This window comes from Zea mays, chromosome 2 (assembly GCF_902167145.1).
Source record: "Zea mays cultivar B73 chromosome 2, Zm-B73-REFERENCE-NAM-5.0, whole genome shotgun sequence".
Classification (NCBI taxonomy): Eukaryota; Viridiplantae; Streptophyta; class Magnoliopsida; order Poales; family Poaceae; genus Zea; species Zea mays.
In genome coordinates, this window is record NC_050097.1 from 193570141 (window position 1) to 193631088 (window position 60948).

Sequence of the window (60948 nt, forward strand, 5' to 3'; positions counted from 1 at the left end):
TTTACTTACGCTTAATCATACACAGATGACTTCCCACGGATCCTCCGATGATGGAAATGCACTGACCCACACTGACGGACTTGCACGAGAGGGCTTTCCCCGTATTTTATGGGAGGTACTTCAGGGGGCCGGATACACGACACCCCCTCAGTACGCGGTGCAGCAGTTCGAGAAGCACCGGGTGCCTCGCTGTAGAGTGAGGATGACTTTGGAGCCTCATCCCCTGCAGCCAGGCTGGCGCTCCTTGGACTCCGAGTCTTTCGGATACCGAGCGGAGGATACGATCGAGGCGATCGCTCTGCATGGATTGACTACTTTCTGCGGATTCCATCCCTTGGAGCTGGCTACCCACCCCATTGGCTTGTTCCCCGCTGAGAGGGAGGACGACCCAATGTGGAAGGATCGGGTGGAGCATGCCAAGGATATCTGGGCCATCTACCCAAGACAGACCGCGCACTTAACCGTACGGTGCATGAACGCTCTGTACCGTCTGCAGGTGATGCGCGGTGAGGCGATGTCCCATCTGATGGCACTGCTGGAGGCAACAAAGATTACGTTGGACAACAGAGAGGAGCTCGTGGTTGACTTGTCCCAAGAAATGGTGGAGAAGGACTTGCAGGTGGAGCAGCTATCCACGGATATCCAAGAATTGGAGGAGCTAGTGGGCACCAGGGAGAACACCATCGAGGTTCTAGAGGATCAGCTCCTTAACACTCAGCAGCAGCTTGCTGAGGCTAACGAGCACCTGGACATGCATCACCAGGAGATCCAGGACCAGGAGGCCAACTAGGACGTCGACATCGAGGGAGGAGATGAGCCTGCCTCCAGTGTGGACACTGCTGGCTCGGGAAGACCACCTTCCCCTGAGTCAAGTGTTGCTTCGTTCGCTCACTAGGTGTTCAGGATAGGCTTAGAAGTTGGATAGTCAGACTCCTCGCAGCTAGCTTAGCTTTTGCACCCTTGGGGTACTAGGCTAGATAGAGTTGAGTCATTTTGGGACAATTGATGTAATCATGCTAAACTCTCTTGAAAGCTTGTTTGATGGATGCTGTCATCAGTTTAAATTTGGAAGGAAGAATTTGTGCCTTTAAAAATCCTTTGTTGAAGCCGGAGTCTATCATGCTGTTTTAACTTTTTCCTTCGTAAAATGAAATCTTGAACTTGGAGATGTGGTGTTAAGCATGTATGTGGTTTTTTTCAGATGGCCGGGAGGCAGCGTCGTGGCCAGAATGAGCACGTTCCTCCACCGCCACCGCCTCCCACTCTGCAGGAGCTCATGGCTCAGCAGAATGAGATCTTGAGGCAGCTGGCTCAGCGTCAGCCACCACCTCAGCACTATGGTGGTGGAGACCATCAGCGTCACCCCGCGGCGGCTACCTATCAGGAGTTCCTCAGCACCCAGCCCCCGTTGTTCACAAGGGCAGAGGATCCCCTTGATGCAGATGTGTGGTTGCGAGTAGTGGAATCCAAATTCCCACTACTCCATGGAGCTTGCTCAGAAGTCACTAAGGTCCGGTTCGCCACTCAGCAGCTTCGCGGACCCGCGCGGACATGGTGGGACCACTATCTTGCTATGCAACCGGCTGACCATGAAGTGGAATGGAGAGAGTTTAAGGCAGCTTTCAGGGGACATCATATACCCGCAGGCATCATGGATCGAAAGCTCAACGAGTTTCTGGCACTTACTCAGGGCAATAGGACAGTGTTGCAATATGCCCAGGCTTTTAATGACTTGTGCCAGTATGCTGGGTACCATGCAGACACGGACGAGAAGAAGAGGGACAGGTTCAGACGGGGGCTCAGCACTAAGCTCCGTGATCGTCTCAACACCGTCAGGGCCAATAGCTACAATGAGTTGGTCAACATGGCTATCTCCCAGGAGGACTGCATTACAGCTCGACAGGCAGAAAAGAAGAGGAAGACCCCTGTGGCAGGACCCTCAGCTCAGCCACAGCGCTTCAGGATTGTGTCCGACACGTAGAACAGGGGACCCCAGCAGCAGCAAGGGAGATGGGTGATCAGACCACCGCAGCAGCAGCAGCAGGCACACAACCGCACCCAGTTTCCAGCTCAGAGGAACAATCAGCAGCAGCAGTACCGCTAGGCAAATGACAACAGGTGTTTCACCTGTGGCAACACTGGGCATTATGCTAAGAATTGCCCCAGGAATCAGCAGAGGCAGGGGCAGAATGTCAACCAGAACCAGGGCAAGAGGCAGAAGGTGCAAGTGCGGCAGGGCAGACTAAATTTCACCACCATGGCTGATATTCCCGAGGGAGCACCCGTCATGACTGGTATCTTTACAGTTTTAAATTATCCTGCTATCACTCTTTTTGATTCTGGTGCATCACATAGCTTTATTAGTGCCAAATTTAGTGCCAAGTGTCAATTGCCTTTTCATCACACCCACGGGGGTATCACCATTTCAACACCAGGAGGCAGGATTGCCACCAATCAAATCAACAAGAATGTGCCTCTAAAGTTTGGTAGTTTGATAATTAAAACCAACCTTCTTATCTTGGGACTGGATAGTGTGGATATCATATTGGGAACTGATTGGTTGACCAAACATCAGGCAGTGATTGACATTGCAGCTAGGGCCATCGAAGTGCACTCACCAACCTGTGGTGAAACCACATTATATTTGCCCGATCAGGGTTGTACCCGTTCTTGTGCCTATATCATGACAGAATCCCCAGTAAGAAAGATCCCAGTAGTCTGTGACTACCCTGACGTTTTTCCGGATGAATTGCCAGGAATGCCACCTGACAGAGACATTGAGTTTGCAATTGAATTGCAACCCGGGACTGCTCCTATCTCCAAGAGACCCTATAGGATGCCTCCCGCGGAACTGGCAGAACTGAAGAAGCAACTGCAAGAACTGTTGGACAAGGGGTTTATTCGCCCAAGTACTTCACCTTGGGGATGTCCTGCATTATTCGTGAAGAAAAAGGATGAGAGTTTGAGAATGTGTGTCGATTACCGCCCTCTCAATGCGGTGACTATCAAGAACAAATACCCACTGCCCCGCATTGATGTTCTGTTTGATCAATTGGTAGGAGCCAAGGTATTCTCCAAGATAGATCTTCGCTCGGGCTACCATCAGATCAAGATCCGTGCCAACGATATTCCCAAGACGGCCTTCTCAACCAGATATGGGCTTTACGAGTTTTTGGTGATGTCTTTTGGGCTGACCAATGCCCCGGCTTATTTCATGTACTTGATGAACTCAGTATTCATGCCAGAGCTGGACAAGTTCGTGGTCGTTTTCATTGATGATATTCTGGTCTATTCCAAGAATGAAGACGAGCATGCTGAGCATCTGCATATCGTGCTTCAGCGACTGCGCGATCATCGTCTTTATGCTAAATTGTCTAAATGTGAATTCTGGCTGAAGGAAATAAAATTCTTGGGTCACACAATCTCTCAGGATGGGATATCAGTTGACCCTGAGAAAGTGCAAGAAGTGATGGACTGGAAACCTCCAACTACAGTGAGGCAGATTAGGAGTTTTCTGGGATTGGCAGGGTATTATCGACGATTTATTCCGGATTTCTCCAGAATTGCCAAACCAATGACTGAACTATTGAAGAAGGGAGCCAAGTTTACTTGGAGTCAAAAGTGCGAAGATGCTTTTCATGCACTGAGGCAACATTTGACAACAGCCCCAGTGCTGGCTCAACCCGATAGCACCAAGCCCTTTGAAGTTTATTGTGATGCCTCTGGTACAGGATTGGGATGTGTCTTGATGCAAGAGAACAGAGTGATTGCTTATGCTTCCCGAGCACTCAGACCCCATGAGCAGAACTACCCTACACATGATCTGGAGTTGGCAGCTATGGTTCATGCTCTCAAGATATGGAGACACTACCTGATGGGAGCTCACTGTAACATCTACACGGATCACAAGAGTCTCAAATACATCTTCACTCAGGCAGACCTGAACATGAGGCAAAGGAGATGGTTAGAGTTAATCAAGGATTATGATTTGGAAGTACATTACCATCCGGGCAAGGCCAATGTTGTGGCAGATGCCTTGAGCAGAAAGGCCCAGTGCAATTGTATGAACATGGATGCAAGAGTCACCACCCTGTGCGATGAGTTATGTAAGCTGAACCTGGAAGTTGTTCTTTCCGGTGAATTAAGTTATATCTCGGTAGAGCCCACATTGCAAGAACAAATAATCTAGGCACAGGTTGGGGATAAGGGTGTACAGGTTATCAAAGACATGCTCAAGCAGAAAGCGGAAAAGTACAAGTGTTTCCGTCAAGACAGCAGGGGAATTTTGTGGTTTGGAGATCGATTGGTTGTTCCCAAGGACCCTGAGCTCAGAAAGAAGATACTGGATGAAGCTCACCTTTCCAAGTTCTCCATGCACCCTGGTAGCAACAAGATGTACCATGATCTCCGATCTTTATATTGGTGGACCATAATGAAGAGGGAAATTGCCAAGTACATATCCGAGTGTGACACCTGCCAGAGGATCAAAGCTAGTCATTTAAAGGCAGCAGGCCCTCTGCAACCCCTTCCCATACCATCTTGGAAATGGGAGGACATTTGCATGGACTTCATAGTGGGATTGCCCAATACCTCCAGGCACCATGATTCCATTTGGGTTATTGTGGACAGGTTGACCAAGACTGCTCATTTCTTGCCGGTGCACACCACCCACAAGACAGAGAAGTACGCAGAAATTTATGTTGATCAGATAGTAAGGTTGCATGGTATTCCAAAGACCATTGTATCTGACAGAGGAGCACTGTTTGTGGCACGCTTTTGGGAGAAACTGCAAGAATCACTTGGGACCCAAGTAATCCGAAGCTCAGCATATCACCCTCAAACAGATGGCCAGACAGAAAGGGTGAATCAGATTTTGGAAGACATGTTGCGAGCATGTGCTCTACACTATGGGAAGGATTGGGACAAGTGTCTGTCTTTAGCAGAGTTTTCTTACAATAACAGCTATCAGTCCAGTCTGAAGATGGCACCTTTTGAGGCCTTATATGGGAGAAGGTGTAGAACCCCACTAAATTGGTCTCAAGCAGGAGAAAGGGAAATTTTTGGGCCAGATTTGGTACTCGAGGCAGAGGCAAAGGTCAGGGTTATTACCAAGAACTTGGAAACTGCTCAGGCCAGGCAAAGGAGCTATCATGATAAGAGGCGGAAGCCTCTACAGTTTGAGGTGGGAGATCATGTCTATCTTAAGGTATCACCCACCAAGGGTGTCCAGAGATTCGGGATCAAGGGAAAGTTAGCCCCTCGCTACATTGGACCCTATGAGGTCAAGGCAAGTTGTGGACCCGTAGCTTACCAATTGGATTTACCACCTCACATGTCAGCAGTTCATAATGTGTTCCATGTATCTCAACTGCGGAAATGTGTTCGCCTACCCACTGAAGTGCTACCGGAACCAAACATTGAGTTAGAACCAGACTTGTCCTACCAGGAGTACCCCGTCAAGATATTAGATCAAAAGGAAAGATCGACTCGGGCAAGGTCGGTCAGAATGTATAAAGTTCAGTGGAGTCACCATTCAGCAGAGGAAGCTACGTGGGAGACTGAGGATTTTCTACGCTCTCGCTTCCCCGACTTTCTGCCCAAAGGAATCGGTACGTAACCCCAAAACCCCACCCCCACCTGCCCTTTGAATTCAATTATAAGAAAAACTTAGATAACAAGGATAGTCTAAGTTGTGGATTTAACTTAAGAAGGGCTTCCTTCTGAAGTTGCAAAGAGGATGACATTCGAAGAGCAGTTAATAAGAGAAACTTAAGTATAAAGGGAAAACAACACCAGCACACCTTCAAGCACCCTCTAAGGGACTCTACCTAAAATCTCGGGACGAGATTCCTTTAAGGGGGGAGGGCTGTAACACCCCAGGTGTTACCTTGGTTAGAGCCCACCTTGATACTAAAGGCTATGATCACATGTGGAAGAACTTAAGGGACAAAAGCATGAGGATCTTGGAAAGCTAGGTGTTAACCAAGGATTGTGGGCAACCAAAAGCATTACTCTAATCCTTGCACACTTACTACCTTGGATAAGAGGGGAGAAGAACCCTAGACCCCTCTTAAACCCTATCTCCCAAAACCCTAGGTAAGAGGGGAAAAGGAGTGAACAAGTGTGCAAAGCATGAGTAATTTTTACCCAAACCTTAGCTAACCTTGTAACCATCAATTAGGGGAGGGAAATATTGCAAAAAGACCCCTGGAGAAACCCCAATTCAAATCTCCAAGTGGAGAGAGAGCTAGAGCTCTCTATTTCTCTCTAAGTCCAATTTTTAACCCTAATCTAAAGATCAACCGTGTTCACCTTAAAGATGGCACCAAAACCACTTAGGTTCTATACCAAAAATGTGGTATACCACCTAAGGCACCCCCTGGAAAAAGTGGAAACCGAGACTTGGACGTTTGACAGGATTTGGCATCAGTTTTGTCGCGGTATGGGCAGTGAGACAAGCCAGATTTGGCGCCCGTCTATCTCCTGATCTAGGGCGTATCCTCCATTGGAACTCACACATGTGAGATAGCCCTAGGTGCCAGGAAGAGGTCTGCGCCGGATTCATGGCAAGATTCGCACGTTTGCGATCTCTGGAGACGTTTGAACAATGGAAGAAACACACCTCCACGTGTTCGACGCTTCCTGCCCGCGCCAGAGCACGCTCGCGCGCGCCCCCGCATGCCCAGCGCCGCGCCCGAGCCAAGCCAGTGCCATGGCCCGCGCCCGCGCCTATAAAACCCTCCCAGACTTCGACTGCACTCTTCCGCGCACCCTCAAACCTCACCGGAGTCCAGCTCGCCGTCGTTGGCTCGTGCGCAGCGTGTCCACGGCCGCCCGATCCCCCTGCCACCGTAGACCGGCCAGTGGAGCCCTTCCCAACCCCGGCCAGCCCTCGGAGAAGACTGAGCACACCCCGGTAAAGCTCCCCGAGCGAGGAATTGAAGTTTGCTTCGCCGGAGAGGCCGACCCACGGTCGCCGGAGCTCTCAACCCCGCCGGAGTACGTGGACCGGGTAATCCACTCAACCATCCTTCGATTCCTTGTGCATACAGTCGCTACGTTACCCCGTAAAGCTCACCATGCCCTTGGATTGAACCAGTTCGCCGTAGTTTGGCCGGTACACTCGCCGCCGACGAGAACACCCGCCTGCGCGCGTGGACCGGGCGATTCCGGCCATCCCCGACGTCAAGCCGTACCTCGACGTGACCGCCAGAGTCTCCCCGAGCCAACCCCACCCTTCGCCGGACCTCCCTCGCCGCCGGTAAGCCGCGCCACCCTTTTCTTTCCCGCGGTTACTGTTTGCGTAAGGGGAAGGACTGCGGGTGAGAGGGAGAGAAGGTCAGGGGGTCTTGTGAAATGTCAGAGACACGGGGGAATAGTGGCGCGAGGGTAGATTTGCGAAGGTTGATTTAGTTTAAACCCAGGGACCTCGGTGTAAACTGTTTTTCCAGAAAACCTTTATCAAATCTATTTTTAAATTGAACAGAAACTTTGAAAATCCATAACTTCTGTTTAACTCATCCAAATTTGGTCAAACCAATTTTGTCAGACTCTAAATAATGTAGCCTACTTAAGAAAAATATAAAACCCCCTATGTACTATAGAAAACTTTAAAGCTCTGATTTAATTATAGTTTTGGCCAAAAGCTCAATAATAGAAAGAAAAATAGTTATACTAATTGACTAGGGTTAGAAAAATTTGGAGAAGTTTGTATCTACCTACTGACCCAAGTAAAAATGTTGAATCCCTCTGTCCACTCCACTAAGTCAGTTTTTACCCCTTATTTTATAATATGCTTAAGATTAAGAAAAATAGAAAAGGTAATTTAAATAATGAATCAGAGGGCACCTCTATTTTTGTTAAGGTACTTATCCCATGTAGTTCACCAGAAAAATCTATCCTATCCTGGTTCAGTATAAAATAAGTAGGATTCCTTTTAATTTAAGAAAACAAGGAAAACTTAGAAAAACCCTACAAAAATAACCCTAAGGTGAAAACCCCTCAAACCTTAGGATAACTAATATTTGGTTATTATGAACATAGGAAAAATACAAAATCTGTTGTTTGATATTTTTCAAATGACAAGTTAGTTATAAGCACCTTTTTGACATTAAACTTAAGAAAATCATAACTAAATAACCACCCCTTAGTTTTCTGTGATTTTTAGCACAGGAGCCTATTACTACTATGGGATGCCAGCAAAAATGACCTTTAGGATAGAACCTACCCTAACTAAGAGATGTAGTGTAAAGTGGCCCCCTTTTGCATAACTCTTGTTATTTTTGTTTAAAGCCTAGCCTTGTACTTTAAGCCTCAAATTCTTAAAACAAGCTAGAATAGCAAATGACAACCCACTGTAATTTTTACAAAATTTTTGGAAATTATTAAAACACCATCGTAGTTCAAACCTACCCTAGAAACCCTAAATGGGGAGTTAAAGTAAGGAAAATGAATAATGTAAATTAATGTCTTCCTAAAACCTTTGTAATCTGTCCAGTAAAATGTATCAAGACAATACCAATTCACTATGTTATCTTCACTAAAAACCCAAGCCTAAAGAGTAATAAGCCTAACCCACTGGAAGCCCCGCAAGACTAAGAAACCCTAAGTTACTTCTTAACTCAGTTCTCTTTAGCATAATATTATTAAATCCTGCATAATCATGACATACATGTTCATTGCATTTCGATAGACTGTAACCTTGCTGACGGAGAGTACATCCTCGTGCCGGAGCAAGGAGCTGCTCAGGAGGTAGCCCCAGATCCAACACCCGAGTCTGCACCAGAGGATCTGCCCGCCACAGCCTTGGAAGGCAAGCCCCGGTTTATGCATAACCTGTTATTTATGCTATTTTACTTCACTTAATGATTGTAGGATTGACTGTGCACTTAGGTGTAGGAGTTGATTGAAACCCTAGTTGCATGAACTCAGGATTCCTTTTTGAGATGGATACTAGTATGCTAGGTCGAGTAGCTGCTTTACTAATTAGGGATCTCGGTAGAAGTCGAGTGATTTTTCTAGCACTCGCGCGAGGTCAGGAATTGGTTGTACCCACTTTTCTTATCACATTGATAGTTGGTTGGTGGACACGGATCCATGGGGATACGTGGTCTATGAGGTAAAATGAGAATAAGGATTAACGTGCGGATACCTGTGTCAAGCGTTTGAACGTACTAAACATATGCCGAGAAATATGGTAAATCGGTAAGCCTAGTACCTGAGTGAACCTGGCAGTGGACATATCCCCTCACGCGACCTGAGACGTGGTCTCCCATTCCGGTTATGGTGGGTACAAGTGCGGTCACTGCACGACGGCCAGTCGGGGTCAGTGAGGCATTGTACGCCAAGGCGGTGAGCCCTGATCTGCTGACGGGGAATCGATGGGGACGGTTGAGGTGTGTGGGGACGGAGTGCCTCGCCACGTCGTGTGTTTAGGTTTACCTTGCAAGGATAAAAACTCGATTCGAATCGTCTGCTTCTCGCAGCTAATGAGACTGCTTGATCCATTGTACTGCATTGAGTAACAAGTGGAAATATGATGAGTTGATAAGATGTTGATTGCTTATAATGCTTGCTACTATGTATGAGTAGTTAGTACACTTTTAGCCTTAAGAGAGTCACGCTAAATTTTGACAAAGTTAAAAACTTGATTTAGAAACTCAGCTAGTGCTTTTGGCAACCAAACCCCACAGCCAAACAGCTGCATGTCTAGAGGTAGAGGAGTAGACTCCTCACACCGGGTAAGTCTAGCTGAGTATTAGTATACTCAGCCTTGCTTGTGGCATAATTTTACAGGTTCTCTGGAGGACATGGTTGCCGGAGTGACTTGGCCGTCCACCTTACCACCGGGTTGGACTGTCGAGTGGGACCCTACCTCGGCTGAGGAGGAGCATGGGGAGTGATGGGACAGGCTTCCCCATCTCTCTGTTTAATTACCGTTAGTTTTATTCCGCTGCACTTCGAACAATGATGGTTACTTTTGCAAAAACTCCGATGATGATGATGGTGATGTAATAACTTAATACTCTGACATGTATGGTTTTATGCTTTATTGTATTTGCTCTGTGACTCACCTTCGAGTGAGATTGTGGTACTTGATCCTGTCAGTGGCCGTGTCGGACTAGATCCGAGGGATTGACGGGTTATTCCCATTTAAGTGTGGTCCAGCCTCTAAGGCGGGGCTTAGGCACTTAAGTTGGAATAATTCGGACAGTTCCGCCACAGAAGATTAGTCAAACTTATATAAAACATGCCCGCCACCGTGCTATGTAGTTGTAGAAATACTCTTCACGATGTCAATTATAGTCCTACCGTTATCAATTGTACTCTTAACACTGTCTCTTCTGTTCATCACGTAACTCCATTGCTTCTTGAATCTGAAGCAACTCGTCTTATGTGTTGCTTCATAGACTACTAGCTCCAGAGGTAATAAGGACACTCCTTTTTAAGCTCTGACTTGCCTATACCGAATAACTCTTTTAAACATAGAGTACCTATAACACAAACAATTTAGAACATCAATTCCGTTGTACTTTCAATTTTTTCACTTCCACAAGTCATAGCTACTCTATGTTAGAAGGATCAATTGCATGGTAGAAGGATCAATTGCAATCCTCTCCAAATTGATTAACAATTTTACCACCATATAGTGTATACAGAATAAATAACTAAGATAACAATGAAATTTGATACGACAAATACAAAGTACAAACAACTCACAAGATGATTTGCACACGACTGACTACATAGCTACTCTATGTTTAAAGAGAATATTTGAAGAGTCTATTCTATGATGTCTAGTAATATAAACCTCGATGTCGCTCGACACTACTCCGATAGCAACTTTATGATAGACAAGTTATATGTGATAGTTGTTGGAAATATATGATATAATACAATTTATGATATATTTCGCATTGCATATTGGTCGTCGACACCATAATTGTGCTTAGGATCATTGCCACAGTTTCTTCTATGCTTCTTAGACATATCATATAACACTTTTGAAACCTAAAGTTTGCAAGGAGCATGGTAAGCCACTTCATGGTTCACCATCCATAGAATTGACATCTACACATATACATTCTCAAGTGCGGAGGGCCAAATATTGCTTAGGCAATCCTTGATCTAGACCAAGAAGATATCAATGATAAAAAAACTCATATCCCTAACACTATTTCTAGATGGTTGGACGCACTCCTCGATGCTGACTCCTCCCTCGCTCGCCACGCTACGCTCTACCACTGCCTCTCTGCACTCCACATTGCCACCGCGAGGTCCCTCTTCCTCTCTTCTTTGCTTCGCTCCTCATTAACCACCTCGCTCACCTATCTCGATCTTCCTACTGGTGTTGTTATTGATCTTGGATCATGGGGTGTCGTCGGACGCATTTTTTACTTCTTTCTCACCCTTTGTCGCTCGCAAGGATATCTCCCAACCTACATGCTTCAAAAATCCCATCTTTTCATCGATGCCTGCGTTTGTTTGTATCTATCTAGACGTCGCTGCTGCTCTTTTTTAGATTTTATTTGCTCATTTATGATGATTCTTGAATAAGTTGTTTTTGCACACTTATTTTGTAGATATGAAAAATTATACTATGATTTTTTCGGCGTTGTATTAGCAATACCTACATTTTGGTGTGTCCTTTGCCACTGTACATTCTTTAAAATTAGATGATTATTATGTTAGGAATGTAAGATAAAATATCCAAAAGTGGTTTCCTCGATCAAATAAATGGATGAAGATCCTCACTTTTTTGTCCATTCGTTGCCCTAGGATCTCCTTGCAATATATATTATTTGCCTGCAATTATATTATGTGTGGGGTAGAAACGCGGAAGAGACGGGATGAACATGTGTCACGGGGCTCAGATAGGGCATGCTTGGGATGGAGGCGATGGTGGTACGACACGGGACTGCGATGTCGCGAGCGGCGACGACAGCGTGGAGCGGTGTGGGATAGGCATGTGGCCTTGTAGGCTCTTGAGTAGAGATGGCAATGGGGACTCGATCCCCGATTCCCGCGGGGAATTCCTCTATTAGAGGATGGGGATGGGGAAGAAACTTCCCCCGCGGGGATATAAATGGGGAAAAATTATCCCCGACGGGTAAATGGGGACGGAGAAACATTTCTCATCCTCGTTCCCCGCGGGGACCCGTTAAACTTGCACGTGACTATGTTTAAAAAATAAATAATTACCTTGTCAAGAGACCACTAATTCTACAAATGTGTTCTTTTTGATGTATGTATAATGATTTCTTATATCTGACAATGTGTATAAGTGAATTAATAATAAAGAACATATGTCTTAATTATAATTTAAATATGGATGATGAAGAAATCTTCTCCGTAAGTGTTCGTGGAGATTCCCACGGGAAAATTTTTTCGTCACGGGGCAGTGATGGGGAGCTATTCTCTGGCAGAGAATTCCCCGTTGTCATCCCTACTCTTGAGGGAGTGAGAGTGAATGACCGAGCCACCGAGGGAAGGAAGGAAGTCACGGTGTCAACTCATTAATTTTTGTCGACTGCCTATTGGCCGACGTAAATTAGACCAATTTTGTGGGTTTAGCTAAAGGGCCACCGAAATTATTCTGAACCACGGAAATTTTTGTTTTTGTTGTTTTGTCTCCTGGTCGTTGTATGTTTTTGTTTGGGGTGTTAGAGAAAATTAAATATAATAGATATTGTGTGGGTACAGATTATGCTTGTACGAACTTATAGTAAGACTGTTTTAATTATAGATTTAGTATGTCTCAAGCCGAGACGGTAAACAACCCCTACCCTATATAGAGAGAAAGACCCCTCATGTATATACTCCAGTAGTATCACCTAAAACATCCTCCAAATATAGAGATTCTTTCTTGTCTCTTCTATTAATTTTTATACTTTAAATAACAGATTAAGCAAAAGTAAGATATTTAAGGGTACGTATGACAAGTGCGTACATACAAAATTCTAGAGAAAAATATGTCTCTAATATAAAATTTTAACATATAGAAAACGAGATATAGAGAACGCTGCTAGAGAGGAATGAGATATAGATGAGAGTTTTTTTTATAGAAAACTGTAAAATAGAGATATATACGATATTGTTAGAGATAGTCTTAGAGCATCTCCAACAATGCCTCAAACTAATGCCTCAAATTGAAATATAGGGCTCTACACAGGAAAAACTACTCCAACAGTGCCTCAATTCAACAAATTTTGTCAAAAAACTATAGGGCACCCTCTCAAGTGCCTCAAATATACTACACCATAGTGGGCTGCCCTATAATCTAGATTTGGGGCTTTACTGTTGGAGCGGGGTGTTTTGTTGGTGCCCTAAATTCTATAAAATTTACTTATTTTTAAATTATAAAGCATTTTTATAGGTCACGTTGTTGGAGATGCTCTTAATGTATTTCATGTAAATTAAATGTACAATGTCTTACAGTAAAATACCTACGGATGTGTTTTTCTCTGAACCGACAAATTAAGTTGCTGCTGGGAAAGTCACAACTCACAGCTAGTTCGACGTTTCGAGTGAGAGAGAGGAACACTACTATTCAGAATGTCCAATTCCCTGGTGACATCTAGCATTTGCCACCATTTACAGAGAGAAAAGAAAATGCATGTTTCGCCATGCATGCGCATACTCGTGTGCAAGTTATATTTCATCATTCGCCTTTTCTCTAGAAGAAGAAAAAAATTGCGCACTTGCGCGCGCATAAACATCGGTTTCTTGGCATAAAGCAAAACTCTACTCACACCTCAACTTGGACTGTTCCCAAGTTTAGATGCCTTTAGTTGCGCCGAGTATTATATTTAGCCCCCAATGAATTCCTCTCTCATTGGGCTCATGTGGATAAGCCCTAATCTCTCTTTCTCCGATCCCTCACGCACACAAACTTCTCTCGATTGTAGCACCTAATTAACTAAGCAACAAACAATGCAAAGGCATGGCTAGTAGAATCTTGATCTGCGGGGTAAGACAACTACAAACATTCTCCTTAAGAAAAAAAATAATCTTCCGATGTAGATTATTGAGAACAATAATTATTTTTATACTCCATCCGTTTCGTTTTAGTTGTCGCTGGATAGTGTAAAATTGAACTATCCAGCGACAACTAAAAAGAAACGAAGAGAGTGCTAAAAGACGTCGTCGCCCATCTAAGAACATGGGCCGGTTTCTAGACTCGTAGAACAGATGAGTAGGTTTTTTTTTAACTTCATCGTAATCCTAGCCTTCACTTTTAGGGGAGTCGTACATAGATCTGATTCAGAAAGTAATTACAGAACATATTGGTTGCTTCCGCTGAGAGAATTGCTGAAGTCTAGAACGGTACGTACGCAGGGTGGTAGATTGGTTGGCTGCCACAGAAAAAAGACGAGGGACCTCCGGTGTCAACAAAACCTTGACACCACTAAGATTAGGCCAAAACAACGGATGGATTAAAGTTGGGTCACCTGGCTCTGAAAGAGGTGATGCAAACAAACTTGGGCACGCACGCATCCACTTTGAATTGATTAATTATCACTAGGGTGTGGACGCACTAGCAGTAATGTGGATGACGATGTCAATGGCAAGGCAGGCCATTAATAAGCAGGCGGACAGTGCCGAAGTGTGGAACCAAACTCTAACACTTTATACAAGACTGTTATCGTGAGTTGTCTCTACGAGAATGGCATGCTGCATGTATGCATTGACAGAGATTCATTGCAGAACTGGCCTCTAATACTCGATTTCCTGGTTGTTGTTTTTTTTGTTGTTGTTGTTGTCACGCTCGTCGCTGTGTCCCAGACGCGACAGGTAACTAAAATCGACTGGAGGCAGCGCAGCACTAGCTAGAATATACTAGTAATAATAATATCAAGAAACAGAGGGCCCCGGGAACAACGGGATACCAACCCAACTACTACGATGCTCTCTGCCTCTCTCTAATGGTGATTAGAAAACAACCGCCGCGTCGTCGGCGTCGGCGTCGCCATCCCGTGTGGCGTTCGCTGTCAAGCTGACGCGGGGCTGTCAGCGTCGCGGGGGCCGGACGGCGACGCAGCCTTTTTGCAGTTTTGCACTCCGGCGCGTGACGCCGGCGCGCACGGCACGACGCTTTCAGGTGTCGCGCAACGAGGCGAGGCGACTCTTGTTCCGGCCGCCTTTTTCGCGTGGGCTTGGACTGGTTTTCTCCCCAATTCTCGCCGCCGCGAATGCGAGGCCTTGCGTGCTACGCCCACTAATTTATGTTTATTATTATTATGCGCGCGTTGCCCTGATTTGCCTGAGTGGCACGGATAATGTACGGTGTCAAACACAGGTGCACGACGAGAAATAAAGCAGACTAGCGGAGCATCGTTCAGAAGGTACGCTATGTTTAAAAGAGACTGAAATGAAACCGATACACCCATTGACCATCATGCTACTCTATTGAGCTGTTTGAGAGTTCTTACATACAGTGATTTTAAAGCCAGAATCTATCCTAGATAATATTTTATAATGAAATGGTTCTCTAGAATACACAGGTAAGAGTTTTTAAAAAACATTGTTTATCATAAATTTATTTACTTCTCACGTGAAACCACCTTTTATCTACAGTTGTTAGAGAAACACTCCTCCGAGGAGGAGCTACGCTACGCATTTCATCTCTCTATACTACTAGACGCTCAGGCAAGATTTAGGCCTCAAGAAATTAGCATGGGCCTGAACGGCCCGCCCACTTCCACCTCATCCCGTGCGCTACGTGGGCCACGTCGCGGCGGGGCACGGCGGCCTCCTCGTCCCGTACCAGCCGCTCTGGACTCTCTTGCCGGCTCGGCTCAGACCAATGCCGCTTGCCGCCCCCTACTGTCCCTTTCTTCCTCACCTCCACCACGCTTGCCACCCTCGCGAAGAAACTGCAGCCGCAATCGCCGCCACGCCACGCGCAAGCCCAGGCCTCGATGGCGTCTGCTTCGTACGCCGCAACGCATGCGGCTCCACCCGCACCTCGCTCTCCGCCTGTTCGACCACCTGCTCCGCTCGGGCGCGCCGACCCGGACCTCCCGGCCTACGAGCTCGCTTTCGCGTCCTGCGCGCGCGGAAGGGGCCTTGGCACGGGCGCTGCAGGTTCGTCCACGTCTACGCCGTATGCCGATGCTCCCCACGCGCGCAGAGTGTTCGACGGCGGGACCCACAACGACATGGTCGCCTGGCACGCCTACTATGGTAGTAAATAACATCCGGATCTGCGGACATTGTCATAATGCCATACAGTAACTTCTAAGCAAGATTTCTGGGAGGTGCATAATTGTTAGGGATGAAAATCGGTTTCGTCATTTCAGAAAAGGGTCTTGTTCTTGCGGGGATTACTGGTAATATTTTTGATAGCAACGGTTTCCTTCGTTTTACTTATTTGCATACACTAAAATGTGTATATTATATGAGACAACTGTTATTATTGTCCGGAGACATGAAGCTCCTGACTTTATTGCACGTCTATTGAATACTATATGGCACCCTTGAACCAACAACATGATTGACATCTCTTGTGTCTCATCAACTTGAAACCTAATTATTGTCCTTTTCAGTCAACATGATTCAAAACTGCACATGATCCTGAGATGTATGTCCTACGCAAAAGTGTCATGGCCCTGTTTGGTTTCTTTAGTTACTAAACTAAATTTTAGTGACTAAAGTTTAGTCGCTAAAGTAACCCGTTTGGTTTCAGTGACTAAACCGGACTAAAGAGCATTAATTGTTGTGAATAATGACTGTTTTACCCCTATTAATTAATGGATGTTTGCTATAAGAAGAAAGTGTAGAGAGCAAATATGGTAAAAATACTACTTTAGTCCCTTTTAGTCACTCATTTGGTGACTAAAGAGCTAAAGTTTAGTCACCCCACTTTAGTCAATATGTTTGCTTCTTTAGTGACTAAAAGTGACTAAACTTTAGTCACTAAACTTTAGTTTAGCCCAAACCAAACGGGGCCTAAATTCAGATAAAACTACTAGCTTCTTTCGTATGGTAGGGACTAGGAAACATCAATTACCTACCTGACACATACTCAATGCTATTTTCTAGTGTACTGACATTCAGTTGTGGGTGGCAACTTCACTTTTTTTTTTTGAAAGAGAAAAATGAGAGGTGATAGGGCCAATTAGACCTATAAATTTCCTTTTGGGGCATGATACATTTTAGTTTTTTGTTTTACAATGAGGCAACCTAATTTGTGCATCTATATTTTCATCCCCCCCCCCCCCCCCCCCCAATTAGCTTTTATGAAATGTTTTTCACACATAACACTCATCTACCTGGTTGGTACATTTCTGTTATCAGTATCACATCATTAATAAGCATCTATATCCTGTTTTTGTACATCATCACCACTCGCTACCACCACTGCAGCGTCTCTGTAGAAGAGTTTGCATAGCTTTATCATGTTGTTTATATAGGTCTGTATGGTCCAATGCCTTCAAAATATTTCTTTGTGCCTTCGTGGTTTATTTGCATGTTAAGCTTGGTCAAACTTTTTTGAAATGGGTGGATGTATATAGATCACAATAAACGGTAGGATCAAAGTGGGGTTTAGCTGTCCCGTGGGCTACACCGTTCACATACTTTTGGAAAAGGGCCAGCACATACACTAGACTTGCTATTTTCTTTATCTCAACTGGGATATTCGGAAATGCTATATATTTGAGATGGGTAATTGCCTCCAGTACTGCTAGGTCTATATTTCACTTGCATGACTGTTGTTGATTTTGAAAGAGATATGAATCGTTCTGCACAGGAAATTATAGGAATTATTAAATTGAGCAAAAGTAAAGACTGTCATTTGTGATAAGGACACAGATCAGCTAACATTTTTTTTGTTTTTTGGGTGTGGGCGGTAATCACTTCGATCGTGCTGTTGTTATTACTGCCTGGTGGGTGTAGGGGCCTTTGAACAGGTGGAGAAAAGGACACGTTGGATGCAAATGCACGCTTATGAGGCATTTGCAAGCACATATGCTTTCAAGCAGAGAGCCATAAAATTTGAATCTAATAAACCCTGTTCTATTGAAAACAAGATATCTGTAAACTACTTAGGCAAGACCAAGCAAACTGGTAGGTCTATGCGAGTTATCATGGACAACGGCACTTGTTCAGTTGGATGATTTGCACTCTCTAGCTGTCGTTCAATGCACTGAGATAGACATCAGAAAAAGCAAGGACTACTATATTCAGGTCTCAGATCTGGTACTTTATGTCTGTGGACTTTTTTTTTTCCCTTCACAGACAAGGCAGCAAACACACGCACGCATACACACACACACGCCGCATAATGCTTTATGATATACAGTAGAATTTGCCCTCGCACAATGCCAATGATTAACAGGTTGGCCTTGACAAAATGAGGAGCCTGCTGCCCTTATCAACTGCGTTAGTTTATTTCTCTTCTTGGGGATACTTCTTTAGTGTTCCCCAGATATGTGTTTTGCAGCTTATTAATCTCTAGCTCACAGCTCTGTTCACTACTCTAGGAGTGTAATCAGACCATTAGCGTACGACATGAGGCGTGTAGTTAGGGTTTAGAATAACGAGTAGTAATTTGGAGTCTCGGTTTGGATTGACCATAGTCCATCCCCAAGGTTACACCTAACATAGACCTTCACCAAAAAAAATATAGTCACTCGCATCTGGCTGGCTTTGCCAGTTGCCACGGACTGTGGTTTGTTTATGGTTTCCAGAAGGGTGCGGCATACACTTTCCTAAGCGCATTTAGAGATCCGAATGCTGGATTAGCACAAGGTGTGTGTGTGCTCGCAATGGTGAGATGTTATATAGGCTAGCAGCTAGCTTGTTCTGCAATCGAATCATCCATGTTCAGTCAGCGCTCATCATTCATTCTCGGTAATATAATGATCTCATATCATTAGGACTTTGCCTTTGCGTTCTGTGCTTATCGATGCATCTCTCTAGTAGCTGTATGCACGGACTTTTGAAGCATGTACAAACTATCGCAAAACTCTCTCTGTTCTCCGGATCTTATATACGCACGGCAATACATAGTAAGACTGTTGCGCCGTCAATCAAAACACGAGAGAGATAAGAGTGTCCGATTCGATGATTTGACCGAACCGGATGAAAATATGCACGGCAATGATTGGGAAGGAAGACACGCAGGTCTGCAGTAACCTTTCTGGCGAGCATAGTGATGCGCGGCCGCAGGATAATGTAGTGGGTGGTTGGCGAGCCGGAGCCGATCCCACAGTACTCCCCGGAGCAGAAGGGGTGAATGCGCGACGCCGAGGCCGGGCGCCGCTGCCTGCCGTGCTCTCGAGACCCGGCAAAAGAGGAGGAGCGCGGCAAGGCACGGCACTGGGTCGTGGCTCACGAAGGCGACGCGCGGGGCTAGCCCTAGCCCCAACCGGGCATGTACTACTACAGCCTGGTTGAAGAAAGCAGGTTGGCTGGGAATCTAGCGAGAGACTTGTTATTATATCTACACGTAGCCGGCCGGCCGGCCTGTGGTCCTTGGTCCGTCTTCCGGGGAGTTTGAAAGGAGTACGTACCTCGTTTGAAAGTCGACGTATCCTTTGCAGTCTTTAGTTTACATTTCTCCCAAGATTCGGATTTGGCTTGCTTTCCATGCATGGCCACTTCGAGAGCTTAGCGAGGGCGCCACAACTAATGGCAGCTGTGCTGGTGCTGAAAGGAAAGGTAAAGCCGGAGGTGGTGAGCAGGCAGGGAATAACCAGTAACTTGCAGGCCACTTCTTGCAGTGCTGGTGCCTGGTAGTGACCATGGAGGTGAGTCACTGAGGGAGATTTATCAGGTCATTCCTCTCTGTTTCCTTCTTTCTTCTAAAACCCAAATTTAAAAAGGGGTAAAAGCGTGTTTAACCTAAAGCTAACCTAAAGCTAGATTCGAGCTTCCGCGCGCCCCGAGGCTAACGAATACTACTAAATCTAACTTGTTTATTTGCCGCGAAGAAAGGTTGAGATTTAACGGAATCTCAAGTCTGAACCCTGAAACCGCAAGCTCCTTCAGCAGGCTTTTTCAGCTGGCCTTTGTTTTTTTTTCCTCAAACACACTCCCCTGTTCCTGCTTCTATGCTGTAACTGAATTCATAACTAATTGCCAGAGGGCCTGACAGAAGACAAGACTGGAGGAGGATGCATGAAATGTGCACGGGAGAAAGGAAGAAAGAGGATGAAACGAAAAAAAGAAGGTAGGTTTGCTTTGCCGTGGTGGGTGAGAGGGTAAGGGCTAGTTTGGAAACCACATTTTCTAAATGATTTACACTTTTCTAAGAAAAAATAGTAATAGAAATTTCTTTGAAAACAGAGTTTCCAAAGTAGCTCCTAAGAAGATCTAATGCCTCGATCGGCACACACCCTGCTAATGTTGACTACCATTTTTTTTCAACAAAACTAATCATGCGGACCATGGAGGGCGCGTGTAAATAACTGGATGTGCCGACCATTTTTTTTAAAAAAATATCCAGCAGTCAAATAATGATTCGGGTAGGCGGGGGCGATGGGCAATAGTTTACAGCCAGAGGCGCCTTGAGCAAAGCGAGCGGTTAACGCCCGCCCATAAACAATTGCCCGTGAGAGTTGGCATTGTCAGGGATGGTGGTGCCGTGTGTGCTGTGTTCGATCAGCGGCGCCCTTCCTCTTTACGCTTGCTGTGCGTGAGAGAGAGCGCAGTACTCGTAGGGAGTAAGTAAGCAAAAGCAAAGGTAAACAGCATGATTAAAAGAGCTGTCAAGAAAGATAAAGCGAGGCGAGACACCCCTTAAAACTAGTAAGATCCATCGAGGTTAAACAGCACCGGCCATGGCGGTGGTGGCTAGGAGTAAAGCGGCTGCATGCAACTCCTGCAGCTAATCGCTGTGGCTCACCTTGCATGCACTACTCAGTAGTGGTGAAACTACAGCAGCCTACTGAACAACTTGCTAGCCTTTGCCTACAATACCATCTCTCTCTCTCTCTCTCTCTCTCTCTCTCTCTCTCTCTCTCTCTCTCTCTCTCTCCTTCCCATGCTTCTCGCCGGAACATATAGCATAAGAATCTCCCGTGTCCGGGCATCTTTCCTTTTCCTGCCATAGGCCGTGACGGGAGCTTCTTGCTTGCGTGCTTGTTCCGGGCCGGCTATCATATTGCCTGCCTATGAAGCTCTCTGTCTCTGGCCAATGGAGGAGCTACTTCTCCTCTAGCCTTTCTCGTCTCTGATTCGTCCATTGACCTTGGGTGACGTCGGCGCCACTTCTGCGCCCCGCGACTCCTCGCGTCTTGTGTGAGTGTGAGTGCTACAAGCAAGCGATGGACATGAACGAGAGCGGCGAGACAGGGATGGAGCAGGGCAACGCGTCCTCCGGCGCCCCGGTGGATTGGCAGACTCAATTCAACGCCGCCGCGTTCTCGTGCGCGCCGCAGCAGGTTCCCATGATGGACTCCGCCTTCGCGTCCGCCGGCCTGTGGGCGTCCACCTCCCAAGCCATGGCGCTCTCCGACGTCGTCGGCGCCATGTCGGCCGCGCGGGGAGGCGGGTTCTTGGCGCCGGTGCCCGGTTTCCTCCCGCAGGGCCTCGGCCATTTCGCCGTCGACTCCGGCTTCATCGAGCGCGCCGCGCGGACGTCCTGCTTCAGCGGCGGCGGCGGCGGGGTGATGGGCGCTAGCGCAGCTGCCTTCGGTGCGGCTGGTCAGACCGTGAACAACGCGTTCAGTGGTTCGTCAGAGGCGCTGCTGCTGGATCACCAGAAGAAGGACGTCGTCGGCGAGAAGGGCGAGCCGGAGCTCGGCCGCGACGACGGGGTGCTGAGCCCGGAGGCTGCTGGTGGTGGGGACTGCTCGTCCAAGGGGACGTCGGACTCCAAGAAGAGGAGAAGGCCCAACGAGGTGAGCGCTCTTCTTGCTTGTGTCTGCAACTACTTCTCCACTGCCGTTTCAGAAACCTGTCGACGACGTAGCTAAGTTTTTGAAATGGATGGATACATCCGGCGCGTGCGTCTTCTGTTCTGCGCAATGAAAGGTGGTGGGAAGCGATCAGGTCCAGTCGGCCAACCTGCCCAGCGCCGACTCGGCGAACGAGAGCGTGCACAGCATGGACAAAGGCGAGGAGAGCAGCCCGGCAACAACCACCGCCGGCGCCGGGCCTGGCAAGTCGAGAGGGAAGGGAGAGAAAGAGGTCCCCGAGTCTCAGAAGGAGGACTACATCCATATCCGAGCCCGCCGCGGACAGGCAACGAACAGCCACAGCCTAGCAGAACGGGTACGGATTTGGTCACCCAACGTTTTGCCGCTTGCTGGATCGCTCTGAAACTGACATGACCGGTCCTGAAAACCCTGGCTGTTGCATTGCATCTTCCCTGCAGTTGAGGAGGGAGAAGATTAGCGAGAGGATGAAGCTTCTGCAGGACCTTGTTCCTGGTTGCAGCAAAGTAGGTCTATCTTGCCAAAAAAAAAAGGAATAGAACTTGCTTGTGAGTGCTTTATTTCATTGCTGATTATCAGTACAAATGAACACCTTCGACCCTTGAAATCCAGGTCACTGGCAAGGCGGTGATGCTTGACGAGATCATCAACTACGTTCAGTCCCTGCAAAGACAAGTTGAGGTAATAACAAACATCCCCCCCAATATATACTGAGACCTGAATCAAGTTGTCATTTGCAATAGAGGAAGTAGAACAGCTAGACACTGAGACCCTGAATATGAACACAGTTCCTCTTTCTACAAAACCCTCGTTACATACATACATACCGATGGCAGGCACATCAAAACACTGAACGAATCTCTTGCAGTTCTTGTCAATGAAGCTCGCCACGGTGAACCCAAGGCTTGACCTCAACATAGAAGGGCTTCTATCGAAAGACGTACGTACGCGCGATCTCGTCCTCCATCGTCCCCAATCTAACAAATAAAGGCGTTCTTACAATCTTATCTTACTACCAGCTTCTCCGCTTCCCTGGTGCTCCTTCGTCCTCCCTCGGGTTTCCCCCAGAAATGATGCACCCGCAGCTACTACAGCTGTCGCAGCCAGGCCGCCTGGTCCAGGGAGCCGCCGCCGCCGCCGCCGGCATGGCCAATCCGGACGTGTTCAGGAGAATCATGCAGGCGCAGCTGAGCGCGAAAGACGACAGCGGCGGCGCCTCTCAGGTTAGCATATCTGTTCAGCAGTATGGGCTGAACGAACTTGATCGTGGCACGGCCAGATCTCCATACGGTGCCCGACTTTTTTTTACAGACAAACGCTTTGCAACTCTGATGCAGTATAAGCTTTTGGGTTTCTCGAGCAGATGCTGCCCCACGGGTCGTTCGGTGGCGTTGCGCGGGCGGCGTACCCGTCGTCGTCGTCGGCCCTGGCGCTGGGGTCCCACGACTACTTGAGGAGCATGAGCAGGGCGTCGCAACAGGACGTGTTTCAAATCTGAGCATGCCAGCTTGCACGTAGCAGCAGAGGCTTCCTTCTCCATCTGGACGTCTGGTCGACGAACATGCAGGCGCGCAGGGCCGGCGTAAGTGATGCTGCTACTGTTGTGCTGTGCTGTGCTGTGCTGGGAGCAGCAGCGCTGCAGTTCTAGCCCAGCGTCACACGGCGGTGCGTCGCCCGGGTTTTTATTGATTGCGTTTCAGAAGGAACTGAGGAAAAGCTCGTGGAGTCCCCCCACCCCCGCGGAACGGAAGCGCTCGGACGGACGGACGGAGGGACGAGCGATGCCTTTGCCTGCCTGGATGGCTGGAAATTCTGTCTGGGTGGTCGCGTGGTGCATTCATGGCTGGCTGGCGCCCAGTGCAGTGGCCAGTGGCAGTGGCAGTGGGCTGTGTGTTGGTAGCGAGCAAATGCGCTGCTGCTGCTGCTGCTCCAGCTGCAGCAGGATGTAACGCGAGGAGCCTTGGTTTCTGTTAGTAGTTTCAGTGCCTTTTTGGCTGCGTATAATATAGTTTAAGGGTGCAAGAAACACTCGTAAATTTCGGGGGCGGCCTGGCGAGTTCTCCTTGTGCCACAAATCAAAGAAAAGAAGGGTGCTACGTACGATCGATCATGCATGCTCATGGACTCTGTCTCGGTGTCGGCTTCCTCCCTCGTAGGGCTGGAAACGAGCCTCGGCTCGGCTCGTCCATTCCACGAGCTGGTGAAAGAGGCTCGACTCGACCTTGGCTCGCGAGTCTGCTCGGCTCGCGAGCCATATTCTTATACTTATCGTTGCATTATTTGATAAATTAACATTATATAAATTTGAAATATAGAATCATCAAAGACTAAAAATTGAGCTATTATCCATAAAATTATTCAATATTCATTATTATTTTATAAATTGAACATTTTTGCAAGGCTCGCGAGCCGGCTCACGAGCTGGAACGAGCCGGCAGCTCGGTTCGGTTCGCTGCAAAAACGAGCTCGAAGAAGGGGCTCGGCTCGTTCGAGGCTCGCGAGCCGCTCGAAGCCGAGCAGAGCCGCTCTGAGCTCGAGCCGGCTCACAAGCCTCGAGCTAATTTTCCAGCCCTACTCCCTCCCTCGCACTCGGAGCAAGTTTTGTTCGGCGGCCCATGTGTGCATAGGAAGAGAGACCTACTCTGCAGTAGTATTTGTTTTTGCGACGAGAAGATCAGTCGGCACAGACATGTCTGCCTAGACTCCAGAAGTCCAGAGATAAAAGGATATTCCTTCTCTGGCCTCGAAAGAGATGAGCTCATGGGTCCGATGGATCGATCCGAAGCAGGAAAAAAAAGATACGACTCAGGCACGGCACGATCCGAAATATTTTAGTGGCGGGCCGATACGGCCCGATATATCGGGCCGGATTTAGATCGAGGTCACGGCCCATGGACGGGCATGAGCACGACCCGTTTAAGGCAGACACGAAATGGCTCATATAGAGACATGAAAAGGCTCATATATTTATTAAAACCACACTTCATTCCACACTTTTATGTACTTGATAAAGAACACAAAACTAGAGATAATAGTTAGATGTTTTTTGTAGCTTTGAATTAGAGTACGTGATATAATTTTACTTTTGTTATGAACATTAGACAATAAACTAAACTTATGAACTTTATATAGAGCTTATTATACTCTTTTTTCTTCTAACAAAATAATTTGTAAACGAGGTAGTCATTGCATAGCTCTGCTAACTTTAATACAAATATTAAGTTTGCTTTTGTTCAAATTTATTTGGCTTATCTTTTATTTGTTTTATTTTTTTGAATTTAGGGTATGATGTGAATTTCGGGCCAAAATTAATTTTCGGTCTTTTATAATTTCGAGCCGCTCGAAATGAGCCCGACACGATTAAGCAATTACGTGCCTTGCCGGGTCAGCCCAGCCCGAAATTTAAATAATATAGGTCTTTTCGTACTTGGGGTGGGCCGGGCCGGACGACCCAAATGTACATATATAAGCTCATGCATTACCTAAGGACACTTCCGGTATTTCCCAACCCATCTTGCTGCGGCTAATCATGGCCTGAAAACAAAGCTAGCTGTGACCAATCGCGCACAGTGAAACCTCTGTGCACTCTAGCTGCCGTGCCACCCAAAGCGGACAAGACAACCGACGCAGGCAATAGAACAAACAGGTGTTTCGGTATATTCCGCCGGAGCCGCCACGGTTCCAGGACAAGGCTGGCTAGGCGCGCTGCTGCTTCGTACCTGCCCGAGGTGTGCGTGCCGGACGGATCCCTGCCCTGCGCGGCTGCCGCGCGAGGCCGTACGCTGCGCCGATTCCGCCCGCGTGCGGCCAGGTTGCTCGTGGTCGTGGCCTCGTGGGGTGGGAGCTCGGGCGACGGCGACGCCACATCGGACAAGAGCCTGCGTGTGCTCGACTGCTCGTTGCGCACTCCCATCCGTTCCCATCCCATCCTGCTAGCTGCCGCCTGCTGCCACCTGCCGGTGGGATTCTGGGATTCGCCACGTTCGGACAGCACTATGCAGTCCATGCTAACGATGTTTTTTTTGTCTTCTATCTTCTACGGCCAAAATAGATTATAGAATTTCCTGTTCAAATTTATATACTTGTTTTAGCCTTGAGCTTATTAAGATTCATAAAAAATAAACTTCAAATTCATTCTATATATTTTTAAATAATCGATAAATTTTTTGACGCAGATATAAATTCGTATTCGGATGTTTTTTCACGTTTTCGGTCGTAGAGAGAAAATGATGCAGAAAAAACTGTACAAAATTTTGTTACTGTCTTCCACATAATATTCTGAACAACATGGCTAAAGATTAGCACTAAATTCTATAATACGAAAATTAGAAGTACTACGATTCAATAATACATTATATACAACGCTTACTTTTTGTTTAGCAGCTCTATGATACGATAATACAAAGATTAGCAATGATTCAAAAAACCCTAACACTAATAATAAAGACATACACCTCAAATAAACCAAATCGATAAAAAAAATGAGGGAGATTATCTTGTCACCGAATACCAATGGATCGAATATAAGTTTCTAAGGTCGAAGTTGTTGATCTAGGGGATGTCTGCCGTATGGATGAGGAGGGAAAATGAGATGAAGGAGATAAAAAGAACTGACGGTCAAAGGATACAATTTATACTATGGAGCTCGGCGTCGAGATCTGTGGTGTTGACCTCGGCGCCAATAATCATGGCGTCGACCCCAGCCACGTCGACGTGCGGGGTTGACACCTAGGCGCCAGCGATATTGGCGTTGAGTAGTGTAACGTCAGTAGCAATAGAGATGGCGCCCAGGTAAAGGTCTAGATTCTAGATTCAAACAAAGAGGGCATATTTGTGGAAAAACACTGCAAAAGGGGCTAAATTGCAAAAAAAATGTTCATTGTCCTTTGCTCTTGACTTTTTGTGCTATGACCAAAATAAAAACACAAAGTGGGAGATGGATGGATGAATAATAGCATACTATGCTTTATTGAGCAAGATGTATTTGTAGACATTGAATGCCTCATAATCGTAACTCATGAGCGGTATATATTGAGTACTGCATTTACAGACTTTGTATCTACTTATTTAGTCTACACGTTTCTTTAATATTTGAATTATATTTTGTTACTTTGTCATACTAAATATCAATTATATTATTTAGTTCAGACTAAAAAATTTAGCTTTATTTTAGTAGTCCCTCATTTAAACCATTCCGGAATCCGCCACTTCGCTGGAAGCTTGTGGGCTGGATAGTGAATAACGGCTTGAGCCTGTGGACGTCACATTTGGTAATATTGGTTTGGTGGGCCTGTTCCATTGTGCTATCTGGGCTGCTTCACTCGAATTTGGACTACGGCTGGGGCTCTTACACGAGAATCGCCCAACAATTCAGGTTCTCTAGAACATGGATTTTTTCACCACCATGACCACGAGAAAAACACGAGTATATTTGATCTTCCTCAACAACTATAAAAGTTCGTTTTTCTTCTTCAACTACTATACTACTATAGAGGTGAAAAAGGAATGATCGTCTAAAAATTGTGAACAATGTGAAACATGTTTTCCTCCTCCATATCATAATACATTTATTTTCTAGAATGGATATTATAAAAATTTAGATCGAAAACAAATAGTTAGTCCAGACTAGTACAATATATGTACGTTGCCACGATACACAATCATATTTGATAATATTGGTTTGGTGGGGAACCTACCGGCCCGAGCGACATGTGAGGACCCAATAAATCGGTGTGGACCTTCTTCTTCTTCCATAAAAAATACCCATTTGAAATAAATTTAATATCAAAGTGAAAATTGAGATTTTTTTTAGAAGTGAGAAGTACATATGATGTTTTCTTGATGATTCGGTGAAGGTAGAGCCGGTTGATGGCATAACAAGCGGTGTTGATCGCCTGCGTCCAAAACATTGTGCTTTTTACCCATTGTAATTCTTTAAGCGTGATCTTTGTTACATCCATTAGAGTTCTATTATTCCTTTTAACATTGTTTTCCTATCTGCAATAGCTTATTTATCTTCATTTTCTATTTTAAACTTTACTTGTACAAATTGCGTAACGGTATGACCCTAGGTTGTTCATTCGGCACGACGCATCAACACGCTCGCGCCAGCCAGGCCCTGAAGGCGTGTATCCTCCCAGCCCAGATAGGTTGACCGGCGTGTCCGCGTGTGGCATGGGAGACTGGGGCACGTTTTGCGGCCGGCCAGACACCGGTGCCTGAAACACATGGTCGCGGCCTCGCGGACCCGTGCCGGCGCGGGCACTGCCGCACGCCCGCCCGTGCACGCGCGCTAGGCGCTAGCTGCCATGCCGAAAGCCGTGTGCGTGCCCGCCCGCATCCCGTCAGTGGAAGTCAAAAACGAGAAAACAAAAGGCTGCGCGCACAGCAGGTCCACGACCCGACGCGGCACGCACATCTGGACTCTCGCCGACCTGCCGGTTGCCGTCTGCTGCTGCTGTGCGTTGGCACTGGAGAATGGACATGAACGCCTGCCACAGACTTCACAGGCGGCACTGCCACGGTCCCTGCACGGGGTGCCCCAGCCCTCAACGATCCGTTCCGCCACGTCGTGGCGAGCAGATGTAAACGAGGCGATGACCGTTTTGTTTAACTCGGTGTCATGCACTCATGCAGGTAATTAAGCTCAGATAATCGGATTAGCCTGCGCTCCTGTGAAGGAATCCCCGAGATTATCGTTGGTATAGTGAGCTCCCTGCATGCGCCGGAGGCGGAGCTGGCCTGCATCTCACCTCACGCGACGCAACCCCCAATATCGCACGCTGGACACCGCATCTCTAGCACTGCCTCCCGACCACCACATAGATACATACATACATGCATGGATGGATGGCGACAGAGATGCGTGCGTGTACTGCACTGCATCGGCAGCAGCAGACGCCCCAATGCGAGGGACGACGGGCTTGAAGGCCGCGTCGGTCGGTGGGCCAAGTGGTCGGCCGGAGCGCCGTGCGCGCGCCGGAGCCAGGGGCCGGTCTCCACCGCCCCCTCCTGCGCTGGGCTGCAGCTGCTCGATCGGCTCGCGGCCTCGCACCCTCCATGTGCGGCGCAGGCCAACCGAAGCGAGAGAGAGAGGACCACCGTGCTGTGTGTGTCTGCATCGGCGAGCGAGCGCGACAAGCAGAAAAATGGAAAGGCGCAACGCGACCAAGGACGGATTTGGTATTCTAGAGGGCCCGTGTCAGGCGGGGATTTGAATACGCCGTGCCTCGCTTTGACTAGCATTTAATTAATTTGCGCCTCTGCCAAAGCTTGAGCGAATCAGCAGCCTTCTTCGGACGAGCAGATGCAGATCGCTGACACTGTGGCAATATATATATAAAACCCTGCGCCTGCCACCTTAAACCTCTCCTTTCGCCTGCCTTTGATCCTGGTCCTCCTGCCTGAATCCGCAGCCGCAGCACAGGCACAGCAGCTCCCTTGTTGTTGCAACATGAGGTGCGCAGGTGTTCTCCTGCCGCTCCTTCTGCTCTCCCTGTCGGCCGCCTCCACTGCCGAAGCACACAAGGTCAGTACTCAGTACTCAGTAGTACATACATGATCCATACAGGTCAGCGATAATATGCTCTGCTTCTTGTTGTCAAAAAAAAAACAATGCAGGAACGACTGGGCGACGCTGCTGCTGCACTGTCGACTGGTCGGAGATGGTTGACAGGACGCAAGACACTGGCAGCACCCGGGCGTGATGAGGTGGTGGAAGGAGCCAAGAAGAGCACAGGTGCAAACACTGCCCATGTCCATGGAGCGGAAACAACTGTAGAGGTTGCCGTTGTCGGGCGCAGGAGCAGAACCGCCGGCCTCGTGCCGTTCTGTGCCGACTACCGCACTCCGAGAACTCACCCGCCAAGGAATAACTGAGACTTAAAGCAGGCAAACACTTCTTCCCCTGGTTCTAGCCTCTGCTAAAAAGATCTATGCTATCTTCCAACTAAGCTGCTATTAGTATCGCTCATTACGTAGTGAAGTGTGGTTTCTGCCTTTCTGATGTAAACAACCGGGCAGGTTATAGGATGTAACAGCACGGACACTGAGATTTGCATGATGTTTTTATCTGAAAACATGTCGATCTCGTTGCTGCAGGAGCGAACCAGGAAGCGGATGCACCTGACCTGCGGAAGCTGTACATGGCCCGGTGAGTGCGTCGCCATCTTGCTTGCTTCGGCGATTCCATGCATTTCTGCATGGTCTGCTATGCTCTAGCAGTGTTATTTGCTTATACTGCCAGGCCGCAATTTCCTTCCAGTGTAAAAGGAGCGAGGGCCCGGTAACCCATGCCACGTTCCAAGCACCAAGGCATGCCGGCGGCGGCGGCGGCGGCACGGATACATCGGCGCCTGAGATCCTCGCCGGCATGGACTACAACTACAGGCTGGATGCTCGTCGCCACCGCCCGATCAACAACGGCGCTCCGCTGGTTGAGCTCGCCGCCGGGACACCCTAGGACCCCCCTGAGGCTGACTAGATAGTAGTACGTCTGAGTCTGACCACGCAGTAGCCATCAGCAGATGGTGGCTAGCATAGCTGCATAGGTAGCTAGGAACACCCTCTCCACGCTACACGGAGCCCGTGCCTGGCACTCATGGAACAATCTGAGATCAGTGTACTGGGCGATTTTGGTTGTACAATGTGCTAGCATAGTAGCATGGTGAGAATACAGGAGCTGCTGTTGCACACTTTTGCGGGCCTAAAGCGGCATGTCAACGTTTCGGCCCATCTTAAAGAGTATAGATGAAACGTGGTCCAGCCCGCGGTGTTGCAAAGCCTCGGATGGCTGGCAGTATCCGATGAAACAAACATGGGCCTCGCATACAAACGTGTTCTGAGTTGCAGCTTGTACGAATGATTACACTACACTGTAATCTTTTTTTTGTTTTTTTTCAAAGAACCGTCGGGAGAGCTGCCTGCTATAAGTAGGAGGACCATCTCTTTAGTCAAAAAAAAAAAAAGAAAGCTAGGGGACGGTCCAGATCAGGTTTTGACCTGGACAGATGGCTAGAGATAAAGGCTTTATTAGATATTTTGGCTCCAGAAGGAAGCTTCGCAGCCTGGCCGGCCGGGCAGTCTGAAAAACTGTAGCGCTGATCGCGAGATCCGGTGGTCTGCTCTGCGATCACGGCGGCCCTCGACAGCCAGCACAGCGCCACGGCATCGCCCTCTGCCGCAGTTGTGATCATTGATCCTGTAGCGCCCAGTGGCGGAGTGACCACGCGACCCTTTTTGCACTTTGGGGCCCACGTTGGCGCCGGGATAAGGTGCTGCCTGCGTGACGTGGCTATGAGTAGGACAGAGGCAGAGGCAGGTGGTCGCTCTCGCAGTCACGGACTCACGGCAGCTCGATCGCAGTCGCCGGCGGAGCCACCGGTGTCCATCCAACAGCGATGGACTCGGCACATGATGCTGCCTGCCATACCCTACTGAACCGCGGGCAGAGGACTTCCGCCCCCAGATCCGACCGAGTATTCTCTTTGCTCAGCGACAGGCACATCTTTATCTCGTCAATTTTTTTCTCGCTTGGAAAATAACGTGCACCGTGACCGACTCTGAGACCGACTGGCCACCTAAAACCTGATTGCGAACGCAGAAGGGCTCAAAGGTCACTTGTAGATATCACCACGGTGACGACACGAGACGAGACGTGCAGCGGCACCATCCCGGAGCCCCACGGTCCATGCTGCTAGCGATTATCAGAAGGGGAAAAAATCACTCATCTCTTCTCCACCCGCAAAAGGCTGGCCACTTTTTTCCAAGCTAGGTATCATGGAAATGAAATCTATAGAACCGAGTGGTCAAACACGATACGTGCGTGTCCGGATGCGCCCCACGCGGACGTAATCAACCAATCATGGAGTACGGGCAGCACATGGGGTGTAGTAGTAGATCTGGGGTCATTCTTTGATGCTTCTGCTTTCTGAACCTAAGTTCTAGACCGTTCCTTCCAGCTCTAGCTACCTTTTTTTTTTGTGGCACGCAGGCTCCACTGAATGGAAAGGTACAGTACACATATTACTGGTATACAGAGAACATGTGATATTTATGCAATATAATCTGTAGCGAACATCATATCATAGTTCAAAGTTCATAATATGGTAAGCGCCTCCAAAATGGTACAGCGGCAAAGACAGAGCAGAGAGCAGGCGACGCCAGCACACTCACCACCATCGTTCAGATAACAACGGCCGAGATCCCAGCCCGTGCCCGGTGCTGCGATGCAGTAGCAGTAGGAGTACTTAACTATATACAGAGAAGAAGAAAAAAGAACAACGGACCTCTTATGCGAAACACTATGCACAAACACACACAACCCCCTTCCTTCTCCCGCAACCTCATCTCACATGCCATGGATGATCTTATTCTCGGACCCTCTCTACCACCACCGGCTCCAGACACCTACTACAAGCATATATAATACTCCGTACCTGCTTGGCTGCTGCACACCAGAGCTCGAACAGAAGCGCGTTCGTCATACCTTGGGTTCGGTGGCTTCTCTTCTGCTACTCTCAAAACTGGCAAGACGTGCCCAGCCTCGGCATCGAGCGCTGGCCGACGACACCGGCAGCGTGCTTCCGGGCGCTCAGGGCACCTGGGAGCAGCTCCTGGAACTTGTCGAGGAATGCGCTCCACTGTTTAGGGCTCATGTCCGACAGCTTCACGAAACTGGCGCTGGGCGGGAGCAGCTCGTTGGCGCTCCTGCTGCCGGACTGATGCTCGCTGGCTTTGCCGGTGTACTTAGTTCTGCCTGTCGCTTTACCCTTCCGAAGGCACGTGCGGTAGGGCTTGGGTTTCCCAATGAAGCCAAGCCCCTTCATGGATGACGACAGCTTGGAGATAGACGAGATCCTCTGAGGCAATGCACCGGTCAAGATGTCGTCGTCGTCGTCCTCCTCGGTCCCGTCTCCGTCTTCCTCGTCACGCTCATCTAGCTTGGACAGTGGATTCCTAGAACTTGCCTTCATGCTACCAAACTTGCAGAAAGCTGATGGTTCCAAGGCATCCGGATAATCATCCTCGCCGTCGATAAGGAACTGGGTGAAGTCATCATCGTCATCTTCAACTCCGGCTTCGTTGGGAAGAAAGGACTCTCTTTCCTCAACCCACTTCCTTGCCTCCATGCAGAGCAGCTCAAGCTGACTCGGTTCCTCCTCCTTCGCAGTGAACTGCCTGCTCATCATGTCTCCAATCTCCGAGAGGCAGAGGCCAGACGCTGCAGCTTCCTTGAGAAATACTGTTGATAGCACCAGCACCCTGAGACATGCGTCTCGTATCATGGGTAGCTCCATGCGTAGCATTTCTGCATCTTTTACAGGATCAAGTCTTGCAATGTACTCAAGCTCCTCCTCGGAGAAAGGAACAGATGCCTGCGGCCAGTGGATCCACTCGAAGTATGGGTCTTCTAGGCATTCTGGAAGACAGAGACCATGGTCAATAGGAATGAGTTCTGTCTGCTCTCCAAAATTGTCGGCGCCAGGACCAAGCTTCTTGACCAGAAGATTTCCAGCATGCCTGTCAGTGTTGAAGATTCTAATGTCAAGGATGCCAATCCTATGCACTGCAGATACAGGGAAGCTTGAGGTCCCATGGTCACTGGCATCGAAATCATGAGGAATGAACTCCTGCAGCGATGCAATCTTGCTCACAGCCTCTGATTTGTTGCAGAACACTTTACTTTTGCAGCCAACACAGTCGTTCACATTGAAGATTGTGTGTGTTATCTTGACCAGCATGGTGGGAGGAACATTTGCAAAGTGACCATAGTCGAGGAGGTAAGCAGCAACCTCTCTGAAGCCTGTCTCCCCAACCCGTACAGACCTTTTCAGGCCCGGCTGTCCCAGAGCTTTCCCCACAAAACCTTTTGGATTATTTGGAGCAAATGGTTCCTCATCAGTTGGCTTGACAATTGCCACACGCTCTCCCCAAATGTTCTTGAAGTAGTAGGCACCACCCATCCCACTGTTAACAGCGACTGGGTCAACATCATTCATTATGGCTTTAATGACATCCTTAGCAAGCTGCTTCATCCGAGATGAAGGACTTGAACAGCCAAGGATTTCAATGGGTCCACTCCGGTCTCTTTGCAAAACATTCTTACCTGTAGGTGAGAGGCAAGGTGTGGAATTGCTCCGGTGAATCTGATTCCTTTTGAGAAACAAGGGTGAGTCATTGCGAATGCTGCTAAGATCATTATTCAGAACTAGGTCACCAAAGGTCAATGAGCTCTCATCAGTGGGCACATTGAGGGCTATCTGGAGCTTCTTTTTCACAGTTTGTACGTTTTCTCCTCTCTCCAGCTCGATGCCAAGGACAGAACCATTGTCAGTTTGGACAAATACTCTCTTCCAGCTCAGTTGCCTCCCCTCAATTCTGCTACCTCCAGGATATTCGCTGCTAAAGCTCCGGTCCAGGACTGCCACAGCCATCTGTGTCTGAACAGGACAGTCCAAATCCCTGGACATAGGAGATTTGAAAGGAGCTGCCTGTATCTGCAAACTTCTCCCGTGTACTCCACCAGAGAAGGAAGCAACAACACAACAAGGGAAAGACAAACTTTTGCAACTTGCAGCCAGCAGTTTTTCGAGAAGATGTTTTCACCACTGCATCAACTGAAGCTCGATATCACAGGGGCATTGATTGATATATATATCCTGGGAGGAGAAAAAAGGAGAAATGAGATACTATATAGTACAAAACAAGCTTCGATGCAATGATAAATGTAAGATTCTAGACAAAGTTAGGAGATACAAAAATTGTGGAGCGATTACAGCTGTCTGATATAAATGGATTAGCTAGCATGTAACATACTAACAGAACCTATCAAGTTACTTCCATAAACGATATTCTTTGGATCATTTCTTTGCTCATTCCATTGCAAGGACCAAATTACAGCCCTTTGCCAGGCAGAATGGTTTCACAAGTCTATGCCCAATAAACCTATTCGCAACTGTTGAGCAGAATAGGTATTAGATTATATCGAGTGTTGCAAGTTTCTGACTGCATTTCAAAACCACTGGTGACAAGAACAAATTGAATATTTTGGCAAAATAATAAGTATAAAAATAACACTATAACTAGAAATGTCAGTAAACTTGGATCTCAATCTAAGGCAGAGAGCAGAACCAATTGAGGAGCTGTTTGGTTCGACATTTTTAGACCGCCAATGATTCCCTGCGTAAATGCATAACGCTATTTTATGTTTGGATGGATGAGTCCGTAATCAGTTGCAGCGTAAATCGATCCGACCCGGTAGAACTTTTTTGCCCCTCCCCTAGGAGTGTTATTGGTTCCCTTCATGTGTCTCAGCGGCAAATATTTGATCGCTGCACTCCAGAGAGACGAACCAAACAAAAGGCGTTTTTATTTCCAGTTGTATTACCGTTCCCATACTCCTTGTTGAAACAAACAGCACCTGAGTGAAATTTATAACATCACACATGTACATACCCTTGCCTTATTGCTCACAAAATAGGAGTAATAATAATAACCTTCTCTTAAAGAAAAATAATCAGTTGAAAACGGAGATCGGGATCATTTCCGCATGTTTCTGTACAAGTGGACCAAATCTCATCAGAATCACATTGGTTTGTAATAGAGTCCAATGGCTGAGGGAAAATATAGGTACTATAAATAGCATAGTCCATAAAGGGATAGGCAGATTTTGCATGCAGCCAGAAATTAAGTAGGATTGATTCATGGTGACAAGCTAAATAAGGACTCCAAAATTTCAATTGATTTATGTCCACAGAATGCTAGGGATAAATCGATTCCCCCACGCAGGTATTTTTTTTAAAAAAAAATTAAACTCAAACACTTGGTGCAAAATAGTAGGACCGATGAACGCAAACTCAAAAGTTTTTTTAGCTGAATCTACGAATTCCTGACGACTGAACCCGACAAATCCACGAGTAAACAGCATTAAAATCCGAGTAAATAGCAGTAACATACGAGCTATGCATAGATCCTACACGCTTGATTATGAATTATATACCGGTCCCAAATCCCACATATTTCCAATCGAATAACACCAGAAATCAGAAAGCCAAAACACGTCTCGTGAACATGCTGAAACCGGTTACCATTTACCGACGAAATTTTCGAGACCACGCCGGCCGGTGGTCTGGAATTACGGCCTGAATCGATAGGAGAAGGAAGCAACACGAAATCACCGGCAGGCGCAGGCGCTCATTTCGATCAAGCACCCCCCGCTAAATCCGCAAATTTAGCGAGCCCGCGCTGGCACCGCTCGCTGCTGCCCCCGTCGAATGACATTCACAGTCACAGCTCGCAGGACGAGGAGGTGGCGTGGGGACTCACCGGCGGCGGGACGGATCTGGGCGCTCGCGGGCAAGGAACGGCCAGAGCGCCGCCTCCCTCCTCCTGCGGCGGCGTAGATCCGACGTCCGGGCGCGTCGCCGGCGCAGATCCGGCGGCCGGGCGGTGCGCCGTACGCCTCCCACGCTGTCGCGATTCCTGTGCCCTTTTGTTCCCTCTGTGTGAGTGATTTGTCCTTTTCCCTCCGGGACCAAAGACGGGTTAATGTCATAACCACGGTTAGCGACACCCCTCCCCACCATCTTATAGCCTCGCAGTTTTGCGCTCGGGACCTTACGATTGCTTGTATTTCTCTGAAACGGTGCTCTTGTCTCCAGGAGTCACGACAAGGAGAATGGCCACTTGCCTCCTGATACGTCGCCCGCGGTTTTGTGCGCACGACCAGGCTGAGGAGCTCCGTTCAGGTTGCTGTGGGCGTGCGCGCGGGATGCTCCGTGTCCGTGGTGTGTGTACAGCTTGGATTGTACTCTTTGATTTCCAAAATCAAACTTGTGGCCTTCACCTTCCTCTCGTAAATAGTACAGCACTACTGGTACTGGGGATCTAGTTGGATTGAAGGGCATGCTCCAAAGAATATTGCACCTAAGCTATATAAGAAAGCAAGAAGAAAGAATATCTCGGTTTTCAAGGCTCTTAGGAACAATTTCTGGATGCAGTTCTGTGCGCCTTTCTCTCGGGAGGAGGAAGTGAGAGAATTCGTATTACTTTGGCAAGCAATCAGCAGTGTGCAAGGTCTCAATGAACTCGATGATACCATTTTTTGGAGATGGTCGGCAGACGGGGAATACAGTTCAAGTAGCGCCTACAAAATTCAGTTCACAACGAACTTCTGTAAAACCCACATCAATCTCATTTGGAAAGCCAAAACTGAACCAAAATATCGTTTCTTTGCTTGGACATTGTTGCATAACAAAATATTAACTTCAGACAATCTGCAAAAACGTGGTTAGCCTTGCAATCAAATTTGTTCGCTTTGTAATGTGTCTCCGGAGACAGCGGCTCACCTTTGTAAGGATTGCCCCTTCGCCGAGGAAGCATGGAGCATGATCCTGACTTGGGCTGATTTGCGGTTCCTGGACGGTATTTCCAATACCGGATCACTACACGAGTGGTGGTTTAGACTGAGGATGCTCTGTAGTAAGCAATCAAGAAAAAATTTTGATGGCCTCATAATATATTTCTGGTGGAGTTTATGGCTGGAAAGAAAAACATAATCTTTAAGGGTCTGCAGAGAACGACAGAGCAAATAGTGCAGGTGGTGAAGGAGCTCATTGGTGGAGGTGTAGACTGTCTGTAGCGGCTGGAGTCCCGGTCGGGGGGGGGGGGGGGGGGGGGGTTGTTGGGTCTTTTCCTTTAAGTGTCAGTGTTCTATCTAGGTCTTTATTGTTAAGTTTTTCGGGCTGTGTCTGTTTGTAAAGTTTATTTTTACCTCTTCTAATATATTGGAATGACAAATCTTTTGCCTTTCTCTTTTAAAAAAAGAAATCTTATTTGCTGACACTTGGTGAGTTAATTTCGCGGACCAGCAACAACCATGCTATGAGAGCAAGGAATATCTAGTCCTGGAGCTGGAAGTCATATTTAAAGCATCTCATGCCATCATACTTTTAGGAGCCGAAATAGTTGGTAACAGCTTGGTTTGTGTTGAATAAAAAAAATATGTAAACGCTAAATTGCTACTAATGTTGTGGGCATATATGGTTGTAGTTAGGAGATTAGCCAGCTTCGTTTTGCTGTTAGTTAATGCATTCCCATGTAGTCATAGTCCTTCCTATATGACGATTGGTGGCCACTTGTCTAGCTATGGCTGTTTGCTTCCATTTTTTCTAGATATGATGATCCTTCGATCGTTGATCCTTTGTTCAGTTAGATTTTTATTGATTCTCGATTATTAGTTCATTCTTTTGTTCTAAATACCGAAGAGAATGAGTTTATCGTAGGACGTTTGACATTACTATACAATATTCACCCACCGCCGCCACTAAATAAACGAAAAAAACAAAACCCTATATAACACATATAATAACAGATAATAGTTAGCTGCTAAAATTAATTAAAGATATCTAAATTAGTTCAACTATTATCTACTTTTTAGCAAATTAGCTAATACAGTTAGCTAGCTAGCTAATTCTACTAGTTGACTGTAACCTCGTCTGAGGCTAAGACTGGACTATATTTCTATTAACTAAAAAACTAATTCTACTACTAATTTTTAGTCAAATAATTATTAACACTAACGCATTCAAACACACCCTAAATTTATGGAGGGGGCATACCACGAGAAAGGCGACACCAAAGACCAAACCAAGCCCTTTACCGCAAAAACAAAAGCACCGCTGTGTTTTTCCGAAAAGCAGGCCTTGATAATTTCATGGGCCGAGCGCAGAAAGACAGGCAAAACATATATTCTCGGACCAAAAGAAAAATAAGTACTACGGACGGTGATAATTAACAGACGAGCCATCACGCCGTCTCGTTTCGCTTTGGGATCGGAAGGCTCTAGAATCCACGCTACGACGGTCTCCACGTGGCGCCAGTCCACCGGACGGTGATACACCGCGACGGGGCCCGCGTGGCAGCGGCGCGTGGAAGGCGTCAGCGCAGGGTGCGGTCCAGTCACCGTTGCTGACGCGCGATCGTCGGGCAGGACTGCAGGAGGGAAGAAAACAACAGATGACTTGACTCGTCCATGCGAGACCATGACCTAAACCCTATTTGCCCTGAGGCTTTTGGCTCTTCATCTGTGTTCATGACTGAACTTTTTTAATATGAAAGAGGAGGGGGTGTAAGCTTCTACTGAAATTAACTGTTCATAACTGAAATTGACCGGCAAGTCTAAGAAACATAAACATTTGGCTAGCGTGAATCCGGTTCAACTGTTTCGTGGTTTATGCATCTACGACCTGATTGGCGATCCTTCGTCAACACTCAGAACACAGTGAAGGATAATGCTTGACCATGCTGCATGATTGCTCTGCTGTCGTCTTGAACGGCTGTTCGCGCTGTCCATTTCTGCTCGATGCATACGCATACGTACGAATATATAGAGTGGAGAGTGTAGACCATTAGACCAAGACCAGGGTACTTTCTTCAGACTCGACTCGAGCGTTGACACCAGGAGCGCCGGCGGTGTGGCTCACACGACTCAAAGTCTGCAACACTTCTTCACAGAACTGAAGTTACAAAAACCATCTTATTTTACTATTAATTAATTAATTAATTGGACGACGCATCGAAGGCATTGAACACCGTACAAATACAGTAAACAAAGAGAATAATGTCAAGATCTAGCCATGTATCCCTCTATTTCAAATTATAAAACCCTTTTGTTTTAAATATATAACTTTTTATTCTGACCCCACTTTTTATTCTAAACATAAGTCTATTGACGCAGTAGTACTAGTGTTGATAGGTTGTTCGCTTCGGATTAAAGTCGGTTGTTTAGACCGTTGCAGCTACAATACATAGAGACAAAAACAATGTACGATACTAATTAAAGCCAAACAAACATGATAATTAGATGTGTTTTTTGGTCTAGAGATGGTGAAAATAATATAATTTAAAAAAAATTAAGGATCATACAATTTACAATAGGACGATACTATATATACGAAGAGAATTAGTGGTTGTTTGTTTGAAATTATAATCTACTTAGATTATATAATCTAGTTTATTTTGAACTAATGATTAGTTCAAAATATATTAGATTATGTAACCTAGTAGATTATAATCCCAAACAGACAGATATGTAGTTAAAGCAACTTTATTTTTTCTGGTCATAGAAAAAGAAATGTGCACGTCTGTCTGTGAAAGATGATATAGAGGTACCTGCTCAATTATTGAGCTTAGTTCTAATAAAATCAATCGATTTGCGGTAAACGACCCGGTGCTACATATGACAAACATCTAATTATACCACTACAATGCCCACTAAAGCGGCATCTTCGACTTTGTACTAGAAAACAAAACGTCAAGTTCTTTGATTCGCTTAAAACGTAAGATTTTAAAGATGGGGCAAATATATTTGCTTTATTGTTCAGAGGAGAGAACCTTTTCATTTGAAGTACTAAATCGGGTGACTAGAGCCCGATAAACTTTTGTTGTTGTTGACAAATAAACTTTTGTTGTTGACAATCTTGACTTTATCCTAATTTCACACTAAAGCCCATGAAACACCAAAACTAACAAAAGGGGTGCCATTGGATCAATTTGTGTCTGGACATTCTCAATGAACATAGCGGGACACTTACCACACCAAAAAACAAAGGACAATACCAAAAACCTACAAACCCTAAAAATGAAGCTCTCAACTCTGATCACAATAAAACGAGAGCCCGCTCCAGAGTCCTCTAAACGAACTCGTGAATTGAGAACTGATAACACTTCTTGAGCACTATTAGAAATCCATGGATGAAGCTAGACCTACTCAACATTGAGTTGGGTCTTGGGTTATTTAGCATGGCCCGTGTCCGACCTCGTGCATAGTGTCGGGTCGGGTCGGTTGGCTCGTGCCTCCCTATTTGATGTGTTGGTCAGTTTTTTCGTGTTCGGTTGAGTTTTTTGGGGATTGGTCTAGTTTTGGATCAAAAAGTTATGGCTTGTGTCCGGTCCGTGAATTATTGTGGGTCAAAAACTATGACTCATACCAGCCTGTTGCATCGGTCGTGTCAGTCGAGTTTTTTTGGATGGGTCAGGCCGGGTCGTGCGATACATGCTCATCAGGTCTAGACGAAGCAGATTGAAGGTTGGAGTCACAGAACAAAAAACGCTTCAAGAGTATAGCAACTAGAATGGAAGATTCTCTAAGTGGTGTTGTCATGATAGTAAAACAATAAATAGATATGCTAGCAGATGTTTAAACTGGTTATAAGATATAAATTATGACTATTTAATAATTTTGACTTGTTGTCACATTCATATATAGGGTTCACGATTGAAATAACACTTATCACTTATGAGAAAGGAATTAACCAAATGCTAACAAGTGTGTACAAGGTGAACTACTCTAAGCAACTATCACACAACATGCCAGAGATGAACCTAAATATGTGTTTGATCAAATTTATTTGAATTTCAAAAAAAAAATAGCTTAACACAAGAATTAGTCAAACATGTTTGTGAGAGAGAGAGATCGTAAGAATTACCTTGTCTTACTTTTCAACTGGGAAAATCCTATGTCAAAATCTATACTACTTATTAAGGCTGCAAGGGTAGCCTGCCTCCCTGCGTTCTGCCTTCCATAGATCTCGATCGTCCATTAGCCTCTCTGAATCTACACCGTCCGTTCGTGACCCGTGTCCACCCACGCCGCCCCCGGCCTTCGGCTCCGCGCGAGGAACCCTCCCTCTCGCTCTCAGTTCTCCCTCTGTCACGCCGCCTCCCGCACCCCCACTGGCCCACTTATCGAGGTCCTCCCTTCGCCGCCCCGCCTTCCCCCGTCGTTCCTAACATATTCTGCAATCCCCACCCAGCCCAATCCCCACCCACAGGAGCCGAGCTTCCCGCTCGCTCGCCTATCCGCCCTAGGCTCCAACCCATTTGAATCCACGTCGTGTTGTCATGTATCGGCGATTCAGCGGCGGGGGTGATCGAGGTTTATGACCTGCGCAAGGTGTGGGAGGTCTGTGCGCTCATGACCAAGACCGCCGCGGCCGCCGCTCGGGCGACCCTCGACCGTGTCGCCAGTCAGGTACATCCCATGATGCACCGCGATAAGTGGCATGTCAAGGTCCTCTCCGAGTTCTGGTAACTCGTAAGCGCCCCCATGAACCCTAACCCTAAACTCCCTCCTCCTCCATGCCCCTCGATCGACCAGTTGATGGACCCCATGCGTGTCGGGGGTGTTATTGATCGTGTCATAGATCCCGAGGTTGCTGGGGTTCAATGTCGGCGGGGCAGGGGATGGTGGGGACGACCAGGTGATGGAAGCCATACTCGCTTTCGATCTCCTCCAGCAGCGCAACGAAGACGAGGTGCTCGAGGTGGCCCAGTGGGACCACAAACTGGTGATGGAACCTGCTCATCAACCACACGCGCGCTACCTAGCCCCCACCGGAGACCCTCGCCGCGACCTCCGGAGCCAGATCATGCCTCACCTTGAACTGCATCGATGCCTCACCCTGCCGAGGCAAGGTCGCGTGCCTTGCGGAGGTTGGTTGTGTGCCTCACCCAGCCAAATCGAGGTTGTTTGTTTCACCAACTCTGATTTTTTGGGCGCGGGCTGTGCGTGCAGGTTATAAGAACGCTGGAAGGTTGTACAACTCCATAGCTTGGTGATCACGATGGAGGACTACACCAGCTCCCGCATAAGGCCCGCCAGCTTGTTCGCCATGGACCTCAACCACAGCAGGCTCGATCTCTTCTACTGACTGTTGGCGTGCGTCAGCACCGTCAACCTTCACACATCCCCCAGTTTGTGTACCGGTACTTTGGCCGCGGCAGAGTCGACATCCGGTGAGCCCCCATGCCCCACGGTGATTTAGTTGGCGCAGCTGTAATTCATATTACAGTATGCTCTTTGGTGATGTTTAATAAAAAGATTAAATGTGATACCATGACATGTTAAATAATTTTTGACAAGTCAATATCCGCTATTTGGTTTGGGATGGATTTTTTGCGAAATCTCTGTTTGTAGTCCAAACACCTTTGCTTTTTGAATAGGTCACCTTTTGCAGTTGCGTCAAATTATGTATGTTTGGCACATATGCACAAAATTTTGACATTTTTATCTTTGAACAATTGACCTCTTAGAGATATATGAGGCCTTGGAATTGAGGAATGGTGGATCTTATTATTTTGGCAAGGGTGTTCTTAAGGTTAGTTAACCAACCAATGTTTATATTTCATTCTGAGGGTATTATACTAGCTTTATTTGCCATGCACTCGCATTCACCATAGTCATTCATGCATACAATGATTATGGTTAACTTTATACACTAGAAACTAACATTTGTATCCTCCACCTTTTATGTGCAATAAAATTTATTTTGAGAACCTATTTGAAGTATATGCTCTAAACTTCAGTTAACTAAGTGTAGTTTTTGGCTTAGATTTTGAATCCACAGCTAACATGTTTTAGTGGTTACAATCATTCTGTTTTTATGGGTTATTTTCTCTTTTCATATTGGACTAATAAGTCATATTGTCCTTTTCTAGGCTGTGAACAATGTAAATAATATTATTGGACCAGCAATTGTTGGAAAGATTTGTATCTCAATTGTTCTGATTAGTACCTATAAGATACACTGAACTCGTGATGTCCTGATAGCCCTGTCTTGAATGGGCAACTGCCTTCAGTAATATTTTATTATTTTCCTTTCATTTATTTACCATGTGTTCTTATCTGGTCATTTTAAATAGGATCTATGTGAATAAAATCTGATATCTTAGTTATTGTAAACATAGTGCAAATGGGCACTAGCTATGGCTATCTTTTCTACTATCTGGACTTCTATATTGTTGATATTGCTATGTTTTTTCTTCCCTATCTGCTTGAAGGTTATAGCAGCATGAGTTGCTTGTAACCCTGGAAACAAAATGAAGCCTACTCTGCTTGGATTTTGGATCTTAAAAAATGGGGAGGTCAATTTTAGTAGTTTTAATTTGCAATCATAGCATTTTGTGGTGTGCGATTTTGTGGCTCGAGATTGGATGATGCAAAAGTTTGGATTTAATCTAGGAAACGACACTTTAATACTGTGAAAATCGCTGGGCTGCTAGGTGATGGATTTGGCTCAACACCAGAGTTGAGTAAACAGAACTTCTTATGGGTGGTTAGCCAAATGCAGGCCATCATCAAGCGCTAACCTTGCTGGTATGGTTTACAACATCATATCATCTTATGATCTTGTTCAGTTTCCTTATCGCGATTTCAGCTTGAAAAAATAGCACTATGTGGTTATTTTTTTGGAGACATGGAATTAATAATGATTATATGGCTTGTTTCCTCAGTGCTAGGTATTGAATGATTAGTTAATGTGTTTTCAGGTTGCTTTTTTTGTGCCCACAAAATGACTGGACTAAAAATAGCTGCTCTTAAGATGTTGATTGATGCTCCCGAAAGCACATTTTATTTTACTTTAACCAAAGGAGAACCAAGTTGGCAGCTGTATCCCACTACGATACTAATTTTTGGGTTAAAAGTATAGAACCGTCGTGATTCGAAAAAAAAGTTACAGTTGAGACTCTTGAGACATAGAGATAAAAACCAATATGCCTCGCATCTGACATGATTGGCATGACCATAACTCATAAAAAACAACTGAAATAAATTCTTCACTCCAATCTAATCAGAATACAAGATCTTCATAAGAAGAGCATGGTGTATTTTGCTTTTTTGTGTGCCCACAAAATGACTGGACTAAAAGTAGCTGCTCTTAAGATGTTGGTTGATTCTCCTAAAAACAGATTTTCATCAAGTCTGCTATCTATGTGGCCAGATTTTCTTATTTTGTCGAGTTACTTTTTATCATTTCGTTAATGAAAATTGACCATTAAATAAACGAGGAGCATTAAGCTCTGTATTCGACAATTGACAGATATGTATGTTTGCTGGCTGCTCAGATGCCCAGTTCTCTGTGTAGCACTTGTTCCGTAAATTGGTAATCCTTGTAGTTTCTCAATGAAAGGGAAATGTGCCCTTGGGCCATTTCTAAGTATTTTGGTGATTAAAGTGCCAACACAAATGGTTATGTGTTAAACTATGACAAATGGTGGACAAAGTGCAAATCAATACAAAGGTATGATTCTAGACTTAGTACATTGGTTTTTGTGTACTAACATATTTGTCTAAGTGCTAGAATCAGAGAAAAGACAAATGGAAAAGACTTGGCTCGAGCAGCCAAGACTCTGCTCAGTCTGGGTGCACCGGACTGTCCGGTGGTGCACCGAACAGTGTCCGGTGTGCCAGGCTGGCATCTGGTGAACTGCCTGCTCTCGGGTCTTGACGGCGGTGTACGGATATAAATCACCGGACTATCCGGTGGTGCACCGGACTGTCCGGTGAGTCGGCTGCGGCGAAGTCGCTGCTCTCGGGAATCAGGTCAACAACGTACGACTAAAAATCACCGGACTGTCCGGTGGTGCACCAGACTGTCCGGTGAGCCAACGGTCTGAAGGGGGCACCAGACTGTTCGGTGTGCACCGGACAGTGTCCGGTGCGCCAACGGCTCTAAATCGCTAATGGTCGGCTGCGCCAGAACAGGAAAGAAATTTGCACTGGATAGTGTCCGGTGGTGCACCGGACTGTCCGGTGCACCAGTCGACAGAAGACAAGATTTGCCTTCCTGGATTGCTCTCAACGGCTCCTAGCTGCCTTGGGGCTATAAAAGGGACCCCTAGGCGCATGAAGGAGAACACCAAGCATTCTTTGAGCATCCCTAAGCACCAAGACTCCATTTCCGCGCTTTTGATTCTTTGTGATAGCAACTAGAGCTCCATTTGAGTAGAGAACTCTTCGAGTTGTGTTGCGAGCTCAAGTTGTGACTTGTGTGTGTGTTTGTGCTCTGATTTTGTGTCTTATGTGTGTTGCTCATCCCATCCTTACTTTCGTGCTTGTTTGTGATTATGAAATTGTAAGGGCGAGAGACTCCAAGTTGTGGAGATTCCTCGCAAACGGGATATAGTGAAAGGAAGAGAAACACCGTGGTATTCAAGTGGGTCTTTGGACCACTTGAAAGGGGTTGAGTGCAACCCTCGTCCGTTGGGATGCCACAACGTGGAGTAGGCAAGTGTTGGACTTGGCCGAACCACGGGATAAACCACTGTGCCTCTCTGTGTTGATCTTTTTGTGGTTATTGTGTTCGCAAGAACTCCTCTCTGGCCACTTGGCTTTATTGCTCTAACACCTAATCAAGTTTGTGGATTTAAGTTTAAAGTTTTTACAAGATCACCTATTCACCCCCCCTCTAGGTGCTCTCAATTGGTATCAGAGCCGTTCTCTTCAAGAAAGGGACTAATCGCCCGAAGAGATGGATCCTAAGGGAAAGGGGATGGTGGTCAACGATAATGAGAAGAAGTCCATCTTCAATGAGCCAAGGGACGACAAAGTCAATGACTCCGGCTCGAGTCAAAAGAAGAAAGACGGAAAGAAGAGGCGCATCAGGAAGGTTGTCTACTACGACAGTGAGAAATCTTCCTCTTCTCAAAAGGACGACGAATACGAGGAGAAAAAGAAAACGGTTAACTCGAACTTTTCCTTTGATTATTCTCGTATTCCGCATAATTCAAATGCTCACTTGCTTTCCATTCCACTTGGTAAACCCCCACACTTTGATGGAGAGGACTACGGATTTTGGAGTCACAAAATGTGTAGCCACTTGTTTTCTCTTCATCCAAGTATATGGGAGATAGTAGAAAATGGGATGCAATTTGATAGTTCGGATAACTCCATGTTTATCAATTAACAAATCCATAAAAATGCACAAGCTACTACTGTCCTTTTAGCATCCTTGTGCAGGTAAGAGTACAATAAGGTGAGCGGCTTGGACAACGCCAAGCAGATCTGGGACACCCTCAAGATCTCGCATGAGGGGAACGACGTCACCATGCTCACCAAGATGGAGTTGGTCGAAGGCGAACTAGGAAGGTTTGCAATGATCAGGGGAGAGGAGCCAACTCAAACGTATAATAGGCTCAAGACCCTGGTCAACAAGATAAGAAGTTATGGAAGCACGAGATGGATGGACCACGACATCGTCCGACTTATGCTAAGGTACTTCACCGTCCTTGATCCTCATCTTGTAAACTCTATTCGTGAGAATCCTAGGTACATCAAGATGACGCCCGAGGAAATACTCGGAAAGTTTGTAAGCGGGCGAATGATGATCAAGGAGGCGAGATACGTTGATGAGGCGTTGAATGGCCCAATCTACGAGCCTCAAACCGTTGCTCTCAAAGCAACAAGTAGCAGGGAGGTGCTACCTAGAAAGGTGGTGCAAGTTGAGGCGGCCGGGCTAAATGAAGATAAAATGGCCCTCATCATCAAGCGCTTCAAGACGGCACTCAAAGGTCGCAAGGAGCACCCCCAACAAGAGCAAGACGAAGGGGAAGCGCTCCTGCTTCAAGTGTGGTAATGTTGGTCACTTTATTGCTAACTGTCTTGATAATGATAGGATCAAGAAAAGAAGAGGGAAAAGAAGAAGACCTACAAGAAAGCGAAGGGCGAGGCACATCTTGGCAAAGAGTGGGACTCGGATTGCTCTTCATCCGACGACGAAGGACTTGCCGCCTCGGCCTTCAACAAATCATCCCTCTTCCCCAACGAGCATCACACTTGCCTCATGGCAAAGGAAAAGAAGGTATGCACTAGGAATTCTACTACATATGCTTCTTCAAGTGATGATGAATCTAGAGATGAGGAAATAGACTATGCAAGTTTATTCAAAGGTTTAGATAGAACTAAAATTGATAAAATCAATGAATTAATTGATGCTTTAAATGACAAGAATAGATTGTTAGAAAAGCAAGAGGATCTTTTGTATGAAGAGCATGATAAATTTGTAGATGTCCAAAAATCTCTTGCTTTAGAAGTTAAAAGGAATGAAATGCTTTCTTGTGAATTATCTACTTGCCATGAGACTATTTCTAGTTTAAAAAGTGTTAATGATGATTTAAATGCTAAGCTAGAAGTAGCAAATAGATCTAATTCTTCTGTAGACATGTAATGATTTGCAATAGGTGTAAGGACTTTAATGTTGATGCATGTGTTGAGCACCTTACTTCTATTGCAAAACTAAATGGTGAAGTGGCTAGTCTTAATGCCCAACTTAAGACTAGCAAAAATGAATTTGACAAACTAAAATTTGCAAGGGATGCCTACACTACTTGTCGGGGACCATAATTAGGGGTACCCTCAAGACGCCTAATTCTCAGCTGGTAACCCCCATCAGCATAAAGCTGCAAAGGCCTGATGGGTGCGATTAAGTCAGGGATCAATCCGTTCGAGCGACTCGATCATGCCTCGCCCGAGCCTAGCCTCGGACAAGGGCAGCCGACCCCCGAGGCCCCCCTCCAACGGCGGACACATCTCCGGCTCGCCCGAGGCCCTGCCTTCGCTAAGAAGCAACCCTGACTAAATCGCCGCACCGACCGACCGAATCGCAGGAGCATTTAACGCAAAGGTGGCCTGACACCTTTGTCCTGACACACGCCCCCCGGCAGAGCCGAAGTGACCGCCGTCACTTCGCCGCTCCACTGACCGGCCTGACAAAAGGACAGCGCCACCTGCGCCACTCCGACTGCAGTGCCACTTGACAGAGTGAGACTGATGGGCAGTCAGGCCCTGCCAAAGGCACCATAGGAAGCTCCGCTCCGCCCGACCCCAGGGCTCGGACTCGGGCTAAGTCCCGGAAGACGGCGAACTCCGCTCCGCCCGACCCCAGGGCTCGGACTCGGGCTAAGTCCCGGAAGACGGCGAACTCCGCTCCGCCCGACCCCAGGGCTCGGACTCGGGCTAAGTCCCGGAAGACGGCGAACTCCGCTCCGCCCGACCCTAGGGCTCGGACTCGGGCTAAGTCCCGGAAGACAACGAACTCCGCTCCGCCCGACCCCAGGGCTCGGACTCGGGCTAAGTCCCGGAAGACGGCGAACTCCGCTCCGCCCGACCCCAGGGCTCGGACTCGGGCTCAGCCCCAGAAGACGACGAACTCTGCTTCGCCCGACCCCAGGGCTCGGACTCCGCCCCGGCCTCTGCCAAACGACCTCCGCCTCGCCCGACCTAGGGGCTCGGACTCGGCCTCGGCCACGGAAGACAGACTCGACCTCGGCTTTGGAGGAGCCTCCACGTCGCCCAACCTAGGGCGCAGGCCAGCCACGTCAACAGGAAGCGCCATCATCACCCTACCCCGAGCCGACTCGGGCCGCAGAGAACAAGACCGGTGTCCCATCTGGCTAGCTCCGCCAGATAGGCAATGATGGCGCCCCGCAAGCTCTGTGACGACGGCGGCTCTCAGCTCTCTTACGGAAGCAGGAGGACATCAGCAAGGACTCAACCGCTCCGACAGCTGTCCCTCCGCCAGGCTCCGTTGCTCCTCTAACGGCCACGACATCACACCAGCTGGGTGCCAAGATCTCTCCGGCTGCCACATCGGCATGTACTTAGGGCACTAGCTCTCCCCCGCTAGACACGTAGCACTCTGCTACACCCCCGTTGTACACCTGGATCCACTCCTTACGACTATAAAAGGAAGGACCAGGGCCCTCTTAGAGAGGGTTGGCCGCGCGGGGACGAGGACGGGACAGGCGCTCTCTTGGGGCCGCTCGCTTCCCTCACCCGCGTGGACGCTTGTAACCCCCTACTGCAAGCGCACCCGACCTGGGCGCGGGACGAACACGAAGGCCGCGGGATTTCCACCTCTCTCACGCCCATCTCCGGCCACCTCGCTTCCCCCCTTCGCGCTCGCCCACGCGCTCGACCCATCTGGGATGGGGCACGCAGCGACATTCACTCGTCGGCTTAGGGACCCCCCGGTCTCGAAACGCCGACAGTTGGCGCGCCAGGTAGGGTCCTGCTGCGTGTTAACGAACAGCTTCCCGTCAAGCTCCAGATGGGTAGTCTCCAGCAACCTCTCCGACCCGGGACGGTGCTCCGTTTCGGGAGTCTTGAGTTCATGTCCTTCGACGGCAGCTACGACATGATACTCCTTCCACCGCCGCGCGACAACGACAATGGCAGCCGGCAGCCCGCCCGTCGGCGGCGGAATCGACGACGTCTTCCCCGCGTGGTGGAAGAACAACATCCGAGCTCGCCCCGTCCTCTCCCCCGCCAACGGAGGAGGAGGCGGGGCAACCAAGGCCAAGCGGGAGGCTGCGCCTCGTCGGCTGTCGAGCGAGTCGACGTCCCCAGCGCCCCAACGGGGGGCGCGTCGGGCGTCGACCTCGCGTTTGAGACGAAGGCGAGCGCCGTCTCCCCGCGACACGCCAACCCCGAGCAAGTGGACGACGCCAGTGCGCTCGCGGAGAGCTTGCAGGACGTCGCCCTCGTACCTGGGACGGCGGTGCAATCAGTCCCCGACGTGACTATGTCGCTGCTCGCCGACCGAAAGGTACCAACCGATTCCCATCCTACGTCATTTCGACTCAGCCTCAACCCGCCTAGCGACCTTGCTTTGGCGGGCGCTCTCGTGGAGGCGAGTTCAAACCCTCTGGGGTTTCGCATGCGGTCGCCTTGGGACCGGCTGACGGACGTCTCGACCTACGGGCCCTCTGGGTCCGAGGAAGATGACGACCCCAACATCTGTTGGGATTTCTCTGGATTTGGCAACCCCAGTGCCATGCGGGACTTCATGGCCGCATGTGACTACTGCCTCTCCGACTGTTCCGACGGTAGCCGCAGCCTCGACGACGAGGACTGCGGCCCAAGCCGCGAATGTTTCCACGTCGAGCTAGGGGATCCCTCCGAAGGCAACCATCTCGGCATGCCGGAGGACGGTGATCTCCCTAGGCCGGTGCCTCGCGCCGACATCCCGCGGGAGCTAGCTGTGGTCCCCGTTCCGGCGGGGGGTCACGACCCACAGCTCGAGCAAGTCCGCGGGGCGCAGGCCAGGCTTGACGAGGGAGCAGGGGCGCTTGAGCCGATCCGCCGGGACGTCGGGCAGGTATGGGCGAGTCAACCCCCGGCCGGAGAAATACGTCACCTGCCCCAGGGTTTCCAGCACCGCATCGCCAACGACGTCAGGGTCAGGCCGCCACCCGCATCCAGTGGGGCCGGTCAGAACCTGGCTACAGCAGCGATGCTTCTCCGCGCGATGCCGGAGCCATCAACCACCGAGGGTCGGCGAATCCAGGGAGAGCTCAAGAATCTCCTGGAAGGCGCTGCGGTCCGACGGGCCAAGAGCTCTGCCTCCCGAAGGCAGGGATACCCCTCGGAACCTCATGCCGCGACTTCCCGATTCATGCGGGAAGCCTCGGTCTACACCGGGCGCACGCGCAACACCGCGCCTGCGGCCCCGGGCCACCTCAGCAACGAGCACCATCATCGCGACCGTCGGGCCCACCTCGACGAGAGGATGCGCCGAGGCTACCACCCCAGGCGTGGGGGACGCTACGACAGCGGGGAGGATCGGAGTCCCTCACCCGAACCACCCGGTCCGCAGGCCTTCAGCCGGGCCATCCGACGGGCGCCGTTCCCGACCCGGTTCCGACCCCCGACTACTATCACAAAGTACTCGGGGGAAACGAGACCGGAACTGTGGCTCGCGGACTACCGCCTAGCCTGCCAACTGGGTGGAACGGACGACGACAACCTCATCATCCGCAACCTCCCCCTGTTCCTCTCCGACACCGCTCGCGCCTGGTTGGAGCACCTGCCTTCGGGGCAGATCTCCAACTGGGATGACCTGGTCCAAGCCTTCGCCTGCAATTTCCAGGGCACGTACGTGCGCCCCGGGAATTCCTGGGACCTCCGAAGTTGCCGGTAGCAGCCGGGAGAGTCTCTCCGGGACTACATCCGGCGATTCTCGAAGCAGCGCACCGAGCTGCCCAACATCACCGACTCGGATGTCATCGGCGCGTTCCTTGCCGGCACCTCCTGCCGCGACCTGGTGAGTAAGTTGGGTCGCAAGACCCCCACCAGGGCGAGCGAGCTGATGGACATCGCCACCAAGTTCGCCTCTAGCCAGGAGGCGGTCGAGGCTATCTTCCGAAAGGACAAGCAGCCCCAGGGCCGCCCATCGGAAAATGCTCCCGAGGTGTCTACTCCGCGCGGCGCCAAGAGGAAAGGCAAGAAGAAGTCGCAAGCGAAACGCGACGCCGCCAACGCGGACCTTGTCGCCGCCGCCGAGTACAAGAACCCTCGGAAGCCCCCCGGAGGTGCCAACCTCTTCGACAAGATGCTCAAGGAGCCGTGCCCCTATCGTCAGGGGCCCGTCAAGCACACCCTCGAGGAGTGCGTCATGCTTCGGCGCCACTTCCACAGGGCCGGGCCACCCGCGGAGGGTGGCAGGGCCCGCGACGATGACAAGAAGGAAGATCACCAAGCAGGAGAGTTCCCCCGAGGTCTGCGACTGCTTCATGATCTACGGTGGGCATGCGGCGAATGCCTCGGCTCGGCATCGCAAGCAAGAGCGCCGGGAGGTCTGCTCGGTGAAGGTGGCGGCGCCAGTCTACCTAGACTGGTCCGACAAGCCCATCACCTTCGACCAAGCTGACCACCCCGACCACGTGTCGAGCCCGGGGAAATACCCGCTCGTCGTCGACCCCATCGTCGGCGACGTCAGGCTCACCAAGGTCCTTATGGACGGGGGCAGCTGCCTCAACATCATCTATGCCAAGACCCTCGGGCTCCTGCGCGTCGATCTGTCCTCCGTCCGAGCAGGCGCTGCGCCCTTCCACGGGATCATTCCCGGGAAGTGCGTCCAGCCCCTCGGACGACTCAACCTTCCCGTCTGCTTCGGAACGCCCTCCAACTTCCGAAGGGAGACTCTGACGTTCGAGGTGGTCGGGTTCCGAGGAACCTACCACGCGGTACTGGGGAGGCCATGCTACGCGAAGTTCATGGCCGTCCCCAACTACACTTACCTGAAGCTCAAGATGTCGGGCCCCAACGGGGTCATCACCGTCGGCCCCACGTACAAACACGCGTTCGAATGCGACGTGGAGTGCGTGGAGTACGCCGAGGCCCTCGCCGAGTCCGAGGCCCTCATCGCCGACCTGGAAAGCCTCTCAAAAGAGGTGCCCGACGTGAAGCGCCATGCTGGCAACTTCGAGCCAGTGGAGACGGTCAAGGCCGTCCCTCTCGACCCCAGTGGCGACACCTCCAAGCAGATCCGGATTGGTTCCGGGCTCGACCCCAAATAGGAAGCAGTGCTCGTCGACTTTCTCCGCGCAAACGCCGACGTCTTTGCGTGGAGTCCCTCGGACATGCCCGGCATACCGAGGGATGTCGCCGAGCACTCGCTGGATATTCGGGCCGGAGCCCGACCCGTCAGGCAGCCTCTGCGCCGATTCAACGAGGAGAAGCGCAAAGCGATAGGCGAGGAGATCCACAAGCTAATGGCAGCAGGGTTCATCAAAGAGGTATTCCATCCCGAATGGCTTGCCAACCCTGTGCTTGTGAGAAAGAAAGGGGGAAATGGCGGATGTGTGTAGACTACACTGGTCTCAACAAAGCATGTCCGAAGGTTCCCTACCCTCTGCCTCGCATCGATCAAATCGTGGATTCCACTGCTGGGTGCGAAACCCTGTCCTTCCTCGACGCCTACTCAGGGTATCACCAAATCAGGATGAAAGAGTCCGACCAGCTCGCGACTTCTTTCATCATGCCCTTCGGCATGTACTGCTATGTCACCATGCCGTTCGGTTTGAGGGATGCGGGCGCGACGTATCAGCGGTGCATGAACCATGTGTTCGGCGAACACATTGGTCGCACGGTCGAGGCCTACGTCGATGACATCGTGGTCAAGACAAGGAAGGCTTCCGACCTCCTCTCCGACCTTGAAGTGACATTCCGATGTCTCAAAGCGAAAGGCGTCAAGCTCAATCCCGAGAAGTGTGTCTTCGGGGCGCCCCGGGGCATGTTCTTGGGGTTCGTCGTCTCCGAGCGGGGCATCGAAGCCAACCCGGAGAAGATCGCAGCCATCACCAGCATGGGGCCCATCAAGGACTTAAAAGGCGTACAGAGGGTCATGGGATGTCTCGCGGCCCTGAGCCGCTTCATCTCACGCCTCGGCGAAAGAGGTCTGCCCCTGTACCGCCTCTTAAGGAAGACCGAGTGTTTCGCTTGGACCCCTGAGGCCGAGGAAGCTCTCGGGAACCTGAAGGCGCTCCTCACAAAGGCGCCTATCTTGGTGCCTCCAGCTGATGGAGAAGCCCTCTTGGTCTACGTCGCCGCGACCACTCAGGTGGTTAGCGCCGCGATTGTGGTCGAGAGGCAAGAAGAGGGGCATGCATTGCCCGTTCAGAGGCCAGTTTACTTCGTCAGCGAGGTACTGTCCGAGACCAAGATCCGCTACCCACAAGTTCAGAAGCTGCTGTATGCAGTGATCCTGACGAGGCGGAAGTTGCGACACTACTTCGAATCTCATCCGATAACTGTGGTGTCATCCTTCCCCCTGGGGGAGACCATCCAGTGCCGAGAGGCCTCGGGCAGGATTGCAAAGTGGGCGGTGGAAATCATGGGCGAGACAATCTCGTTCGCCCCTCGGAAGGCCATCAAGTCCCAGGTATTGGCGGACTTCGTAGCCAAATGGGTCGACACCCAGCTACCGACGGCTCCGATCCAACCGGAGCTCTGGACCACGTTTTTCGACGGGTCGCTGATGAAGATGGGAGCCGGCGCGGGCCTGCTCTTCATCTCGCCCCTCGGGAAACACCTACGCTATGTGCTACGCCTCCATTTCCCGGCGTCCAACAATGTGGCTGAGTACGAGGCTCTGGTCAACGGGTTGCGGATCGCCATCGAGCTAGGGGTCAGGCGCCTCGACGCCCGCGGCGACTCTCAGCTCGTCATCGACCAAGTCATGAAGAACTCCCACTGTCGCGACCCGAAGATGGAGGCCTACTGCGATGAGGTTCGACGCCTGGAAGACAAGTTCTACGGGCTCGAGCTTAACAACATCGCTCGGCGTTACATCGAGACGGTGGACGAGCTGGCGAAAATAGCCTCGGGGCGAACAACGGTTCCCCCGGACGTCTTCTCCCGGGATCTGCATCAACCCTCCGTCAAGATCGACGACTCGCCCGAGCCTGAGGCGACCTCGGTCCAGCCCGAGGTACCCTCGGCACAGCCCGAGGCACCCTCAGCTCGGCCCGAGGCGCCCTCGGTTCAGCTCGAGGTACCCTCGGCCTCCGAGGGCGAGGCACTACACGTCGAGGAGGAGCGGAGCGGGGCCACGCCTGAACGAAATTGGCAGACCCCGTACCTGCAATATCTCCGCCAAGGAGAACTACCCCTCGACCGAGCTGAGGCTCGGCGGGTAGCGCGACGCGCCAAGTCGTTCGTCTTGCTGGGCAATGAGAAGGAGCTCTACCACCGCAGCCCCTCGGGCATCCTCCAGCGATGCATCTCCATCGCCGAAGGTTAGGAACTCCTGCAAGAGATACACTCGGGGGCTTGCGGCCATCACGTAGCGCCTCGAGCCCTTGTCGGGAATGCTTTCCGGCAAGGCTTCTACTGGCCAACGGCGGTGGCTGACGCCACTAGAATTGTTCGCACCTGCGAAGGGTGTCAATTCTATGCGAAGCAGACCCACCTGCCCGCTCAGGCTCTGCAGACGATACCCATCACCTGACCCTTTGCTGTGTGGGGTCTGGACCTCGTCGGCCCCTTGCAGAAGGCGCCCGGGGGCTACACGCACCTGCTGGTCGCCATCGACAAATTCTCCAAGTGGATCGAGGTCCGACCTCTAAACACCATCAGGTCCGAGCAGGCGGTGGCGTTCTTCACCAACATCATCCATCGCTTCGGGGTCCCGAACTCCATCATCACCGACAACGGTACCCAGTTCACCGGCAGAAAATTCTTGGACTTCTGTGAGGATCACCACATCCGGGTGGACTGGGCCGCCGTGGCTCATCCCATGTCGAATGGGCAAGTAGAGCGTGCCAACGACATGATTCTACAAGGGCTCAAGCCTCGGATTTACAACGACCTCAACAAGTTCGGCAAGCGATGGATGAAGGAACTCCCCTCGGTGGTCTGGAGCCTGAGGACAACGCCGAGCCGAGCCACGGGTTTCACGCCATTCTTCCTGGTCTACGGGGCCGAGGCCGTCTTGCCCACTGACCTGGAATACGGCTCCCCGAGGACGAGGGCCTACAGCGATCAAAGCAACCAAGTTAGTCGAGAAGACTCGCTGGACCAGCTGGAAGAAGCTCGGGACAAGGCCTTACTACACTCGGCGCGGTACCAGCAGTCCCTGCGACGCTACCACGCCCGAGGGGTCCGGCCCCGAGACCTCCAGGTGGGCGACCTGGTGCTTTGGCTGCAGCAAGACGCCCGAGGGAGGCACAAGCTCACGCCCCCCTGGGAGGGGCCATTCGTCATCGCCAAAGTTCTGAAGCCCGGAACGTACAAGCTGGCCAACAGTCAAGGCGAGGTCTACGGCAACGCTTGGAACATCCAACAGTTACATCGCTTCTACCCTTAAGATGTTTTCAAGTTGTTCATATACCTCGCACCCACGCAAAGTTTAGTCATCAAGGAAGGGTCGGCCTCGCCTCGGCGAAGCCCGACCCTCCCTCGGGGGCTAAAATGGGGGGAACCCCCTCTGCGTTGAAATTTTCCTCGAAAAAAGATCTCTTCTGCCAGAATGTCTTTCGTGCCTTCTGACTACTTCGAAAAGTGGATCCTGAAAACGACGGAGTACACGTAAGCAGCCAAGGCTGACCGAGCCGAGGGACTCCTACGCCTCCGGGATACGGATACCTCACTCATCACCTTCTGCGATAAGTAACTCGCGTTCGGATAAAGTGATTCCGCGGACCGAACAAGTCTTTACGTTCGGAAGCTCTTCTGCCGAAGCGATCCTTCGAGCCTTCTCGACTGAGTCGGTGACAGGGCCTCATGGACGGGTGAAAGTACACGTAAGCGGCAAGGCCGACCGAGCCGAGGGACTCCCACGCCTCCGGGATACGGATACCTCACTCATCACCTTCCGCGAGAAGCAACTCTCGCTCGCACAAACATCCCTGTTACCGACAAAAAAGTCCAGATACTCGAAACAAGAGGAAAAGAGACGCAGCTTTACAACGCAGCAAGGGTGTGTGTTCTGGCCTCGGCGGCCGCAGAAGGCACGCGCTACAAGACAATCTGATCCTGCAGGCTCGGGTCTTGACGCTGGAAGGGGGCAGCAGCACCCTCGGCATCGACGACAACTTCGGCGAGGTTCGACCTAGCCTCGGACGGCGACGCGGTCCGAAGACCTCCACTCCGAAGGACGACGTCATCACCACGCCCGGGCCATCGCCGCTAGGGTCTTCTCCGGGAATCCGGCCTGAGCAGGCGGCTCAGCCGGTCACCTCTGGGGCCTCGGCCGACCATCTTCCAAGGGCGTCAGCCCGACCCGAGGCCTCGGCTGGTCAACTCCGGCGTCGGTCCCGCTAACGGACAACCCGGCCAGACTCCGGCCAACCAGGTTTTCATTTTCGAGCCAACTCCACCTCTGTTCATGCTGATATCGCTACCCCTGGCCTCGGCTCGTCGAAGAGCGACCAAGGGGTCCCTTTAACTAAGCTAGAGGAGCCTCAGACAACAAGGCCGACCGAGCCGAGGGACTCCTACGCCTCCGGGATACGGATACCTCACTCGTCACCTTGACACGAGGCGACTCATGCTTGGTGAAGCGGTTTAGATAATCAACAGGCGAGTCTTAGTGCTCGAAAATGAGGAAAAAACACGGCTCCGTGCCAAAATTACATACATGTTCAGGCCTCAACAGCCATAATGAACAAAAACACTGGCATTCAAAGTGCCATTACAAACGGAACTCCGGTTCCGTCCCCGCGGATATGAGCAACCTCGAGCCTGCGGGGCGACGAACATCGGGAGACTCGCCAGCGACCTCTGCAGCAGCAGCCATGGTCCCGGGTGGACGCGGCCGCCAGAGGGCCCTCGTTCGCGTTCCCGCTCAAGGGACGCGAACCAGATATTAAAGCCAAAGAGCGGGCCGCTCCCAAGCGCACCGGCAGATCCTCGCTGCCGTCCTCGCCGCGAACGCGAGGAAGAGGGCGGAATGTTGCATCCTAGCTGGGCAGCAACAATTCGCCTTCCCCGGCATGGCTGGAGGACGTCTCCGCCGCAGGGCCGGAGAGCGATTGCCACCACCAGAAGCTGGAAGAAGAGGTGGCCCGCCGACCCGCGCAGGAGGTAGAGCCCCGGCTCGCCTCGCTCCCCGCCCTAGCGAGGATGACGAACACCCTCGATACTGAGGACGGGATCGGGATCACAACTCGGATTGCCTCTCCCCATCCAGGAGCTGGAGGTCACCGTCTTGGGTGACCACCAGCGGAGGGGAGCAACCGGACTATGTGATGAAAATCCTTGAAGCCGAACGATGGCTAAAAGGTACCAACTCCCACGGAGTTGCATTCCTCCAACGATGAGGCGAAAAGACGGCGGGTATCCCCCATCTGGGGGCTTGGAAGGTGGAGAGACGCGATGCATAAGGGAGCGAGAAGACATGGTCGCCTTCCGAAAGGGGTCGCCCTCCTTTTAAAGGCAACTCTCCCTACTTGCGCCCCCAACCGTCACGGGCTGAGTCTTCTCCAACACGTTCCAAGGCCCTCCCCTGCGGCGCGGGGGCTGGGTCCCGCATGTCATGCAAACCGGCTCGGAGCAGAAGAAGCCAAACCGTCGCGCGTGGTGCACTTAACCGCCCAGCGGTTACAAGTTACCCTCCACTTTGGCCCAGACCAACGGGCGAGAGAGGCGGGCAGCCATGCAGGCAGCATGCAACCGCGCCAAGTGGACGCGCTTCTCCGACTCCCAACGCGGCCGGCCTGGAGGCTCAGGCCCACGCGTCACGCAACCGGCGCGCCGGATGCTGCATGCAAGCAACTGCACCGCCACTTGCGCCATCACCGCGCCTCTTCGGTTGTGGAACCAATACCGCGACTCGAGGCGACCCAGCGCACGGCCCAGCAGCGCCAGCCTGGCGCGACGGTCAATGCGGCCGAAAGTGGGCCGACAGTAATGACGGTGGCAGGCGGGCGGGAGCAGCGGTCACGTCGTCAGCCAAGCTCACGTCCCATCCGGGGGCAGCAAGAGAACCCCCTCTCACGGCGTGAAGACGACGCGCCCGTGATCCGTTCCTCGAACGGCTCGCGCACGCGCGACGACCGCCCCGCCAACCACTCGCCCCGTCGCATTAACTCCGCGGCGGGACAGGCGGCGCTTCTGGCAGGAGAAGCGGGCGACGCTTCGCCTTCACCGTGATAACCGCACCAAAAAAGGTACGCCACGTCGTTCGATTTCGTATCCTTTTCCTTTTTTCCTCTTTCTCTATCTCTTGCAACAGGGACCGGGAAAGGGGGATACCCCGAAAAGGATCCTTCCCCGTGAAGGAACCGGGCTCCGAGCCTCCCTACTGATCAGGGGTTCAAAGGCTGCCCCCCCCCCCCCCGAGGGGTTCAACAGCCGCCTCAGATCGCGTGGGCCCTACACCCACTACTGGTCAGAGGTTCGAAGGCCGGCCCCCCGAAGGGTTCCACGGCCGCCTCAGGCTACTCGGGCTCCGCGCCCATTACTGATCAGGGGTTCGAAGGCTGGCCCCCGAAGGGTTCACAACCGCCTCAGACGCCGAGCGAGGGATGACCAGGGGTACGTTCGATACATAACCAAGGCTCGGGCTGCGCTCCCAAGGTACCCTAGGACATTTCCGAGACCAGCGGGAGCGATCTTGTAACGGAATCCCATCAGAGGGAGGCATCGAGCCCTCGGACCCCGTCGCCAGGGGACCGGGTCCGGCAGATCACCCGCAGGTACTTTTGGGCGTGCCTTTGGGCCCCTAGCCGACCCCTAACGAACGGGGCATGGACGTCCACTCGGATTACCCGCTTGCAGCTCACCGGAGACACCATGTTCGGCACCCATCGAGGGTAACATGGCGCTTTCCCCCCCTCCTCCTTGCGGAAAGGCGACGCAGGGGCGTATGTAAAAAGCCGAGTCTGTCCCTGATCGTGCTCTCGCCCTGTGCGGAGGCTCGGGGGCTGCTCTCGCAAACCCGGCTCCGGCCGAACCGTTGACAGCGTCAACATACCAGCCCGAGAACTTGGGCCCCGACCGTACACCCGGGCTACGACCAGTTCGCATGAGGGAACAACCAGGCCAGCCGAAGCATTACGCAAGGCATTAAGACCTCAGAGGAGTGAAACCACTCCTCCGAGGCCTCGGGGGCTACACCCGGCGGGTGCGCTCGCGCGCACCCACCGGAACAAAATGCAACCGAGAAAGGCTGGTCCCCTTGCAAAAAAGTGCGACGGAAGCCTCCAAGCGAGTGCTAACACTCCCTTCGAGGCTCGGGGGCTACTGTCGGGGACCATAATTAGGGGTACCCTCAAGCCGCCTAATTCTCAGCTGGTAACCCCCATCAGCATAAAGCTGCAAAGGCCTGATGGGTGCGATTAAGTCAGGGATCAATCCGTTCGAGCGACTCGATCATGCCTCGCCCGAGCCTAGCCTCGGACAAGGGCAGCCGACCACCGAGGCCCCCCTCCAACGACGGACACATCTCCGGCTCGCCCGAGGCCCTGCCTTCGCTAAGAAGCAACCCTGACTAAATCGCCGCACCGACCGACCGAATCGCAGGAGCATTTAACGCAAAGGTGGCCTGACACCTTTGTCCTGACACACGCCCCCCGGCAGAGCCGAAGTGACCGTCGTCACTTCGCCGCTCCACTGACCGGCCTGACAAAAGGACAGCGCCGCCTGCGCCACTCCGACTGCAGTGCCACTTGACAGAGTGAGACTGACGGGCAGTCAGGCCCTGCCAAAGGCACCATAGGAAGCTCCGCTCCGCCCGACCCCAGGGCTCGGACTCGGGCTAAGTCCCGGAAGACGGCGAACTCCGCTCCGCCCGACCCCAGGGCTCGGACTCGGGCTAAGTCCCGGAAGACGGCGAACTCCGCTCCGCCCGACCCCAGGGCTCGGACTCGGGCTAAGTCCCGGAAGACGACGAACTCCGCTCCGCCCGACCCCAGGGCTCGGACTCGGGCTAAGTCCCGGAAGACGGCGAACTCCGCTCCGCCCGACCCCAAGGCTCGGACTCGGGCTCAGCCCCAGAAGACG

General features: G+C 49.9%; 2 protein-coding genes and 1 long non-coding RNA gene across 8 annotated transcripts; 2 read left to right on the forward strand and 1 right to left on the reverse strand.

The window, feature by feature from the left end:
• Positions 1–20615: 20615 nt before the first annotated feature.
• On the forward strand, positions 20616–23998 carry LOC100286191 (uncharacterized). 4 transcript variants are annotated; one of them, XR_004855979.1, is made up of 8 exons: positions 20616–21848; positions 21982–22221; positions 22325–22390; positions 22497–22565; positions 22753–22824; positions 22904–23107; positions 23222–23466; positions 23585–23998. XR_004855979.1 is itself a non-coding variant. In XM_020547809.3 (7 exons), the coding sequence occupies exons 1-7, from the start codon at positions 21273–21275 to the stop codon at positions 23336–23338; spliced, it is 1344 nt and encodes a 447-aa protein (XP_020403398.1). In that variant the 5' UTR covers positions 20616–21272; the 3' UTR covers positions 23339–23998. The 4 variants fall into 4 exon arrangements, 2 of the variants coding, with proteins under 2 accessions (XP_020403398.1, NP_001169165.1); XR_002266961.3 differs by having other exon boundaries at positions 20626–21848; positions 23248–23466; XM_020547809.3 differs by having other exon boundaries at positions 23222–23998.
• Positions 23999–29978: 5980 nt separating this feature from the next.
• LOC103647516 (uncharacterized) lies at positions 29979–30593 on the forward strand. Its single transcript, XR_002267687.1, has 2 exons — positions 29979–30036; positions 30148–30593. It is a non-coding gene; the product is annotated as an uncharacterized lncRNA (long non-coding RNA).
• Positions 30594–31916: 1323 nt separating this feature from the next.
• LOC103647517 (phosphatidylinositol 4-kinase gamma 7) lies at positions 31917–36604 on the reverse strand. 3 transcript variants are annotated; one of them, XM_008672045.3, is made up of 2 exons: positions 36210–36604; positions 31917–34543 (listed from the first exon to the last, which is right to left on the reverse strand). In XM_008672045.3, the coding sequence occupies exon 2, from the start codon at positions 34352–34354 to the stop codon at positions 32402–32404; it is 1953 nt and encodes a 650-aa protein (XP_008670267.1). In that variant the 5' UTR covers positions 34355–34543; positions 36210–36604; the 3' UTR covers positions 31917–32401. The 3 variants fall into 3 exon arrangements, with proteins under 3 accessions (XP_008670267.1, XP_020404106.1, XP_035821320.1); XM_020548517.3 differs by lacking the exon at positions 36210–36604 and adding an exon at positions 35381–36128; XM_035965427.1 differs by lacking the exon at positions 36210–36604 and adding an exon at positions 35381–36128 and having other exon boundaries at positions 31917–35304.
• Positions 36605–60948: the final 24344 nt, after the last annotated feature.

Excerpts from the sequence above, each read along its gene's own strand:
- LOC100286191 (XM_020547809.3), top strand. The coding sequence starts at position 21,273 with ATGGACATGAACGAGAGCGGCGAGACAGGGATGGAGCAGGGCAACGCG. Across the intron at positions 22,566-22,752 it reads CCCTGCAAAGACAAGTTGAG|TTCTTGTCAATGAAGCTCGC; the intron begins GTAATAACAAAC and ends AATCTCTTGCAG. Across the intron at positions 22,825-22,903 it reads AAGGGCTTCTATCGAAAGAC|CTTCTCCGCTTCCCTGGTGC; the intron begins GTACGTACGCGC and ends TCTTACTACCAG.
- LOC103647517 (XM_008672045.3), bottom strand. The coding sequence starts at position 34,354 with ATGTCCAGGGATTTGGACTGTCCTGTTCAGACACAGATGGCTGTGGCA.